Genomic DNA, 56,900 nt, shown 5'->3' on the forward strand with positions numbered 1-56,900 from the left:
GTTTAGGCAAGAGATTCAAATGGATAAAAGAAATGGACTGATTGTGAGCAGCTCATTTGGAAGGAATACACATCATTGAGAATATAGTTAATTTATATCACTGAAGTAAAGGAGTCATTTTAAACATAATAATATTTCTATGCCAAATGGAATGCTGAAAGTTTATAAAGTGAGTTCAGTAGAATTGGCTTTTTTATTAAAGAAAAAGTAAGGGTGATAAAAAATCAACTTTCATATTTTCTTCATTCATCAGAGAAAGCAAGCAATTAATTTGAAGGGTTGCTGAGGAATGTAGACTGGTTTTTAATCTTATTAAAAATGAAAGGCGATGAAAGACTTGTACAGATTATTTGACCAGAGAGTGTATTTTTAAATAGAGCAGCTAGGTGGCATAGTATATAAAAGATAAGGCCTGAATTCAGGAAGGTCTGAGTTAAAATCTGATCTCAGACACTTTCTAGCTATATGAATCTGGGGTATGTTACATTTCTCTCAGTTTCCACTTCTGTAAAATGAGCTTGGAAAAAAGTGACAAATCCACTCCAGGACTTTTTGTTTAACCAAGAAAATCCCAAATGAGATCATGAAGAATTTATCACAACTGAAATAACTCAGCATTAGCAAATATTTTAAAATACTGATTCATTAGCATGGTGTCTGATCAATAGCAAGTACTTCATAAATATTTTTGTCTGACATTAATTGAATCTGTATAAATTGTTCATGTTTCTGGAACATTTATAATTTTGCTTCTTTTTTAGGCATCTTGGATTTCAAGTACACTGGGTTTCTGGTTTACAGAACTTTTAGAAAGAAATTGCCAATTTAATGTTTGGCTTTTTGATGGCAGACCAAACTGCTTTTGGATGACAGGTTTTTTTAATCCTCAAGGATTTCTAACAGCAATGAAACAGGTAAAATTATAATTTGAGCACATAGTAATTCTATAATTTTCTGCTATAAACTTTTATTCTTTCCTTTCTATTTTGAGGCATGGATTGATAAAGTTGAAGAATGATTTTCCCTTAACATTAGTGAAATTTCTTGATATTAAGACATTAAGATAAAGCTAGTATGGCATCCCTAAAACATATATTTAAATTTTTTAATGTAGTTTTTTTATTTCCAAGTTTTATTATATTTCTAAAAACCCTAAACCAAAACCATGAAGTCAGTACATAAGTTATGCCTTGGGAGGAATTTTTTCACATTTTGTCAAATAATTCTCTATTTCTTTGCAATTAGAAGAGTTGCTTGTTCTAATGTTTCCTTTTTAAAATTAGTTTTATCTTTTTATGAAAAATTAGTTCTCTAATTTACTTGTTCTGTCTTGTATTTTTTATTCTTTCCTTGAATAGGAAATAACTCGAGCCAACAAAGGGTGGGCATTGGACAGTATGGTACTTTGCAATGAAGTCACCAAATGGATAAAAGATGATATTTCTGCTCCTCCAACTGAGGGTGTCTATGTTTATGGGCTCTACCTAGAAGGTGCTGGATGGGATAAAAGGAATGTGAAACTCATTGAATCAAAACCTAAAGTGCTCTTTGAATTGATGCCCATCATAAGGATATATGCAGAAAACAATAGTAAGTGATTTGGCTTATTTTATAATTTAACTCAGATGGTAAATTGTTTATTTTTCCAGACTATAAATACTTTAGTGAATCAGAGTGGAACTGTGGGATGGGAAGAAGACTTAAGCCAAAGGACATAGTGTTGAATCTCATCTCATCTTCATTTAACTATTTACTATATGACCTTAGGAAAACAATTTATTTCCTTTCTCTCCACCTATTTTTCCTCATTTGTTCAGTGAAGGAGCATGGAGCATTTTTTAGTTTTAGTAAGAGCTATATAAATTTTGTAGGTTACATTTACAACTATATATATTTTAAAGATTTTGTGTTAGGTGGTAGTAAGTGGAAATGTAATTTCATCACTATAGGGAATCCCTAGGACAAAGATTAAAAAAAAAGTCAAAAAAGGTTAGGACATACTCTACAATTTAGTGTCATATGCATCAGAAAAGGAGCATTTGGATTTATATCTTGAGTCTAAAAGCATAATGCTTAATGATATCCTCTCTTTCTTCATTTTTGGAGGTATTAATCATTCAAGTAATTATCAAGCATTTATTAAACACAAAATATTTTTTCGGAATTGTTTAGGTGCTAGAAATACAAAGGCAGAAAATGCATTTTTCTTTTAAAAAAACCACATAACATCCTTTGGACATAAACTTAGTTGTGATATTGTTACATCAAAGAGTATACACAGTTTGATGGGTTTTTTTTTTTTTTTTTTGACATCATTCCAAATTGATCTCCAGAATGGTTAGATCATTTCATAATTCCACAAGTGTATTAGTGTTTCAATTTTCTCACAATCCCTCCAACATTTATTACTTTCCTTTTATGTCATATTAGTCAATCTGGTAGGCCTACCTATCATTTATCATCTATATTCTTTTTTATCTTGTAGCTACTATTATTTCTACTATATCAACTTTTTGAAGGTTGGTGACACTCAAATATTCTAAATGTACCATTCACTTTACCTTTTCCTTGGTCATTCTTATCTTAGGTTCTAAGACAATCAAAGGATATATTATGATATTTTAGTTACTAAATATAATGGCAAAAATTTAAATGTTATCTTCATAAATATATATATATATATATGTAAGTTCCCATACCAGGTTAAATATTGATTACATTAACAAGAAAATTTATTTCCCAATATTTTTCCTAATCCCTCTTTATATAAATCTCACTGATTTCCTAGACTTCAACAAACATTTTTACTGACTATATAATTTATCAACACTTTAATAGCAATTAGTAGCAGCAACCAAGTAATTTACAATGTATAACTATGGGAAAGAGAATAGTAAGTGCCACTTCAAAACAAAACTATTTGTTTTTGTTCTTCACATTTCAATTCTGGAAACACAGACCCACCATTTAATTCTCTCATGATACAAATTAAAATATTTTCAAGAATATTTTTCATTTTTTTTTTTTTTTTACAAATAAGGGTTTAACTCAGTTCTTTAAGGCAGAAATTCTTTCATTCCTTTTCATCTCTAATTTCATGGTCTCTCCATATAATAGAGTAACATTCTCTAGTCTTTCAATATTTTATTGTATAAATGATAGTTATAATATTTATAACCTATTTAAGACTTTTGAAGTAAGTAGTAAATTATTATCAAAATAGTTGTAGTTAGCAGAATTATTGCTGTGCTTTGCTTCCTTCCTTTAATATCTTTATATATAATCCCATTTTTCTATAATCTAAATTTATAATTTATTATAGTGCACTGGCATCTATTGTGCTTATAGGTTATAGGCTTTTTTAATTGTTCTCCAATTATTGAACACATTGGAGAGCTTATAGTTTTTTTTAACTATGAAAAATTTATTGTCAGGAACATTTTTTGTATAGATAGGACTTTTTTTTTTGCCAATCTACATGTCCTTTTTTAATAATTGTAATTAAGGGCACACTAGGAAAGGAGATAACAGACAATGTCACTAGCATTGTAAGAACATATCTTCTTTCTACAGCTATGTCAGCATTGAATTTATGATTTTTGAACATTTGTTAATATTAATGGATGCTGTAAGACATTATTTCAAATTTGTTTCAATTTGTATATTTTATTTTGTGAGAGTTTAAACAATTTTTTTCAAATAGTTGTTGAAAATCTGTTTTTCTCTTTGGGGAAATGATTATTTCGGTATTTTTCTCAAATTGTCGTGGAATAAATTTTTCTTTTTTGAAATGTGTGCCAAATAGTGATAAACCTTAAATCTCCTCATGCCTGTAATTTTTTAATGTTGATATTTCTAAAATTATGTTGAATAGTAATAATGAGACTAACCTGATGAGAATAGGTTTTTTAACCTCTTTTCTTAACAAGATTTTTGCACAATTATCATTTCAAATCATGTTATTTTTATTTTTAATTCATTGTATTTTTTGGCAAAAATGTTTTATATAAACTAATCCATATATCTTTTCCTCTATTTTTCTATTTCTATAAGACAAATCTATCATTTTTATAATTAAAAATGTAAAATAACCATTAATATTTCAGAATTTGTTGTAATATATTTTATGAAAAATTAATTTAGTTTCATTTTACCATAGTTCTTTTTCTTCCCATCAGTTCTTATTTAATAATCAGTTCTTTCAATTTCCCCATTTCATTGGTGATTTATATCAGGTTCTAATTTAGGAATAACTTTTCCATTCCATTAATTTATTTGTTCATTTAAAAAATCCACTACCAGATAATTTAGGTAATTATCACTTTATAGTGTAATTTTTGTTTGTTCTGGCATTGGAAAGCATGCCACATATATATATATATCTTCATAATTTGTCTTGATAGTCTTCCTCATCTGTTCTTTCATGTAAATTTAATTACCATTCATTTAATTCTATGAAGTAGTTCAATATATTACTTTAAAATTTGTGAATTAATCTCGGTTATTTGTTATCCTTATTATATCTGCTCAAACTTGCCACATAATTTGGATAATATTCTAACCATTTTTCTCTATTAAATTATTTTATAGTTTTTATGTTTTTTTACATATGTCTTGTGTATGTCATGATAGGTTATGTATGTAAATATTCATAAAAACCATTATTACTAATGAAAAGAATTTCATTGAGAGTAAAAAGAAGTGCCAATTCTATAAATAAAATATGTACCAAATATTTTGACAATAACCTATTATTTTCTTATTTTATTTTTCTTATTTATTTTCTTATTTATTTCTTATTATTTTCTTATTTAAAAAACTTTTTATTCTCAAACATATGCTTAGTTTTCAACATTCACGTTTCCAAAATCTTATACTCCAAATTTTTTCTCTCTTCCTTTCCCCCACCCTCTCCCCTAGATGGCAAATAATCCTATATAGGTTAAACATGTGAAATGCTGTTATTTTCAATTGCCCAGCAATGAATCATATTTGCAAAATAACTGTTTATTAATGCCATTAATCTTGACTTTTTAAGGTTTTTTTTTTTGTCAAAAGCTACTTTAAGCTTGATCCCTTGTTTTAAATTTCAATTACTTATCAGAAATTTTAAATGATAATTAAAAAAATCTTTTAAAAAGAATGATCATACTTAGAAGACATTTTAGGAATGAATTGCTAAATCTCATAAACTTGAAAGTCTGAATTATAATGACTCTTAAACCCAAAGTCTAAGATAAGAACTCTCTTTAAGAACTCTCTTGACCCTAACTTCTATCCCTCCTCTTTTCTATTAGTAGTCTTTATTTCAGAAGTCTTGCTTCTAGATGTCAGAAATGAAGAGTATAGCATAGCTTTTTTCTTCTCATTCTAAATTTGAGACAAGAATGGAGATAGTAGTTCCTTCAATCATTGGATAAGTGACTTCTGTCTATAAGACAAATGAGCCAATTTATATTGTAACCTATGGTTTGAAGGGCTTAGTTTGTCAGTTTTTATATGATAAACATGTCACTTTATGTTAATTGCTTCTCTCAATATTATGAAATACTGAAGAAATTGTATTTTTAGAGATAAAAATCAAAGGTTCATTTGATTATAGTTGATTTTTCCCACTTACATTGGTATTTTAATTACCATCATTTTTATGTGAAAAAATATTATAAAATGAAGTAAAAAATCTTTTCATATTGCATATCTAAAATTTTTAGGTTATTTATAAACAGACTGTAAAATCCTTTCAGATTTAACATTGGACATCTCAATGTAAGAATAATAAAATAATAATTTTATAATAAAGCCAATTCTTGATTACTCAAGAAAAGATTATTCAGTTTGTCAATGAACTATTCTCTCCCTACCAGGTGTCAGTCAGGTTTAATGCTTATTAGCAGCAGATAAAGGAGGAAATAAAACCAGCAGCAGTACTAGCGACTGATCTTTGAGTCTTTTTTGTGGTATTTTCTTTTAAAATTTATGGTTCTACCTTTTCTTGCTCTAAATAAATGTTAGTGACATTATTGTTCTACATCTCATTGATAATGTAATTTCTTTTTTAAACACCAGCTATGGGATATGGGAAATATGGGGTATATTAAAGTAAACAAGTTTAACATTGCTAATGATCAAAGAACACTTCAAAATGATTTGTTGAAATGTATACTTTTAACAACCCTAAAAAAAAAAAAAAAAAAAAAAAAAAAAAAAAAGCTTCTCTATTTCAGTGGTTCAATGTTATCAACAATGTGGGTATCAATTGTAATTACATCCATCCAGCTATTCTTATCCTTTATAATTCTTGTCTTTGGTATTAAAGAAAGCCTCTATGAAGAATATACTCAGTATACTTAAGGCCTTTCTTTTGCTGTATTACTATATTAAATTACATGACTATACTGCAGCATTTGAGCTGCCCTTCACAAATTTAAGATCTTAAAACAGATATAACTGTTTACAGTGATTGCTGCTCTGATTATTGGCCTAAAATGCTTGCCACCGATGTTTGCCATTGTCATATTATATGCTTTTCATGAGACTGAAATGAAAGAATGAGTGAGATCAGATATTTGCAGGTGGCATTATGTTGTTTGAATCAAGCCTCCAACTATTACAGCACCTACTCAGTAATTGCCCTAAAAAATACATTCACAAAAAATTAAACAACTCTCCTGTTGTCCATATCATAACATAAAAATGGGTGGTTACTCCAATGAATTAGTATGTCAGTTCACATATTCATGACATCTACTAAAAATGGACTTGAATAAAATAAGCTCAATAATATTAATTATGTGCTTTTAATGATTTAATAAGTTAATCCTTAGAACAAAGGTTCATTATTTGCATACACATTTTCTGAAAATGTATTGTGATGACTGATCTAGATTTATCACCATCTTTCAAGTGCCAAAATTTCCCATAAATAATAGGAAATTGCAAAGACACGTTGTTGGTGCACTTAGGTACATTTCCCAGGTAAGAAAATAACACAATTATTCAGAAACTATAAATAAAACCCAGATATGCACTTGAATAAATCAGTTAGTTCCATTTAAATTAGGTGTTCACAATTGTGCACACCATATAGAGTTAACATAAAAGGAAGATCTATTTCATAGACTGAGGAGGCATTTCAGGAGTTGAATAGCAAAGTATATTATAGTGTTGATTAAAGAACAAGTATCTGAAGGTACATAGGCAAAGAGCAACCCCTATTTTGGAATTTTCCCACTTTCCTCAGTAATTGATAGCCACATTTTCTGTCTTTTGCTCTGAGCTGCAATAGGCCAATGGATTCCTCAATCTTTTCTCTACTATACCTCAGTTCTACTTTGTCTTTTTTCTATCACTGGTTGCCACTATTATTTCTGACAAATCTTTTGATGTTTCTTCTTCTTTTCTGTTGCCTGATCCTGAAATCTCTCCATTGTCTGACACTATCTCTTTGAGCCTGAGTTTTCTCTTCTATAAAATGGGGATAATGATGCTTTTACTTCCTTACCTTACAATGCTTTAAGGAAAATATTTTGTGAATCTTAAAGTTTTCTACATACTCATAAACTATCAGTATAATTTATATATAATCATGATTAATAGTTTTCAGGATTGTATTCATAATGTATTCATAACTCCAAGTCTGTGTGGAAAAAAGTTTATTATAATAATGTATGGATAGATAAGCTAAATTTGGATAAGAAGTTGTAAAGTTTAGGAGAGGAAATTTCCAACAAAGTGACTCATAACTAAAACATTTATAATATAGTATACCAACTTTCTATACCATGTCCACCTACACAGTATATTTATTTTTGTTTCCAAAATTATTTGCTTAACCAGGAGTGATGCTTGTGAGTCATCCATGATGAGGTTTAGCGTCTATCAGCACTTATATTAAGCACTTCTCCTTGCAGTGGTTTCTTCTCTACATGTAAATATTTGTCTCATTCTGTGATTTGGCATGGATACTTTCAGTTCTAGAACATTTTTTAATCCAGTTGAATAAATCTATTGGAAAGTTTTTATGAAACAAGAGTGTGGAAAATAAAGATGTTTTCAAATTCCATCTCAACTTTTTAGTAAATTTCAAAGTTTTTATGCTTTATATTCCATAAACAAATGGTAAAATTTCTTTAATGTAGAGCAAATTACACTTAGACATTCATCTGACTACAATTTTTTATAATTCCATCATTCCTGATGCTGGATGGCCCTAATTCTTATTCTTCATACTGATTTCATATTCATGTATCACTTCATACTCACTCCTTATCCTTGAATATTCTCTTCTTTCTTACATCATATTATGTTTGTCCTTAATTCTTCAAAAGGACCATTGACATTAAAAATGTGATGTCTTGACTTACATGTGAATTGGATTTAAGTGAAACAAAGTCTCATTTGCAAAGTCATCAGCTTCTACAGAAACGTTAATGGCAAGACACAAGTCAAGGTGACTGGTGATGGGCCAGTCCTATATCATCACTTTTGCACTGGCCACACTCTTCTTCTTTCCCTGTCTTGACCTCTTTGTGAAACAATTTAGTTTTATATTGTTCTATTTTTTAATCCTTTGCCCCATTGTCCTACTATCAATAAAGCTTCATCAAACCCAAACTCTGGAAAACTCTAATCATTCACTTCTTTTGCTCTAAATCATATGCTACTAAAAGGTGATGGAAGAAATCATATTGTAAATCCCATTAGAAATTCATGTAATTTTAATCTGAACCAGACACTCAGTTCAGACTCATTTGATATCCTACTCTCCCTAAAAGCTGTTCCAAACTTTAAATTTTTTAGCTTCCCCAAACAGTATTTCTCTATCATTTATCTAAGAAAGAGCCTCAATTAATATTTCACTTAAAAAATGACTGCTCACCAGAACCTCTCCCTTTTACACTCTTCCTCATTTCACATTCTTCAAATACCTGCCCCAACTATTTTCTCCTTCACTCTAAACCAAAATACAGATGTTTGTACTTTAGGATCAATCTTTTTATATCCACTATTAGTAGTAGCTCTTTATTACTCCAACAAATTAAGCCTACTATTCTCACTAGTCCATCTCTTATCTTCAATTTTCCCTACTTACTATTTTTTTTCTATTGTTCTCTACAAATTCCTTGAGAAACTATCTATACTTGGTGTCTATACCTTCTATTCTCTAAACTTTCTGTTATCCTGTTCCTGACCTCATCATTCAATTGAAACTCTCTCACTAAAATTATAAGGAATCTTTTAATTGCTAAATTTAATAGAAGTATCTCAGTCCTAATATTTCTTAACTTTGCTGCAGAATCTGATGCTGTTGATCATTGAATTCTAGATACTCTCTTCTTTCAAATGGCAATGGTCTCTCCTAGTTTTATATGAATGATTACTCTTTTGCATTTCCTTATTCTCCTTTGTTGAATCTTCACTCATGTCATATGCACTAAACCATTGGTGTCCCCCGGTATTCTGTTTTAGGTCATCTTTTGTTGTTTTTATTATTCTCTCTACTATTTCACTTGATAATTTCATTAGTCTCTATGTGTTCACTAATCACCTCTGTGAAAGGTGGAGTATAAAGAAAGCTTCGCACTGCAGAATCAACACTTTTGAATTGTGGGGCTAGAGAGATTTGAGAATCTTTTGGGCAGCAAGGAGTTTAAATCAGTAAATACTTATAAAATTTAATCTATTCACTGCAAAGACAAATACTGAACCTGAAATAATGGCCACATGATGAGAAGAGAGTGTTCAATGGAAAAGATCCTATTGGGAAATATTGAAAGTGAAATAAAAGGGGATGATAGAGGATGAGATGGATAGATAGTCTCACAGAAGTAAGGATCATGAACTTGGACAGATTCAGGTATAGTGTAGTTTAGAAGGACATGTATGCTTTGGTCCTTGGGGTCATAAAGAGTCTGATATGGCTGAATGACTAAATAATAAAAATTCTCCCTTTTCCTTTTCCCTTTCACTCTTCCTGTCCCTCTCTCTATTTTTTCTTTCTTTCTCTTCTCTTTCATTCTCTGTCTCTGTCTCTCTTTCTGTGTCTCTATCTCTCTCTGTTTCTCACGTTTGTGTGTCTTTGTTTTTTTTTTTTGTCTACTACTCAAGCTTTCTCTTTCTCCCATTCTCTACCTCCACCTCCCTCTTTTTCTCTCCCTTTTTTTCCTCCATTACTTTTGCTCTCCTACCTAGTCTCTCTCATTTTCTCTCTACCTTTCTATTTATTGAACTACAGTCACACATTACTAACTGCTTCCAGGAAATATCAAATTATATGTTCCGTAGGTATCTCAAATAAAACAGATTCAAAATAAAATGTATTAACCTTCTCCTTAAATACTTACCCCCAAACTTCTTAAGATTTATCAGTACAGCACCATCTTTGCAATCATTCATGCACACAAACTCAGTATCACATGTGAATCATTAATCTCAATCAATTCATATATCCAATTTAGTACCAAATCTTGTCAGTAGCAATGACTCCTCATTTGACTGTGGAACTCTCACTAAATATTATAGACCATGTATATGTGAAGCCAGACCTAAGCAAAAGTCAGATTTAAGTCCATGGAAGGTTGGAAATGTATTAGTTGGAAAGAAAAAGAGAGAAATTATAGAATACTTTGGCATGAACAACCTTAGTAATAATTTCCATAAAGTAATAAGTAGAGCTGAATACTTTGCACAAATCATGTGAGTTCATGGACAAAACTGTGTTTTGTTATGCATTAATGGGTTTGATATGTAGGAACATTTAAAATGAATATTTTACTATATAAAATTAATTGCCTCCCTTTACCCCACCCCCGTTCCACCCTGGAAGACTTCACTTAATTCTGTTGATTTTTTTTCCTGATGAAACAATTTTATCTCTATTTAAAATATATTTCAGAATGTATAAAATATTTCTTTACTCTAATAAGTTTAGTTTTGAATTTCATGGATTCTTATTATTTGAAATATTTTTATTTATTATTATTATTTTTTTAAGGTTCAAGAGATCCTCGTATGTATTCATGTCCAATTTACAAGAAGCCAATCCGGACAGATTTGAACTATATTGCAGCAGTAGACCTTAGAACTGTCCAGCCTCCAGAGCACTGGATACTTCGTGGTGTGGCCCTTCTTTGTGATGTCAAGTAATTTTTAATCATGGAGTTAACACTTCCCACTAAAGTACCTGGAGGAAACAGCAACATTGTATGACAAATTATAGAACAATGATTTGTCTATACATTTTGTAACATATAAATCAAATGGTTCTCCAAATTAATGAACTACAAGTCTTCTCTCTCCTCAGATACCTAAGTACATTTGACCAAGTTCACTAGTAGTGACAAATTATTATTTCATTCAATGGTTATTCAGTGATGTAAGGAGAAGTAAATGACTAATGATAAATACAACCCACTTTGTAATAACTTGCTGTCTCAAATCCATTATAAAAGAAGCATTAATTGGCTTCATACTGTTTAACTGAAGATTAAATAGGTGAAGTAGTCAATGATTCTCTCTATGTATTTAGAAGTTTTCCCCTATTAATATTGTGTTAATGTGAACTACAGAGTCTGGATTTCATGGGAAATGTATGATACCTTTGCTTTTGCTTTCTTTACTTTTAGATCAAGAGATTTAATTCAAGGATTTGAAATACCAAATTTAAGAAATTTTTTATTTTAAAATATGGGTTAGGGAAGATTTAGGGTCAAGGGAAATAAGTTTAACAATTACACCACTTGTTAGCTGTACAGGCAAGTTATTTAATCTCTCTGAAATTCAGTTTTCCTATATGGAATATAAGAATAATATTTACACCATCTACTTTACAAAATTATTGTGATAAAAGCTTTGTAAAAAAATCACATTACAAATGTATTTCTCCCCACCCTCTGAGGCAATTGGGTTAAGTGTGTTGCCCAAGGTTACATAGCCAGGAAATGTTAAGTGTCTGAGGCCAGATTTGAACTTAGGTCCCCCTGATTCAGGGCTGGTACTCTGTCTACTGCTCCACCTAGTTGCCTCAAATGTAGTTTTTTTTTTTAAATCAAGTAAAATTATAGATATAAGATCATTTGTAATCCAAGCAATTTTGAGTCAAATGCTTTACCAATTTAAACTGCAATGAAAATATCACCATATTCTTTTTTTAATTTTAAAATGTTTATTTTTCTACTACTTTTTAAAAATAATTCCTTTTCTTTCTGATTTTGTCATTCTTTTCCTTCAGGCTACATTAACTAGAAATGTTTTGCCTAAAATATATTGGTACCTGATATTTACATAGTTCTTTTAATTTTGCTATATATTTTATACAAATCAACTCATTTGATCTTCATAACAACTCTATGAGGTAATGCTAGTGTGCACTATTCTTTAAAAAAATAAATGAGGAGACAGAAACTAAAAGAATCAAAAGAACTTCCTCATGATGCAGTATCTGAGAAAGGCTCTGACCTCAACTTCTTTTCTCTTTACACTATATGGTATAATCTTTTTAGTCAATGCTACTTTAGAGCTTTAGTTCATAATTGTTGGCTAAGATTTCATTTATGCATTTTGCTATAGTATAAAAATGTCATATTTTGAATACTGAGCAATGAGTTACCATTTCCATGATAATAGATTGGTATTTGTGTGTGTGTGTGTGTGTGTGTGTGTGTGTGTGTGTGTGTGTGTATGTAAATGTATACAGTTCTTTCTGATGATTGTGGATGAGAATAGCTGCATATCATTTAATATGATAGGAGATAGGGGTATTACTTGCACATAAACACTAGAGTGACATTTTTATTTGAACACATTTCTTTTACATTAAGTTGATTTTTGAAAATATATAACTATCTCTTCATAAATGAATAAAATTATAAAAATACAATAAATGATTATTTTAAAAATGCTGATTGGTTGAACTAGAATTAATATTAAGCATGATATATTTGCAATAATAGGGCCTCAGATGAATTTTAACATCATGAAGGCTAAAAATCATAGCATTTACAATAGTTTCATCACATATAGGGTTACATATAGATAGAGAATATAAGGCATATTCACAGAGTCATCATCTAGCTCTAAGGATGCACAAAATATTTATGTACAATATTTTTATTTTAATAATTTTAATTTATGTATAATAATCATTATAGGTAGTTCAGATTTTTAAAGCATTCATTAAATATTGCCATCCTTAGTTTAATCTATCTTATAAGTGACTAAGACTTATCTGATGGCAAAAGTATAAAAGTTTTGAATTCCTTTCTGAGGATTTGTAGAAATTCTCATGACACAAAACTCCATTCAAAAATTTGGCAAAACCACGTTCTACTTCTAAACATTCTAGTTGAAGGAATCAATCTCTAATCTTACTGAAAATGATGCTCCAGTTCTCTCATTTTTAAGGTTCTAAGGTCATTTAAATGTCCCCATCTCAGATGATCAGGTAGTTATCATTGTCATTATTAGTTCAATATTATTTTTATTCACTTATTAGAAATCACTTACATGTGATTAGTACTTTATGACATGCAAAGAATTTTTCTCACAATAATGCTGTCCAGTAGGTAATGAAGTATTAAGCCAGTCAAATCATATCCTTTCCCCAGAGGGAAGAAGGGGACCATTATGAGAGAAACAGCTGATTAGTCCATAAAAGCAGCCCCTGACACCAAAAGCATTTTATTAACTTCTTTGTTTATCTTTATCAAACACACTCAGGACTGATATATTTAAAAGTGGCTAGGGTCTGCTTACTTTATACTTTTTTACATTCACTCTACTCTTTTCTACATTTGGATTTCATCTACCAGAGTCAAAATTCTATATAAGGCATAGAAATTTCTTCTGGCATCATTTCTTTCTCTCTATTTTGAACCAGTCTTCTCTGCACGGGTGTGAACACTATAGATTTTTAACATCATGACACTTTTACTTTCCACTTATTTTAAAATCATTTTATAAGGGTTTTGTTTTATGAATGGAACAGATATGAAACATGGGGGGGGTTAATGGCCCATTTTATCAGATACCACCATAATCCCCACCACATATTAAGGATTTTAACTTCTGTTATCTACCTTATTATAAAAACCCACAGATATTAGCTTTCCTGGGCCACTCACAATCAGCTTGCATGACTTTGGAGAAGGACCTGTTACTGTTGAATACTGAAATACTGCTTCATCTCTTAGAATCAATTGGATATAAGGCTGCTTCTATACTTTGAAATCTAATTGCAGGTAGGAAAAAGAAATATCTTTTTGACTGCATTACAGATGAAGAAACTGAGGTTCTTAGTAATTATAATATTTGTACCTTGGTTATCTGATTATTTAAGTTCTACTTGAGGCAACTGAGTCAAAGTCCACCTCTATGTAAAACCCCACATTGTTTCTATCATAAACAGAGCATGGGTACTCAATCCTTGAAAGGATTAATGCAACCATCTCCTATTCAACCTTAGCTACTTATAATCTTCAAAAATATTAATTTAATTTATTTCTTAAGTTTCCTGTTATCCTGTGACTTACTGGTACTCACTGAATGACCCTCTATTATGGTAATTGTGATTTCATGCTATTCCTTATACAATTTTCCAAGACTTTTGGAATAAGACTCTAATTTTGTCCCTGCTTTCATTTTTTTCCCTCTAATTCAATCCATTCTTTACATAGCTACTAAAATGATTATTTTAAAGTACAGCCCTGACCACATAACTTCTCCATGTATTTCAGTGGCTGTCCTTTATAAGAAAATGTAAACTCTTCCATTTATTGGTAAAGGTTGCTCATAATTTGGCTCTCACCTATTTTTACCAAACAGTTTACATTATTCTTGCTCACATGCAATGCATTCTGGCCCACCTGGAGTAGTTTGTATTTATGGTATACAATCAACAACTCATCTCTTGACTCAATGATATTGCAAAAGATTGGACCCCATCCCTAAAATACTTTCTTTCATTATTTCACCATTTCTCTTTATTGGTCTTCTGTTTCTTTCAGGCACTGAACAATACACACATATACATACACCAAAAATTTAAAGCAAAACTATTTATGTTGTTTTAGTACACCAATTTCATTTTCCAAAGGTGTTGTGGTATATTCAATGATAGATATTCAATGATTCTAAAGTATCACATTTGTATCAATGTGAGTTAATTATATTATTAAATTTGTACATGTCTAACATGCAATCAATATTACTAGAATAAATACTAAAATCTTTGGGACTGGTCTCTTTCCTTTAAATATTCTTGTTAAGTAATACCAAAATAGAACTGTCACACTGGTAGATTCTTTTTATTTTAGATTTATTTGCAATACCTTAGTTAAACTTATTTCTTAAGTCATAAAATCATAGATTTAGAGCTATAAGGGATCTCAGAAATCATCCACTCTAACTCTCATTTTATAGATGAGGAAACTCAATGAGAATCAGTTGACCAAGGTCAAACATGTGGTAAATGGTAGAGCTCAAATTTGAATATATGTCCTACTTCAAAGTTAGTGTTGGTATTCCAGTATATTGTTTTCCTTTCAAAATTATAAGATACAAATTTTAAAATGAAACAATAGAAGATTGTTAAAACTGAGACTGACAAAACCTAACTTTTAAAAGACCTAGTGATTTGGAGGGAGTAATATAGCTCCTTAAAAATAGAGGGTATATTCATGATATGAGTTCTGTTTTTTCCCTTAGCTATTGAACAATCTATCTTATGTATTTAATATTTTTCTCCTAGTTCCTGAAGATTGATTTTTTTATTTATCTGATTTATTAGTAGTATTGGGCATTGTTAGCACAATATGATGATGCTTCTTAAATTTGAATAAAGTGATGCATTTGAATTTATTCTTTGGTTTTCAAACCAATTATCTGAACTAATTGACAAGCAAATATACAAACATGAGTATTTGTGAAAAGATAGGAAATTGCCATCTCTCAGCATTAAACTAATTTATGAATATTTGCTAGCAGTGACGTCATTGTGTTCCTTGCTTCTCTCTTGCATTTATAACAAGTAAGTATTTACACAGGGATCTTGATAAGTAAGTATCACAAAAAAGCAAAGGAGAGATTTCCAGCATAGTTTTTCATATTCAAAGGTAGGATTTTGATAAGTGTCAGTAGTACTGGGAATGCTGCTTTACTCATTTTAAGAGTAAGTTTTATGCTATATTTTCAGCAAAATGAATCCTAACAGGCTCCAGAGCAGAACAGGCAGTTGTTTAATCTACCACTTGTGAGGCTGTCCAGGAACTTTCCATTTGCCTAGGAAGCTTATTTGGGCAGCCAGGTGGATAGTAATTATACACATAATCTTCTTCTCTTCGTTCACTTGCATGAAGAGGATATGAAAGTGTGAGTAGTTAGTATGGTAGGAAGCTAAGGAGTAAAAGGAAGCTGTGTAAGTGTAGTGAGAATGAGTGATAAGAAAAAGCTGATGCTGACAGACTGAGATTTCTGCTTTCAGGCTCCCATTAGAATTTGCTTATTAGGAAGCATCCTGGTGGATCAAGGCAGATTCAATGAAAAACCTTGCTGTGTAAGAATCTGAAATTGGAAAAAAGAGGAATATTTTGTACTTTAAAAATATCATTATATGTATTTTTGTACTGGAGTTCAAGATTATCATTTCATGACACAGGAATGAAATATTCTTATGATCCAACATAATAACTCCTATGGCTAAACCAAATTAATCTGAGACTTTATAAATGCTTTGCCTTGTCCCTGAAGGGGGCCAAAACCTATAAAAACTGTCTTCTAGCTCTGGTATATGAATCTTCTTCCTTAGAGCACTTTTGCTGCCTTCTGTGATATAGACCCCTGCTTAGTTTCTCCAAGGTTCTGGATTTATATCCAAGCTTAATTGTTTCTGAGGTTGTACTTTATGGTAGTCGGCCTATGCAGCCAAAGCATGGAATATTGCCCCCCTTTTCATCTGCATACCAGATGACATTTTTCACTTTGCCAGGTGTTATTGCGGATTGTGTGTTCATTGATTATTTCTATAACTAAGAAATATTGTGCAAAGGGAGACTTTGCCCTGGCTTCTTTTAATATTTGATGGTTACAGTAATACATTTCCTCATTTATTTCTTCACCTGGACTAATAAAGAGCAATGCACATCAAATGCAACCACAAATAGATGGGCCTGGAAAGCCAATTAAGTACTCCTCAACGTAGGGGGCACGAATCATTTTTAATAAGGCTGCAGTACAGGGTTCATTTGGGGGATCTGAGAAAGTAGGAAGATTAAATGTGAAGAAAAGCAGGAAATAGCCTACCTGGGAAGGCACTGAATGGATAGATTTAGAAGGACTTAGAAATTTAAAAAAATGCTCTGCTTGGGTTAGTTTTGAACATTCCTCTTTACTGCTGAGGCTAGTTTTTAATTCATTCTGTTGAGCTTCATCTCTCTCAGTGCAGTCAGCTGTGATGTACCCATTTATAATTTATTTATGCAAATACTTAAAGCAAATCCCCTGAGATCTGAAGAAAACACTTTAGCATATTTCATCATTTGAAAAATGATCATTTACTTGTGCCAAATGCTACATTTTTAACCATTCTAGCAAAATATGAAAAAAGTTCCCCCCCCTGGGACTCTAATGAATTGCTAACATTTTCTATCTTTGGTTACTTCATACCCTTTGATTCTTCCCTCAAGGATTTCTAAGTAGTTTTAATGAGTATCTTAAAATGATGATGATGGCTACAATTTCGGTTACCTTTGTCCAGGAAAAATGGGCAATTTTTTATTATTTTGGTTATACATTTTTTATTTTATTTTATTACTTTGGTTATAAAAGCCACTTAGAAATTTACTAGAACCAAAGACAATATAGATAAAGGGACTTTGTGGATTGTCATTTATGGTTTGATTCCCATCCCATACCTAGTTTCTCTTATTAATTCAATTCCATAAAGATTTATTAAGTGCCTAGTATGTGCCAGTGCTGTGCTAAACCTTGGGGTTATAAAAAGATGCAAAAGACAGTCCCTGTCTTCAAGCAGCTTCTTGTTTTTATGCTCACAAAATTTAATAATGTACTTCTAAATTATCAAAGTAGAGCATATGGATTTAACACAATAGATTGGATTAAAGTCAGGAGATTTATAATTATGCTTGGGTAGAATACACAGAATGAACAAAACTCCTCTCTCTCTCTCTCTCCTTCTCTTTCTTCTTTCTCTCCTCTGTCCCATTCTCTCTCTCTCCTTTTCTCTTCCCTCTCCTCCCTCTCTCCTCTGTCTCAGTCTCTTGTCTCTCTCCATCTCTCTCCGTCTCTCTCTCTCTCTCTCTCTCTCTCTCTCTCTCTCTCTCTCTCTCTCTCTCTCTCTGTCACTCTCACAGATGTAGTTCAATTTATTCCTTGTTTATAAAAAAATATATATGTGGTTGCCGTGGCAGCTACATGGATCCTGTGAACAAGACACATGAGGATGTCTTTACAAGATGGTCAGTAAATTCCTTATATGTACCTTAGTGAACACAGTCTCCTTCCAAAGGTCTGGGATCAGATAGATATATGTTTTGGAGATAGCATCAAAAGCATCAAAAGCAGCATTAGCAAAGTTGTCCAGAGTAGCAAGACAGCCTTTTGCAGAAGTGTAGAAGTCATTAATTACAGTTATCATCAAGAGTTTCTTAGGCACAGGAGCTGACACAATGCTGGTACCACCAGTTTGGCCAGAATGATGGCACCATGAACAACTCTGGATACTTCCTTGGAGCACTTGACATCTGGGTCAACATGGTCAGTGTAGTCACAACTACAGGCCACAAAATCCTTGAACCTGGTCCGTTGGCCAGCTCTAGTTTGTTTCTTCACAGCATGATCTTCAGAAACTCATCTTTCAATGAAATGGTCAGGAAGAAGTCTATGATCTCATATTCCCTGATAGGAAATTACAAAAGATAGATCTCTTCTTAAGACCTGATTTTCATGTCCTTGACTAGCTGACCTTGATTAGTGACAGGAATCACTTCTTGTCTTTGTTCTTTTCTTCCCAGGCCTTGTGGCCATAGCCCTAATCTCCAACACAACCCTGGCTTGCTATCTCTATCCCCACTGCTGAAACCATCATGGAAGCCACTCTAGCCTCCAACTCTGAGGCCTCCCCTGCACCAGTGTTGTCTGCCATTTGGTGTTCCCTAGAAGTAGAAACCATACCTCTCTTAACCTCAGTTTCTTTATCTTTAAAATGAAGGGGAAGTCAATGAAGTGATCTTTTATATTCCTCTTAGAGCTCAATAGATTATCTTCTGTAATGAATTATTCAAGAATTTGTTAAGTCTTGTCTAGTTTTTAGTGACTTAGTATTTTCTTGGCAAAACTGGAGTGGTTTTCCATTTTTTTTTCCTCTGGCTCATTTGACATATGAGAAACTGAGGCAAACAGTGTCAAATGACGTATCCAGGATCACACAGCTAGTAAGTGTCTAAGGCTGTATTTGAACTGATGATGAATCTTCCTAAAATTAAGTCTAGTGTCTTATGCACTACACCACTTAGCTGTCCTTATTCAAGAATAAAAAACACCATTTTGTTTAAGGGGAATATGAACATTTTTCCCACTAATCATTTTGTAGGGAGAAAATCACAAATTTATTTTTTTAACAAAGCAAATAAATCACAATTATACTCCTTAAAATAATTGTGCTAAGAACTGGAAACTGAATGGATGCCCATCAATTGGAGAATGGCTAAATAAATTATGTTATATGAATGTTATGGAATGTTATTGTTCTGTAAGAAATGACCAACAGGATGATTTCATAGAGGCCTGGAGAGACTTTCAGGAACTGATGCTATGTGACATGAGCAGGACCAGGAGATCATTTTACATGGCAACACAAGACTATATAATGATCAATTCTGATAGACGAAATTCTCTTCAACAATGAGATGATTAAAACCAGTTCCAATTGTTCGGGTGATGAAGAGAGCCATCTGTACTCAGAGAGAGGACCCTGGGAGCTGAGTGTGTTTCACAAAACAGCATTTTCACTCTTTTTGTTGTTTTTTGCTTGCATTTTATTTTGCTTCTCTTTTTTTTTTCTTATGTGGCATGATAATTATAACAATATGTATACATATATTGGAATTAACATATTTCTACCATGTTTAACACATATTGGACTAATTGCCATCTATGAGAGGGCATGGAGAAAGGATGGGGAATAGGTTTTGCAAGGGCTAATGTTGAAGAATTGTCTATGCATATGTTTTGAAATATAGAAAGCTTTAATTAAAAAAAAACAAAAAACAAAACAACAAAAATAATTATGCTAGATAGGCTAAGTAGTACTTGGGGCTAATTCATGTAATAGAACAATTTTGATTTTACTATCTTTAAAACAAATGGAAGCTATCTGCTTTAAGTTTGGCAAGAAAGCCCTAATGATGTCCTCTGTGTGTGTGTGTGTGTTTGTGTGTGTGTGTGTGTGTGTGTGTGTGTCTGTTTGCATGCATATGTTGAGTTTTTTGTTGTTGTTGAAGTTCTGATTTTCCACTCTGCTTCTCTTCATTCATATATTCTAGTATTTCTTTGAATTCCTTATAATGCTTGTTCTTTATGCCTTTCTCTAGAAATTTCAAGTGTATCTTCAGATGAATCATTAAAAGGAGTAGGAGTTAATGATATTAAGTTGTTCTTAGTAGTAATGAAATGGAATTGAAGTTAATATAATTTGCTCTTGGCCTCTTCCCTGTCATTTACTGTTATATCTATTATACAATAGTAATGACTATATATTAGAGTCTCCTTATAACATTGTTTATTCCATGGAACTGCATTATAGATGAAACTACATTATAATCTTATGGTACTTCCACTATCAAAATCCCCTCTATGAAAATACTTAGCATATCCAATCACAAACTGCACAAGACTACTGTATATAAAGGTCTATTGATTTATGAGATAGTTGCCAAAAGTGACACAAGATAAGATTTTGAAAAGCATAAATGGAAATAAGCCACATTCAAAATTTTGTAGTAAATAAACTTTGTCTTAGGCATATTCTCATCTGCCTTCCAAGTTGCCTCCGTTTTCCTAGGGCTAGCACTTTCTGTGTGTGTATGTGAATGCATGCATACACACACATATATAAACTTTATAAGTGTTTGTTTTATGGTTTTTTGTGCTTTTCTAATGCTTGTCACAATTCTGGTGAACTTTGGAGAGAAATGTGTCCTACTTAACTGTGACTTGGACCAATATTTTTTCTTTCAACTGCTTTTCATATGGAGTTCTATTCATCAATTCTGAAAGGCACACAGAGAGGCTGTGAACTAGTGCAGTAGTCTCCAATTTTTTTTGGTAATTGTGTGCCTCTAGTAGTTTAAAAAAATATTTTGAGCACCAGCCCCCAATATATGTGTATTTACTTATTAATCAGTTAAATACATGTAGTGTTTTCTTAAAGATTATACACACTATAAAATGTACACAAAAATAAAAATTATAAAAGATAAATGTGAAATTATATTTGATCTGCAAGTCAATAATGAATTTCTAGTGCCAAGTGGGCACATTATAAAGTCAGGTTTGCTCTTTAAGATAATCACTTTGTCAGTATTATGAGGAATATATTGGAGTGAGAGAAGACTTGAAAGAAGAAGCTCCCTTAGGAGGTCAGTGATACTGTTTAGGTGACAAATGATGAGGACCTGAACTATCTGTGTGAATGGAAAATAGGGAACAGATATGAAACATGTTGCCAGCAAGATCTGGCAACTCATTGAATATATCAGATCAAGTACTATGATGAATTGAAAATAACTCTAGAGAAGAATTGGGGAAAGATAGTGGAGTAGATTTTAAAAAAAAATTGGATTCTCTGTGTTTCCTTCACAGAAGAAGACAGAACCATTGCTTCAGAGAGAATATAGAGAAGCAGGGAAAAAAGGAGTAAAGCAGTTGTTCTTCTAAAAACAAACAAACAAACAAACAAACAAACAAACAAAAACAAACAAAACAAAATAAACAAAAAAAAACCTTGAACCCCCAAGGAAAGACCTGATTTCCAAGTGCAAAGGGTTTGACCTGAGTGAAGTGTAAATACCTATAGGTCAACTCTGCAGAATCAATAAACAAGCAGCTCTGAGGTAGCTAAGATTGGGAGGCAGCATCAGCCTTAGAAACTTTTATCTCATGAACAATATGGCAATCTGTTAACTGAGTTGGAGAAGCCTGAAAGATCTTGCAATGTCTAGGGATGCAAAGCACAACTGTGTTCATCAGAAGCAACTCACACTGGGCTGCTGTTGCAGGGAAGTTGGTCCACAGCTGGTTAGTGCAGTAGTAGAGGGGCCACTACCCTGCTGGCTATGGGCACTTGCATATGAGCAGAGTCCCTGATTTCAGTTCCAAGGAAAAGAGCACAGCCAATTTGCAGCCATCTGAAAGACCACAAGGAGCAATATCATTTGTAGGAGAGGTTGACCAGGGACTCTAGTTATGATTCAGTTGGGGAGAGGATAGTACAAGGTTGAGCCCCAGGACAGAGCTGAAGAAATAACAATAAGAAGAACCTGAGGCTTGGGGTTTCATTCTCCACAACTCAGGACTTGAACTTGATCACACTAATACCTGCTAAAAAACAAAACAAAAATTACTAAAAATGAACAAGCAAAGAGAAATAAACCAATCAATCCAATCAAATGATTATTACAGGGATAGAGAAGATTTGGGTTAATAGTCACAGGAAGATAATGGAACAAAAAAAGGCCACTCCTTTTCCAATGAGAAATATCATATGGTATCAATTACAAAAAAATTTCTTAGAAGTACTTAAAAAGGAATTAAATAAAAACTAAATAAGATAGGAAAAGGAAAAAAAGAAAAAAAGCAATCAAAGAAAATTATGAAAAGAAAGTAAACCAACTTGAGATATAGAACTAAGAACTTAAGGAAGAAAACAATTTCCTGAAAAGTAGAATTGAGAAAAGAGAAATTAATGGTAATCAAAGACACAAAGATATAAGAAAATCAAAAGAAAGAAAGTAGAAGAAAATGTAAAACATCTCTTCAGAAAAGCAACTTATCTGGAGAACATATCTAGGAGAAATAATCTAAAAAGTGTCACACTACCTGCAAATTAGGATAAAAAAGAATCTTGATACAATATTGCAAGGAAATCATCAAGGAAAATTGTCCTAAATTCTTGAACAAGTAGGCAAAATAAAAACAGAAAAAAAACCCCACTGATCACCACCTGAAAGAGATCCCAGGAAGAAAAAAATATCATAGCCAAGTTTCAAAGCTCACAGGTTAAGGAAAAAATATTGCAAGCAACAAGGGATACAAAACAAAACAATTTAAATATCTTGTCACTACAAATAAGGATTGGACAAGACTTTGCATCTACTACATTGAAGGACTGTAAACGAAATAGGAAAAATATAAAAGGTGTGTGTGTGTGTGTGTGTGTGTGTGTGTGTGTGTGTGTGTGTGTGTGTTTGGTTGGTAGAAAGATATAAAAATATTTTAAATCCAAAAGAAGAGGGTCAGGAGATAGTGGAGGGAGGAGAGAGGATAAGGGATTGACAGGTGGATCTTTTAAAGAATAGCCAATAAAATCAAAAGTAGCAAGTGAGGAAGTATAGGAATAAGGTGAGAAAAAGAGTAAGGAAAAATAGAAAGGAGGAAAATATACAAGTAATTATAGTATATAATATTAATGAGATGTTTTTACTTATATTCCTGATTTGTGTGTTATATGTGTATGTGTCTTGATTTTTAAATCAGATACTACATTTTTCTCCCTGGGCAAGTCATTTAACTTTTGTGTGCTTTATTTTCCTTAACTTTAAAATGGGGATTAATTATTATTAATTATATGTGCCTTGCATGCAGGTATCTTCTTTTTATGAAGATTAAATGAGATGTTTATGAAATATTGAATATGGTACTTGGCACTGTTCCTGTCCCTATATTCCCTCTTGTCCCATCATATAAAAAAGCAATGATACAAATTATAGACTAGATAGGGTTAAGTAGTAAAGTCTCTTAAAATGGCAGGTTAAGAAACTAAAACTTTATTCCTTATCAATTCCATTTTCTGGTAAGATATCTTTTTCCCTACAAGTAAAAATTATGAAAATTTAAATTGCTGTATCAGGTAAGAGATAGAATTATGAGATGGAATAGGATAGGAAAGGAAATCCTAATAAATAAAATGAATGGTTAACTGTAATGTGCTGTTGTTTCCAGAAGCTGCCCATCGCTCTCTGGGAGGAGAACTGCTGTGTTAACTCAAATCTCTCAGACAGATTCTTCTTCCTGTAGAGAGCTGACTTCCCTTCCTGCAGAGAACAGCCTCAAGTCTGGTCCAGAAAACAACTCCCTTTTTCCTCCAGTGCTGCCCTCTTTATCTTCCCAGAGAATGGGCGTGGGATAATGCAAAGGCTTCTGGGAAGAATTACTTCAACCAATAAAGTTGCTCCTCCTAAGCATGCAAGCTCTTCCCCAGGAAAGGCCAGAACTAGAGAATTGTCAAGAACCGACTTAGCACTTAGTAAGAACCTAATATCTCATTATCTCATTAGCACTTAGTAAGAACTTAACATCTCCCCCTTTCTTTTGATTTAGAACATAGGGTGGTCATAACCTTGAAACATAAATCCATCAATATGGGAGGCATTACACATAATTACATAGATTACATAAACACATAGTAACATAGTAACATAATACATGCTAGATGCATGTAACAAATAACATGATCAACTAATCATAAATTGAGAATTTATAAATGTCCATAAGTCCATTGTCCATTAGTCTCATCTTGTGTTAGGAAATCCAATGATTCCTGCTGGTCTTTAAAGTTCTTTAACAGTCTTCTTATTAGCCATGCTCTTTCAGTGTCAGATGTTTCTTATATTTTCTCCTTTGTTTTGAGGTCTTTCTCTTTTTCTGTCTCTCTCCCATGGACAAGGCAAATACAACTCGTTGGCACCCATCTGATTCCTTCTCCATCTGAAGAAATACAAGCAAACCCTCTCCCCCAGGCAGTTAACCTATCTAGTCCCTTCCATTCACCACTTTCTGGGTCTCTCCACATCACCTGGCGATTATCTAAGGACAGTGTAGCTGCTTGCACTGGACACTGCCCTTCTGGTGGGTTATAAAACCTGTCTGCCGGAGCTAGTGCATCTTTGTCAAAAATTAGAAAATTAATGGTATAGAGAACTAAATTTAGAAGTTCCCTAGGGATACCTGTGGTTCCCCCTTTCTTTTGTTTTTGGAGGAGTGTCTGTCTCTGTTTCTTCTCTCTACTATTGCCTGACCTTGTGGATTAAAAGGTATTCCAGTAATGTGTAATATCTTATACTGCACACAGAAGAGCACAAAATGTTTAGAACTATATGCAGGTCCATTATCTGTTTTTATTTCTTGTGGCACACCCATAATTGCAAATGCTTGGATTAGGAATTCAAGTGACCACTCAGACTGTCTCTTTTGCTGTTGGCACTGCAAAAGTGAATCCTGAAAAAGGTATCTACTACCACGTGGATGAAAGACAAATGACCAGAAGATTTATAGTGGGTCACATCCATTTGCCAGATTTCATTGGGTCTCAAACCATGAGGATTCTTCCCTGGAGCGAGTGTAGGAGCGTGGAAAGGAAGACAAGCTGTACAGCTTTTTACTATGCTCCTAGCTTCCTCTCTTGTGATTCCAAATTGTAAATGTAAAGCCCGAGCAGCCTGATGATATTTAGAATGAGATTCTTGTGCTTCCTGAAATAAAGGACTACTGGCTAACATGGTTAGAAGGCTATCTGCCTTTGAATTTCCATCAAAAATAGGACCTGGAAGTCCACTATGTGAGTGGACATGCAAGATATAAATCTTGCCTGGATGTTTTCTCACTTGCTCTTGAAGTTTCTTAAAGAGCTGATAAATATTAGAGGCTGCAAATTTTATTTGGGCTGTGGCAATTCTTTTTACTACACCTACTGAATAGGCTGAATCAGTAATTATATTTACGTCTCCTGGGTATTAAGAGTTAGCATGATAGCAAATAATTCATTCTGTTGAGTGGACTGAAAAGGAGTCCTGACTATTCTCTTTATGGTTAAATCATGAGAGTATACAGCACAAATATTTTCTTTGGAGGCAACTGTAAAGATTGTTGGTCCTTTAAGAGAAACCTTGGAAACCTTTTCTTCAAAAATCCATCGCCAATTATGTAGTAGCTGGGTTATCTTTAATGGAGATCCATGTGTAAAATTTGGAGCTGCAGCCAATAAAATTTGCCATTCTGGGATGGTCTCACAGCATACATTAATTTGTGCGTTAGTATAGAATGTGTATATTTTTTCAGGACTTATTCCAGATAACTGTATTACTCTCTTAATAGCCTTTAATAAAATCCTAGCCACAAGCACTGGGTAAGGAGTAAGGCTTTGTTCTGGTTGTGCTGGGAGGTTCACCCACTCCGTGATGAAGGATTGCTGTGGGTGCCTCTTTTGTAGCAAACACTGATATTTCCAAGGGTTTTTGAGTGACTCTTTCAACCACATTGGATAAAGCCAGTTCAACTTCTCTCAAAGCCTCTTGTGCTTCTTTTCTAAGCTGGCGTGGTGAATTTAAAGCACTATCTCCCCTTAAAATGTCATATAGAGTTTGTAGTTGATTGGTAGTTAAGCCTAACACTGGATGCATCCACTGGATATCTCCTATTAATTTTTGGAAATCATTTAAGGTGTTCAACTTCTCTGTTCTTAAAGAAAGCTTTTGTACTGTGAGTGTCTTAGGATATACTTCATATCCTAAATATTGAAAAGGAGCTTGTCTTTGAATTTTTTCTGTAGCTATATGCAGTTTGTAGTACTTTAGTGTTTCCATGGTCTTTTGTAGACATGCATCTAACATTTGTTCCTCAGGTGCACATCCCAAAATATCATCCATATAATGTAACAATATTACTTTTGGAAATGCTTTTCTTATTGGAGCAAGAGCAGCAGCAACATACATTTGACACATAGTAGGGCTGTTTTTCATTCCCTGTGGCAAAACTGTCCATTCATATATTTTATAAGGCTCAGCCAAATTAACACTAGGCACTGAAAAAGCAAATCTTTTCATATCCTCTTTATCTAGAGGGATAGAATAGAAACAATCCTTAATGTCTATAACCCATAGAGGCCACTCTGTTGGCAACTGAGTAGGAGATGGAAGTCCAGACTGAAGAGTTCCCATAGTTTCCATCTGTTCATTTACTCTTCTTAGATCAGTTAACATCCTCCATTTCCCAGATTTCTTTTTCACCACAAATACTGGGGAATTCCAAGGACTTAGAGAAGGCCGCAAGTATCCTTGGTCAAGTTGTTCATTCACTATGTCTAATAAGGCCTGAATTTTATCACTTCTTAAGGGCCACTGTTCTACCCACACTGGTGAATCAGTCTTCCACTGAATAGGAACTGGTGAAAGTGCAGGTAGGCCTTCAACAGCAGCCTAAAAAGCCAAAGTGCTTATTTGTAATCTTATCTACTGTAAAATGTCTTTTCCCCACAGATTGATGGGGATTTTTTCAACTACAAAAGGAGTAAAAACTCCTATTTCACCTTCAAATATCCATCTCAAAGGCCTAGCACTAATTCTGCTGCTATTGATCCTCCTACCCCAGACATATAGGTGTCTGCTTTAATCTTTGGCCAGTGACCAGGCCAATTGGCACCTCTAATAACTGTACGATCTGCACCCGTGTCTACCAATCCTTCAAATGGTATTCCATTTATATAAATAGTAAGCAAAGGTCAGTCAGCTGTCACAGCTGCTGTCCAATATATTCCTGGATTTTGTTCATTGGAGTCAGAATCTAAGCGACTATCACCAGGTTGCTTATTAGGGGTATGTGACAATAAGCCTGATGCTACTACTTCTCCTGGTTGATAAATCACTTGTTGTCTACCTGTGTTAGTGCCTGGGATATTAGCTACACGTTCTCCAGTTTCCCACATCAGTGTATGGATGGACACTGTTTTGTAGGCACTCTCAGAAGGTAAAATTGTCAAGCCTACTGTGCCTGAAGGCAAAGGATCCACAGGCTCAACAGGAACAGATTTCACTTCTCCAGCGAGTATCTCAATAGTCTCTACTGCACATAACTCTATTTTTCCTAATTTCAATCCCTTTCTTCCATCTGTCTGCCTTTTGGCTGATTGATCATGTCTTAAAATTCTTTGGATGTAACCTCGGCTGCCATCATGCCTCACTTGGGGGGCTGAAGCTGGGCCCCGCCTCTCATTTCCCTGGGTCAATCTACATTCGGAGGCCCAGTGGAGACCCTTGTGACATTTTAGACATGGAGTTTTAGGTCTTCTCTCACCCTGTCTTCTCACTGTATCTCCATACCTACACTGAGCTCTTAGATGTCCAATTTTTCCACATTGAAAACATTGCCGAGTTTCTCTAGAAGTTCCTTGCCAGGAGGGACCCTGTCTTTCCACGTTCGTCATTGTCCGGGTGTAAAAAGCATTTGTTCCTACTGTAGCACAGCGTCTTATGATCTCCTCTAAAGGAGCATCTTTGTCTAATCCCCATATAATTCTTTTGCAAATCTCATTGGCCTTTTCCTTAGCCAGATGTCTGGTCATTATTTCTGTAGCTGAATTTTCTCCAATAGTTCTTTTGACAGCAGTTTGCAAACGTTCCACAAAATCTGCAAAAGGTTCATTGGGACCTTGCTCTATTTTAGGGAAAGCCTCTCCCCGATCTTTCTGTCCAGGGAGGACACCCCAAACTTTTATTGCAGCCTTAGCAATTTGCTCATATATTGTCATGGTATAATTAATCTGTTCTGAATTCTCTCCATACTGACCTTCACCAGCTAAGTGCTCAAAAGTGAATTTTCTGTTAACTCCTATTTCTAAATTGCATCTGACCTGGATTTTACATAATTCATGAAACTCCGCAAGCCACAATTAGTTTTGTCCAGGTTCTAGATATGTCCTTGCTATGGATTTCCAATCATTAGGGATTAGGACTTCATAAGACAAACCATCTAGTAACATTTTAACATAAGCTGATGTAGCCCCATAAAAAGGTGCATATCTTCTCCTTTTATGACCTACAGAGTCAATATCTTCAATCAAAGGATATGCATGTATAAAATCACTTATATCCTGTCCTTTTCTCTTAGCTTTAACCAATGCTTTTTCGAATCTTGTCATAGGCTTAGGCTGCTTCACAGGCAATTCTGTTTGTGTTTCTGCCTCTTCCCCTCCTCCTTCTTGCTCCACCCCTGAAGGGTTAATTGAGGGAGGAGATGGGAGTTGCTCCTCTTGCTCAGAATTGTACTTCATTGTTATCTGATTCATCCTTTTCACCTAGTTTAGTTGACACTTCTCCATTTTGCTCCTTCTCTTCCTTTAGAATAGCATTTTTTAAAGCCATTTGGATTAAATTGTAGGTATGAAGTGTATCTTTGGAAATTGAGTTTGGTCTGGAACCAAAGGGCAAAATGTCACAAGGGCAATTGTAGTGTTCACCTAATTGCTTTCCTACTAGTTCCCATTCATCTAGATCCAATTCTTTTTCCAGAGAAAAACAAGGACATATGACCTTTACAGTTTTTAAGAGTTCAGTAATCTCCTCCAAAATTACAATCAATCCTTGGCTTTTCATAACCTTGATTATGCTCTCTAAACATTTTCCTTGGACAGAAGGCGTTTGCCCCATTTCACTATAAGAGATTGCTGGTTTAGCCCTTAACAAGTTAAGTTCCTTATTTATCTATTAGAACTCTCATTTAATCTTTAACAAAGTTTCCTTGTTACTCACGGTTCTGGGTCAGAGAGACTGAGATCTGGATCTGAGGCTTTTCCACTGGAATCAGGATCGTGTCTGTCCCTGTTCAGGTGCCAAATTGCTATGGTCCGGTCTAGATCCTCTGAAGGGCTCAGAATAAGTCCTTAAACATGAAGGTCTGAACTAGCTCCTCTGAAGGGCTCAGAATAAGTTATTGTCAGGATAAGCAAAAGTCCTTGCCCCACATTGTGGATGCCAATTTGTAATGTGCTGTTGTTCTCCAGAAGCTGCCCATCTCTCTCTGGGAGGAGATCTGCTGTGTCACCTCAAATCTCTCAGACAGATTCTTCTTCTCTGTAGAGAGCCGACTTCCCTTCCTGCAGAGAGCAGCCTCAAGTCTCATCCAGACAAAACTCTTTTTTTCCTCCAGTGCTGTCCTCTTTATCCTCCCAGAGAATGGGCGTGGGATAATGCAAGGGCTTCTGGGAAGAATTACTTCAACCAATGAACTTGCTCCTCCTAAGCATGCAAGCTCTTCCCCAGGAAAGGCCAGAACTAGAGAATTGTCAAGTACCAACTTAGCACTTAGTAAGAACCTAATATCTCATTATCTCATTAGCACTTAGTAAGAACCTAACAGTTAAGAACCTCCTCCATTAACAATCTCAAGTTCAAATTGGGTTAATAAAAGTGTTATTTGGAATGGGAGAGATGACTACAATGACTACAATTAACATTGATTTGGTATTTTATGGTTTTTACTTTCTTCATTGGTAGTATAAATTTATTATTCCCATTTTTCAGATAAGGAAACAAAGACTTAGTAAGCCTAAATAACCTGTGATAGTTTATATAACTAATAATTGTTATAGCTAGGATTAGAACTTAGATCTTCTGACTTCCACTCCATTGTCCAACTCACATAGAGAAGAGAAAGATAGGAGCTTAGTTCTTGTGACAACCATGCATCTTCAGAAAATTAAAGCAACCAGTTCTTTATTATTATCAGTCAGCCCAGTATCACCAAAATCAAATGATATGTCTGAAACTATTAGTAAATAAATAACTAGGTGAGGCAGTATGATGTCATGGTAAAAACACTGGTCTGGGAACCAAGTGATCTGTGTTCTAATTTTTATTCTGCCATGACTCATTTTATGACATTGAAGAAATTATTTCTCCTTTATGAACCTCATTTATCTCATTAATAAAATGAAAGGTTTGGACTAAGTCTGTCCTTTCTAGCTATAGTTTGGTGCTTCCTTAAGACATTTTAGATGCCTTTTACTTTTTGTTTTCAGTTTCAAAGAGAAATGTTTACTTGGAGTTTTTTCATCTTAGTTTTTTGGACTGATGCTCTTTGGTAGGCCCGATTCAAAGTAAAAGCATAGATCTTACTGTTTTCCTTCATAGAAACATAATAAACACATGCTGTAATGTGCCATTTAAAGTTAGATTGAAGCTGACATTAACACCTGATATTGTTATGCAATTATTTTTTTTTTAGACTATTTTATTTATTTATTTTTTATTATATATATATATATATATATATATATTTTATAATATTATCCCTTGTATTCATTTTTCCAAATTACCCCCCCTCCCTCTATTCCCTCCCCCCGACGACAGGCAATACCATACATTTTACATGTGTTACAATATAGTCTAGGTACAATACATGTGTGCGAATATTATTTTCTTGTTGCACAATAAACATTAGAATCCGAAGGTATATGCAACCTGGGCAGACAGATATTAGTGCTAACAATTTTCATTCCCCTCCCAGTGTTTCTTCTCTGGGTGCAGCTACCCCTGTCCATCATTGATCAACTGGAAGTGAGTTGGATCTTCTTTATGTTGAAGATTTCCACTTCCATCAGAATACATCCCCATACAGTATTGTTGTTGAAGTGTACAGTGATCTTCTGGTTCTGCTCATTTCACTCAGCATCAGTTGATTTAAGTCTCTCCAGGCCTCTCTATATTCCTCCTGCTGGTCATTTCTTACCGAGCAATAATATTCCATAACCTTCATATACCACAATTTACCCAACCATTCTCCAACCGATGGACATCCATTCATCTTCCAGTTTCTAGCTACAACAAAAAGAGCTGCCACAAACATTTTGGCACATATATATCTCTTTCCGCTCTTTAGTATTTCTTTGGGATATAATCCCAGTAGTAGCGCTGCTGGGTCAAAGGGTATGCACAGTTTGATAACTTTTTGGGCATAATTCCAGATTGCTCTCCAGAATGGCTGGATTCTTTCACAACTCCACCAGCAATGTATTAGTGTCCCAATTTCCCCACATCCCCTCCAACATTTGTCATTATTTGTTCCTGTCATCTTAGCCAATATGACAGGTGTGTAGTGGTATCTCAGAGTGGTCTTAATTTGCATTTCTCTGATCAGTAGTGATTTGGAACACTCTTTCATGTGAGTGGATATAGTTTCAATTTCTTCCTCTGAGAATTGTCTGTTCATATCCTTTGACCATTTATCAATTGGAGAATGGTTCGGTTTCTTATAAATTAGGGTCAGTTCTCTATGTATTTTGGAAATGAGACCTTTGTCAGAATCTTTGTTTTTAAAAATATTTTCCCAATTTGTTACTTCCCTTCTAATCTTGTTTGCATTAGTATTATTTGTACAGAAACTTTTTAGTTTGATGTAATCAAAATCTTCTATTTTGTGATCAATAATGATCTCTAGTTCTCCTCTGGTCATAAATTCCTTCCTCCTCCACAAGTCTGAGAGGTAGATTATCCTCTGTTCCTCTAATCTATTTATTATCTCCCTCTTTATGCCTAAATCATGGACCCATTTTGATCTTATCTTGGTATATGGTGTTAAGTGTGGATCCATATCTAATTTCTGCCATACTAATTTCCAGTTTTCCCAACAGTTTTTTCCGAATAATGAATTTTTATCCCTAATGTTGGAATCTTTGGGTTTGTCAAAGATTAGATTGCTATAGATGTACCCTTTTTTGTCCTTTGTATCTAATCTGTTCCACTGATCTACCGGTCTATTTCGTAGCCAATACCAAATGGTTTTGGTGACTGCTGCTATATAATATAGCTTTAGATCAGGTACACTTAGACCACCTTCCTCTGAGTTTTTTTTCATTAGTTCCCTTGCAATTCTTGACCTTTTATTCTTCCATATGAATTTTGTTGTTATTTTTTCTAGGTCATTAAAATAGTTTCTTGGGAGTCTGATTGGTATAGCACTAAATAAATAGATTAGTTTGGGGAGTATTGTCATCTTTATTATATTCGCTCGGCCTATCCAAGAGCACTGAATGTCTTTCCAATTATTTAAATCTGATTTTATTTTTGTGGCAAGTGTTTTGTAATTTTTCTCATATAATTCCTGACTTTTCTTTGGTAGATGGATTCCCAAATATTTTATACTCTCAACATTTGTTTGGAATGGAATTTCTCTTTGTATCTCTTGCTGTTGCATTTTGTTAGTGATATATAAAAATGCCGAGGATTTATGTGGATTTATTTTGTATCCTGCCACTTTGCTGAAATTTTGAATTATTTCTAGTAGCTTTTTAGCAGAGTCTTTGGGGTTCTCTAAGTATACCATCATGTCATCTGCAAAAAGTGATAGTTTAATTTCCTCATTTCCTACTCTAATTCCTTGAATCTCTTTCTCGGCTCTTATTGCCGAGGCTAGCGTTTCTAGTACTATATTGAATAGTAATGGTGATAGTGGGCAACCTTGTTTCACTCCTGATCTTACTGGGAAAGGTTGCAGTTTATTTCTATTGCATATTATGCTTACTGACGGTCTTAAATATATACTCCTGATTATTCTAAGGAATAATCCATTTATTCCTATACTCTCAAGAGTTTTTAGTAGGAATGGATGTTGGATTTTGTCAAATGCTTTTTCTGCATCTATTGAGATGATCATATGGTTCTTATTAATTTGATTATTAATATGGTCAATTATATTAATAGTTTTCCTAATATTAAACCAGCCCTGCATTCCTGGAATAAATCCTACTTGATCATAGTGTATTATCTTGGAGATGATTTTCTGAAGTCTTTTTGCTAATATCTTATTTAAGATTTTAGCATCAATATTCATTAAGGAGATTGGTCTATAATTTTCTTTCTCAGTTTTCGATCTACCAGGTTTAGGTATCAGTACCATGTCTGTGTCATAAAAGGAGTTTGGTAGGACTCCTTCATCCCCTATTTTTTCAAATAATTTATATAACATTGGGGCTAATTGTTCTTTAAATGTTTGGTAGAATTCACATGTGAATCCATCTGGCCCTGGGGATTTTTTCCTGGGGAGTTGATTAATAGCTTGTTCTATTTCTTTTTCTGAAATGGGACTATTTAAGCAATTTATCTCCTCCTCTGTTAATCTAGGGAGCCTATATTTTTGGAGAAAGTCATCCATTTCACTTAAGTTATCAAATTTATTGGCATAAAGTTGGGCAAAGTAACTCATTATTATTTCTCTAATTTCCTCTTCATTGGTGGAAAGATCCCCCTTTTCATTTGTAAGACTATCAATTTGATTTTCCTCTTTCTTTTTTTTGATCAAATTTACCAAAGGTTTATCTATTTTATTGGCTTTTTCATAAAACCAACTCTTGGTTTTATTTATTAATTCAATAGTTTTTTTACTTTCAATTTTATTGATTTCTCCTTTTAATTTTTGTATTTCGAGTTTAATTTTTGGTTGGGGGTTTATAATTTGGTCTTTTTCTAGCCTTTTAAGTTGTAAGCCCAATTCGTTAATCTTCTCTTTCTCAATTTTCTTCAAATAAGCCTCTAAAGATATAAAATTTCCCCTTATTACCGCTTTAGCTGCATCCCAAAGATTTTGATATGATGTCTCATCATTATCATTATCTTGGGTGAAATTGTTAATTGTTTCTATAATTTGCTCTTTCACCCAGTCATTCTTTAAGATGAGATTATTCAGTTTCCAATTACTTTTTGTTCTATTTACCCCTAACTTTTTACTGAATGTAGCTTTTATTGCATTGTGATCTGAGAAGAAGGCATTTATTATTTCTGCCTTCCTACATTTAATTTTGAGATCTTTATGTCCTAATATATGGTCAATTTTTGTATAGGATCCATGAACTGCTGAGAAGAAAGTATATTCCTTCCTATTGCCATTCAGTTTTCTCCAAAGGTCTATCATACCTAGTTTTTCTAATGTTCTATTTACTTTTTTAATTTCTTTCTTGTTTGTTTTGTGGTTTGATTTGTCTAAATCTGAGAGTGCAAGGTTGAGATCTCCCACTATTATAGTTTTACTGTCTATTTCTTCTTGCAGTTCTCTTAACTTTTCCTTTAGAAAGTTAGATGCTATACCACTTGGTGCATATATGTTTAGTATTGATATGGCTTCATTATTTATGCTACCTTTCAGCAGGATATAGTTTCCTTCCTTATCTTTTTTAAGGAGATCTACTTCTGCTTTTGCTTGATCTGAGATAAGGATAGCTACCCCTGCTTTTTTGGCTTTACCTGAAGCATAATAGGCTCTGTTCCAACCTTTTACCTTTACTCTGTATGTATCTCCCTGCTTTAAGTGTGTTTCCTGTAGACAACATATTGTAGGGTTCTGCTTTTTGATCCAATCTGCTATCCGTCTCCGTTTGATGGGATCGTTCATCCCATTTACATTTACAGTTAAAATTACTAATTCTGTGTTTCCTGCCATCGTATTATCCCCAGATTATACTTTTTTCCCTTGACCCCCCTGATCCCCCTCCCCGATATTTAATTTACAGACCCCCCTTGTGATGCGCAACCCTCCCTCTTTTTTTTTTTTTTTTAGGATCCCTCCCCCCTCCCTCCAAGTCCCTTCACTTATTCTCCTTTTCCTTTCCCCTTTTCCTCTCCCCCCTTTTAATGAGGTGAGAGAAAATTCTCTGAAAAACAAATATGTTAATTATTTACTCTTTGAGCCTCTTCTGATGAGAGTAAGATTCACACAATGATTCTCCCCCTCACTAAGTTCCCTCAGATATGGTGTATTTTCTATGTCTCTTCCTGGGATGTAGTTTCCCTCTTTTTATCACTCCTTCCCCTTTTTCTGAACCGACCTCCTTCCCTTTACCACACCCCCCTTTTTTTCTTTTATATCAGTAAAATCAAATTATCCTTGAGTATTTTTTATATACCCACAACAGAGTTACAGTTCTCAAGGGTTCTGTGTACCTTTTTCTGTTTCTCTTCAGTCTTGTGGATGTAGATCAAATTTTTTGTTTAAGTCTGGTTTTTTTCTTAGAAACATATAGAATTCCTCTGTTTCATTGAATGACCATCTTCTTCCATGGAAAAAGATGCTAAACTTAGCTGGGTAGTTCATTCTTGGTTGCAGTCCTTGATCCTTTCGGAATATCAGGTTCCAGGCCCTTCTATCTTTTAATGTGGAGGCAGCCAGATCTTGGGTGACCCTTATTGTGGCACCTTGGTATTTAAATTGTTTTTTTCTAGCTGCTTGCAGGATTTTCTCCTTTGTGTGGTAATTCTGCAGCTTAGCCACAATATTCCGTGGTGTTCTTTTTTTAGGGTCTATTTCAGAAGGAGTTCGATGAATTCTTTCCACATCTACTTTCCCTTCTGTTTCTATTATCTCTGGACAGTTCTCTTTGATAATTTCCTGTAAAATAGAATCTAGGCTCTTTTTTTGGTCATAGTTTTCTGGAAGTCCAATAATCCGCAGATTATCTCTGCTAGATCTATTTTCCAGGTCTATAGATTTTCCCAGTAAGTATTTGACGTTGTTCTCCAGCTTCTCATTTTTTTTATTTTGTTTGACTGATTCTTGGGTTCTCTGTGAATCATTCATTTCTATTTGTTCCATCCTGACTTTTAAGGAGTTATTTTCTTCTTTCACAGTTTTTAGTTCTTTTTGTAAATGCCCAATTTTGTTTTTAAATGAATTATTTTGCTCTATTGAGTTTTTTTCCATTTCCCTAATTTTTTTTTTTGAGAATTATTTTCTTTTTCCAATTCAGAAATTCTATTTTCTTGAGACTTTTTTATCTTTTCCAATTCAGAAATCCTACTTTCCTGTGTTTTTTTAACCTTTTCTAATTCACTAATTTTGTTTCCCTGCATGTCCTGTGAATTCTTTATTTTTTCCAACTCCAATTTCAGGATGTTGTTATTCTCTATCATAACTTCCCTTTCTTTTCCCCATTTTTCTTCGATCTCCCTCAATTTTTTAAGAGCTTCTTCTAGGAGAGAGTTATGTGATGGGGGGCAGGAATCGTTCCCCTTTAGGTTGTTGTCTGCTGACTCTCTGTTGTCAACTTCCTCGGGGTTGGACACCCGCTCTTTCTCTGTATAGAAGGAATCTATAGTTTTTCTAGCTTTTTTGCTCATACTTAAAAAAATCTTTTGGGGTCTGTCCCTGGGGTAGGAAATTATTTACTTCTTTACCAGCTTCCTCCCAGACCGGATGGATGCAGCGGCTCCTGAGCCCGAGCTAAGAGAGAGCTCTGGGAGAGAGTTCCCCACCCCCTCCCTGGAAGTGCCTCAGAGGTGATTAGCACTGCTGTGCTTCGAGGGCGTAGAATAGTGAAGACAGCACGAAGCCCAGTCTATGTGTCCGGGTGGGGAGTGGGTGTCTGCAGCAGGTGACGTGAGAAGCCCCTGCGCTCAAACTGGAAGTGTCTGCCAGAAACCGCGGTCCCTAGTTCAAAGGTTCCGCTTCTCTGGGACTTCCTGGAGCTGAGTTCCACTCCCTCCAGCTAAGCTAGGCAGTGTGTGTTGCCTTGGGCCGTATCCACCCACTTGTCAATCTCTTAACTATTCTCAGGTGGTAGCTGAGGCCACACCCCCTGGTGCCGAGTCTACTGAGTCACCCCCAGGGTCTGGGGAAAATCTAATCTGAGTTTTAAAATATTTTGGCTTTCTCTTCTGAACTGCTAAATAATTAGCAGAGAAGAGCTAACAGCCTGTGCCAGATTCCTTTACCTCAGTGGCTTCTCTGATCCCAGAGCCCTTCCCAGCGCAATGGGCGCAGTGTGCCCCTACCCCACCGTCTGTGCTGGTCTTTCTTATTCCTCCCCTGAGAACTGACCTTTCCTGTTGAAACTCCAGATTCTCTTCAGCTGGTAAGTCGTGCTTCCAGTCCTTGTGGTATCTATCAGTCCTGAGCTAATTTTGAGACTTAATTTATCTAATTGGTTGTGAGGGAGTGAGGACGTTCACTGAGTCGTGTGTTTCTTCTCCGCCATCATCTTGTTATGCAATTATTGAATCAACCTCTTAATGAGCAAAATAGATTTATTTCTCTCAAATATCAATGGATCCTATTTAACTTATGAAAAAGTGACCATTTAAAGTAAGCAAATGATGTTGAATTTTGGTGAGTTTTCTAAAATACTTATTTAAAATATTTATTTATTTTTCTAAAGTATTTCTAAAATACTTATTTAAAATACTAATTTAGAAAAATTAATCACTTGTTTTAGAGTTATTATAATAACAACATACATGTACACCCTCATCAAATCAAAGAAAATGGAGATTTGTAGATTAGAAAAATTTGTAGAGGATAGGCAAATGAAAAGTTAGTTTCATCTGTTTCATTTGTTAAAATACCATATTCTTTTATATTTATTTGTTCAGTCATGATTTTTCATGACCCTGTATAGGATTTTCATGTGGTTTGCCATTTCTGTTTTTAGTGAAGTAAGGCAAACAGAGCTTAAGTGATTTGTCCAAAGTCACACAACTAATAAATGTCTGAATCTGGATTTGAACTCAGGTTTAGATTGTGACTTCAGGCCTGATTCCAGGTCTAATGCTTTATTCACTAAGCCACCTATGTATCTCCCTTCCATATTTCTAGTCTTTAATAAAGATCATCCAACTAGAAAAGCTGAAATTTCCAATATTTGTTTTTTAATTACTTTTGAACCATATGGCATTATTGACAATCCATTTAAAATTCTTATAAATCATTTAATACTAAAAATGTTTTCTATAATATTGCATAGTCTACCACATAAGGTTTGTATTTTGTTGAAATAAGAAACCATTACTCTCTTATTTAGGAAAAAAAAATCTTTGTCTAGACAAAAAGTTGTTTATGCTAGAAATAATTCTCCTTACACTGTCAGAAATTTTGATCGTCCATTTCACACTTTTGCTGAAACCAATGTGATACTACTATATTTAGTTTTTGCTTATAAAATATGATTATAACTAAAGGTCAAGATATATTAGGAAGGCAATAAATGACTGAAAAAAGACTGCTTTTTGATATTCTTTATCTTGAGCTTTATTCTTACGAAATAAGCTTTGGTTTATCTTTTAAGGTACAGCTAAAGTTGATGTTGCTTGATTCCTTAGTACTCCAAGAAAACAAGTCTGTCCTACTCACTAAAAATTTATGGTAACATAAATACCAATATATTCAGCAGTCCTCTTAAGTCTCCATAAAAGCAACATTTATAGAACACCTTCTCAAATTTACTTTAGTTAACACTTTAGTCAAATTTTGTAAACTTGGAGAAATTATCCACAAGCACTCAAGTTCAAAATGTTACTATTTATCCCTTTGGAGAAAATATAAAAGGCAAATGAAAATAAATTGCCTTTTTTTGGGATTATTTAATTCTTACAAAGCTTATCTGGTTGTATTGCTACCAAAGGACAGCATTGACAGTTACAAATCAATATTTAGAACTCTCTAGTCAATTCTCTATACTTCCTAAGTATTAGAAACATTTAAGCAAAATCCTACTCTTTAATAAATATACATGCATATACATATATGTGTATCTACATATACAATTATACCTATATATCTATCTACATAATATATTCACACATATAAATATGTGTATATATTAAATATGCATATATATGTATATATGTGTATATATGTATATGTATATATTATTTATATGTATATCTATATGTATATATATTATTTATATGTATATATATATACACCTATATAAACATAAATCCACATACATACACATACACCTAGGGTGACATTTTAAAGATATATATATATATATATATATATATATACACATACATACATATACATATACATATATATATATATACACATACATACATATACATATACATATATATATATATATATACAATTTAATATGTAATAATTTATATGCAGTTATATGTAATTTTTATATTCAATTGAGTATTTGATCTACTTTTACTTACCTTCATGAATTTTTTTTTCAATGCCTCATTGTGATATTGAAGGAACCAAGGGGAGTAAATTCTATGACCATAGTAGCTTATGAAAGAAATGAAACTACAAAATCATCAGCAATCCAATGCTATTCTTTTGCAGTGACAGTGGCAGAATGTCAGAAAAAGCAGGTAGACCATGGCGAGAATTATAGTTATTAGCCTATATATAATTCAACCATTGGTACCTTAAAAATGTGTAATCCTCATCTAAATACTAAGAATTAACATACCACTGGAATAACTAAATCATATCAAAGTTAATGTTCTTGTTCTGATGAAAAAAAAGATAAAAAGAAGATTAAGAAACAGTTAAATGGAAGAAAAAATCAGAAATGAGCAAAGATGTTTGTTGCATATGAAGGCAATAAGAAAAAAAATATTTCTTTGTTCGCCTCATCTTTCATGAAAACAGAAACAAAAAGGCCAAAATGCAGATAACAAGTTACTGTGCCAGTGTCAATTGCAGAAATTCAGACATGTACTAAGAATCTGATTAAACCTTTCACATCAAGTTACCATGACAAAATTGAGAATAAGAAAAGGGTATTAAAAATATTGAACTCTGTAGCACAGGATCAAGAAGCGAAGGACCCAAAATTAAGGACTATGGCCATAGAAGCCTTATAATTCTCTCTCTCTCTCTCTCTCTCTCTCTCTCTCTCTCTCTCTCTCTCTCTCTCTCTCTCTCTCTCTCTCTCTTTCTCTCTCTCTCTCTCTCTCTCTCTCTCTCTCTCTCTCTCTCTCTCTCTCTCTCTTCTCTCTTTCTCTCTCTCTCTCTCTCTCTATATATATATATATATATATATGTATATGTGTGTCTGTTTCTGTCTATTTGTCTTTGTATATCTATTTGTCTCTGTCTGTATGTCTCTGTCTCTGTCTCTCCCTCTCCCTCCATCTCCTCACTTGTCTATCTGCCTGCCTTCCTGCTTGTCTATTTATTGATACATCTATACATCTATCCATCCATCTATTCTTTTTTTTCTTCAAAAGGTACAAAAAGACATGTGACAGGACATACATAACAACATAATATCAAAAAAAACAAAGAAAACAACAAATTAACAACATTGACCATCTTAGCTGAAAATTACTGTTTACTGCTGAGGGAATCATTTCTAAATCAACTTTTTGTATATACTCAGATCATAGATATTTTAGAATAAACATTTAGAATAACACCAAATTAGAAGATATATACCACACAATGTAGCATGCAATTGAAATAGCTTCAGCCTAATCCAGACAAAACAAGCTTTTGAATCTTAATAAATGGAAGGTTTATAACTTTCAAAACTATCATGATTTATTATGAAAGTTAAACCTATATAAAACAATTGCCACAAATAAGATGATCAAATCCTAGAAAATGTCTCGGACCTGAAATGACTGATCACCTTAACAAGTGGATGAGTCCAGGTTATTTTCATGAGCAGGACTAATTTATAATATAAAACCATTTGAAAAATCTTATGGAAGAGGATGGTGAATGATGATATCTGTAGAACTTTATTAAACAATATGAAGTAGTGAAGTAAATTCAAATTTTCAGATATATTGACATAAAACCCAAATCAAGGACACTTAGAGATGAAAATTGGAAAGAAGAAAACAAATTGAGGAATAATATAAAATATTACTTTTTTCATCAATTGCAATTGAGCCAGCATTTTACATTTTTATGGTCCTTGTTATCCAATATGAGAAAATAGAAATAGTACCAAACATATGGGAAGAATAGCTGGACTAGACCAATTATTCATAGAAGATATTTGTGTAGGAGGCCACACAACTTTGAGGATACTAAGGCATCATTTCTCAAGATAACTGAGAGAAGAATGATAGCAAATATTTGGGGAAAATCATCAAAAAAGGCTTTACTTATCAATAAGAATAACTATTATTGAAAGAATTGAAAGAACATCAATAATTTCTCACATTCATACCTAAGTGTTGAGTTCCACAAAAATGTATTTGAATATTTATCCATGTAACAAGAATAGTTAAAAATAAATGAGGAAAATTGGAAAGTTTTCATACATGAGAGTATATTAAAACCTACATTTTTACAGTCCCACTTTTGAAAGCCCACAGAATACATGATACTATTTATTGTTGACTCTAAATGCATTTGATTTGAAAGAATGAAATGATTCCATGAATGTTCAAGTGAGGAATACCAGATTTTATAGGATCATTTATTTCATATTGATATTTTTCAAGTCATGTTTTATGACTATTAGTTATGGAATACTACTGTCTATGTAGAATTGAAAATGAATATCATCAAAGAGTAGTGGAGAATTGCATGGTAATGTAAGTGGACAGAAAGATATAACTATGGAATTATGCAGAGATAAATAATGTGATCACAGAAATTTATTATAAAAATATATGGGAGCAATATAATGCAGAACTCTAAATCCTACTTTTGATGGAAGCTGAGACTCATGGATTATGTGATTTTAGGAGTTTTGATGTTCAAAAGAGATAGCGCTAAGTCTGGCACTAATGTCAAAGGCTACTTGGAGTGAAGGGTCACTGGACTGCAAAAGAAAGGGTGAACCAGTTCATTTCAGAAAATAATTCAACTTAAAGATCATTTTGGACTGAAATCCACGTGTGGCCACTGTATTTCCCAGGTTAGATACAGAGATTCCATTTCTATCAGCTAAGTGTTAATAAAAACTTATCTTAAACTGTTTCAGAGATAGAATTTATGTTCTAAAAGAGGTTATATTCCTTAGAGCACAGAGTAACACTTTGAGCAAAAATTATAGATCATTTGTTTTATAAAGAGAAATTCAAATTTGTCTTATTAATGACCTCTCAGAGACAAATATGGTTGTTCCAAATTTTTATCTATGTCTGATACTTGAAAAAATTTAATATTTTCATATGTTTAGTAAAGCTAATCAGTTATTACATAACAATTCTTTTGCTACAAATAACTTGAAGAGCTGGAAATAATCTTCTAGCAGATGAAAGGACAACTAGCTATTGTGATCTAGCTAAGTTAAACCTGATACATTTGAAAAGTTGTAAAATGAGTACATATTACACATAGAAGATAAAGCCATTTAAGGTTTCTCTTTCTAGACAATCAAAAAGCAACATTTGAATTTTTCTTCATCAAATAATAATCAATTTCAGTTATTTATACTATGACTGATGACATTATGAAAATAGTTTACATGCTTGCAAAAGACTTTGCAAAGCAAATTGCATGTATTTTCTCATTAATTATTAAGAAAAATCCTGTAAAGTTAGTTGTGGAAGCATGACTATCTCCCATTTATGGAGAAGAAAAACAAAGCTCGGAACTTACTCAAGTTTAGGCAACCATTAAGTTACAGAATCAGGGCTCCAGTCAAGGTCTTCTGATTCCAAGGTTTTCTACTCTAAAATATTGATCAAAGGTCATGATTAAAAAAAAAAAACAAAACAATAAAATATTGAATTCAAATTCTAGTACCATTCTAGTTCTACTGTGATGTCTTTCCCAATCTATATTTGCATTTTTGTAACTCTTATACTTATTCCTCCATCCTAACTTATATATTATATCAATTATCATTTGTGTATATTACATCAATTATCATATCATATTTATTATACTATTATTTTTCCACATATATTAGTGTGGCCTACTTCAATATAATATAAACTGTTTAATCAGCCAATCAATACTTAGGACTTTATTAAGCACTTGTATTATGCCTCATACTATACTGAATCATTGGAGGCACAAATGCCAAAGTGAAACTATATAAGTACTTAGGAGCTATCATTCTTCTGGGACAGGAATACAATACAGTATATTGGGCATTTTTCATTGTTGTTGTGGTTATTAGTTTGTTTTTCTTTTGGATTTTTTTTTCTTCAGTGGGGAGAACTCCTGTGTAGAAACTCTTTCCAACAGTGTATATTGGCAACTTGCTTAGATATCAAAATCTACAAGAGTTGCATGGGGCAGATAAGTTATAGTTACTTGCTCTTAATCACATTGTCTGTTATGTGTTGGGTCTTCTTGACTTAAAGACTAGCTTTTTATCCACTACTTTATTTCACATCTCATATTTTTCCTTGTTTCCTTGATTGTTGACTCTCATTTTTGAGAAGCTGAAATTTGAGAGAGTTCTTTGTTCTTTCCTAGTATAATTTAACACAGAGACATTGTTTAATCATGATATTGTTATCCAACTCCCCTTCTTCCTTCTCTTCTCCCTCCCAAAGGCATCCCCAGATTCTTGCTCTGGTTATATTATGTTTTGAGTTCAGTTTATGAATAAATTATTCCAAGTATGGATTAAATATAAATTACCTGACATAACTGCACATCTATTTTTAGTAAACATGGAATGTTGGTAATAGTAAGTGTTGTCTCAGTTACTTAAGCCCCAGGTTTCTATCATTAAAATTTTTAGTATAATAACACATTTCATACTCCTCATTACCCTTAAAGCTTTTTTTTAAACCCCATGCATTCCAGTTATGAATAATAAAGGAAAATTGAAGTGTTTCTTAGCTGGAGTCCTCTATAGTACAACTGAGAAAGCACATACAGACTGCTTTCTATTTTAATGAAAATATTTCTCACTCAAAATCAGTGGGTCATTTTATTGCTCTGATTTTAAAGGATCTCCAACAGTGGCAAGATTGTATATCATAAAACAAGAAGAAACAAAGACAATAGGCCTTGAAAGTGTTCAATTTTGATGTTAACCTTTAATATCCCCTTTCCTTTTTCTCCACATTTTCTAAATTTTCTTACTTCTTAAGTTCAATCCTCAACTTTCATGGAGGTAATGTTTTGTGGAGGTAATGTTCCTAAAAATTGTGTGAAGATAAAAAAAAATGAATATTTATACATTGTATTTAAGGTAAATAATGGCTTACTATCTCATGCCCACCAAAATCTATAATCTTTCACTAAATATTGCTGAAAATATACTTTTTGACATACAATTTTTATAACAAAACCTTAATTCTGATAACATATATTTTCCTAACCCATAATCATGAAATAATCCATAAAATACAATAACAAAATAAAGTTGGTGAGATTCAAAGCCTTTTTTGTTTGTTAGCAATCTCCCAGAATTCTGTAACCTGTTGTGTTAACAACTCAATTAAAACCCAGAAACAAAATAATAACAACAAAAAACATTGATTTCAGATATACTCACTTTTCATAATACATGAAATTTACAGTACCATAAATGCTAAAATTAACATTTTAAAACTTGAATCTTGCCTTCAGATATCAGTGTGAGGATGTTTTACTGTATACTATACAACTGCAAATCTCCTCTACCTTGGCACTCTCTGAAAACCATTAGAGAGGTTTCTGGGATTTTTATTTGCTCTCAGAAGACATTGATACTAGTGAGGGCTTGATATCACCTTGAAAACTCTGTCCTTTATAAATGGTGGATGGCATTGGAAATCATGAAGGATGTATCACTTGAAATGAAGAATCATCACCATTTACTTCATGTTTCATTTCAGATCAGAGGCAACTGATGATGGAGTTGGCAGTCTCTATAATTTAGGTAACTGGACATTAAGGCAAAGGTAGCTGTAGACATTTTGGCATGAAATTTAACACATTTTCTTATTAATCCATATCACTGACTTTGCAGGCTTGGGTTTATAACCCAAAGGACTATGCTTTGCTGCAAAATTTAAACACAAAACTTAAGTTTTAAAGATAAACAATGAAAATATGCAAATAATGTACTGGTATTTCTTTACAATGATAGGGTGAACAAAGCCAGTGAAGTGTCTACTAAGATACCAACTGTTCTACAAACTTTTGGGCATCACATTTCTCATCTTTTTCTTTACTCACATAATAACAAATACTCATGGTTTCCAACAAAAAAGTGAAAATAATGTCACTAATATAATTATGTAAATGCTTGAAGTTTTGAAAGTTAAAATTGGGAATGTTGACAATTATCTGTACTTAAAAATATATTTCAAATGGAAAATCTTTAAGAGCCTATAACCTTTACACAGAATATAAAATTTGACCAAAACTTATAGGTTCATTCATTCATTCATCTCTTTGTATCATGAATATAAATTCAAACTTGCTTCATTAATAATCTTTTAAAGTTCTCATTACTGGGCCATCATGAACTAACATTAAAATTATGAAGATTTTTAATTGTTTTAAATCACTTTATGTCATATAATGTGAAAATTGTACATCTCTGAAGAGAATTGAGGCCTATATTGATTTTTAGTTTTTTACTATATTACTATATATTTACTATATTAATTCGAATTCAGGCAAGGAACAATGAACACCATTAAAATGATAGAATAAATTTTTAAAATCCTCAGTTATCTATTTGTACAAGGACAATTTCTTTCCCTTTCTTGCTGGAGTATTCTAGGAAATGAAGTTTTCTAAAAGACTCATGCACTAAATGGACAGCCTTGGTGTCACAGCCTAAGAACTGTTCTTTCCTATTTTTGTCAGCTACTCCTTTTCACCTTATCTTCCATGAAGTTCCTAACTTCATTTAGTTAAGGTTCTAGCTATCATGTCAGTTCTGCTCACTGCCAAGTCTTGTTCTCTTTTTCTCTATGTCTGTTTCTTCTTTTTCTCTCTCTCCCTTCTTCCCTGATTTCCTCCCTTCCTTCCTTTTCTCTTCTCTCTTTCTCTCATTCCCTCTCCCCCTCTCTCTGTCTCTTTCTCTTTCCTCTTGAATTCTGCCAGAGAGCTCCATTAAAATCCATCTTTTTAATATTTTGGAAAAGGTGGCAGTAGTAGTAGAGGGGAAAGCATTCTTCTCCCCCACCCCAGAGAAGAGAAACCTTCTGCAGTTACTTAGTAGGAAAACATTTACCAAAGTCCCTTGAATATGTGTAGTGATCCTCTTTTCATCTCTAGCTATGAGGATGGGAACAAGTTGCCTCATATAAGTTCTCTAACTAGAGACATTTTAAAACAAGGGATTTTATAAAAATTAAATCATCTTTAGAAAATCTCCTAAAGATCATTATCCTTATTAGAAAAGAAATATAAGTCCCTTTCAGGAAGAGATTATGGTCACATGTAGGAAAATATTTTGTGATTTTATTTTTATTTTTTATTAATTTGTAACATATACTAGGGAAATGGGATATTCTTTTCATTGGTATGCCATATGAAACTTCCTAGAGAGAGGAATCATACAACATACGATATTAATCTTATTTAAGAAGTTATATTTTGTCATTTCTATGTAGCCATAGCTGTTTCATTAGACTCTCTTTTTTTTTTGAATATCCATGTAGATAAATGTAAATATATGCATAAATATACATAAACCTATATAATGCATTTATTTATATTTATATATTGGACTGATATATTTACATGCATTGTATATGCATTTTCATGTAATCAAAATGTCTTATGCTACAGTTACTGCTATGTGCAGATTTAAAATATAATGAATCAAAATAGATTAATATTATATTTGTGTGATTCTTTTGGAAATTTTAAGTATTGCTAACAGTGTATGCTATGTATATACATATATGCATATATATATAAATATAAGCATTCATTATATCCACATATGTATATGCAAACACATGTGATATCTGCATATATGTCTGTATGTTTGTATGTGAATATGTATACACATAAAATCACCCAAGGTTTTTCTTGCTTAGCTCCTCTTTACAAATTTCTTATAAACAAAAGTCAGGGATCATCTTGTGTCCAGTCCTAGTGAGACATATTTGTTGTTCAGCTAGCCTACTTTGGCTTATGATAATATTGGAGAAACCTATAATGATATTCCTTCTGGAATCTTTGAAAGTATGATAAACTGAGTTAAAATGGGAATGATGCTAGAAATAATCAAGCCTATTAAAATGAAAATGGGTTCAGAAAACCAAGATACTACAAATGAGAAATCATCTGGAAGTTCTACCTAGGGAAAATTAATTTTAAAACTCACAGACCTGATCTGCCTGCAAAGCTTTGATATATGCACTCATTTCATAGAGTCTGCCTGCTTTGTAGCTAAGTCAAAACAAGTTCTCTCATTTGAAGACTATCATCTATTCTTGATATGCATGCATAACATTCTATTTATGGTAATGGGAGATATGACCATGCTTGGAGGGCAGGGAGGATAGAATCCTGATAGTAACACAAATGACTGAAAACTGGTTACATCAGATTTGCATCAGATTTATGTATTTTATTTTATTTTAATTTTTTTATTAATTTTTATAATTATAACATTTTCTTTGGCAGTACATATGCATAGGTAATTTTTTTTTTACAACATTATCCCTTGTACTCCCTTCTGTTCCGAGTTTTTCCCCTCCTTCCTTCCACCCTCTTCCCTGGATGGCGGGCATTCCCATACATATTAAATATCTTATAGTATATCTTAAGTACAATATATATGTGCAGAACCGAATTTTGTTGTTGTTGTTGTTGCAAAGGAAGGATTGTATTCACAAGGTAAAAATAATCTGGGAAGAGAAACAAAACAAAACAAAACAAAAAAAAACAATGCTCACAGTTTACACTCATTTCCCAGTGTTCCTTTTCTGGATGTAGCTGATTCTGTCCATCATTGATCAATTGGAATTCGATTAGCTCTTCTCTATGTAGAAGATATCCACTTCCATCAGAATACACCCTCATACAGTATCATTGTTGAAGTGTATAATGATCCCCTAGTTCTGCTCGTTTCACTCAGCATCAGTTGATGTAAGTCTCTCCAAGCCTCTCTGTATTCCTCCTGTTGGTCATTTCTTACAAAACAATAATATTCCATAATATTCATATACCATAATTTACCCAACCATTCTCCAGTTGATGGACATCCATTCATTTTCCAGCTTCTAGCCACTATGAAAAGGGCTGCCAAAAACATTTTGGCACATACAGGTCCCTTTCCCTTCTTTAGTATTTCCTTGGGATATAAGCCCAGGAGTAGCACTGCTGGGTCAAAGGGTATGCACATTTTGATAACTTTTTGGGCATAATTCCGGATTGCTCTCCAGAATTTCACAACTCCACCAACAATGCATCAGTGTCCCAGTTTTCCCACAGCCCCTCCAACATTCATCGCTATTTGTTCCTGTCATCTTAGCCAATTTGACAGGTGTGTAATGATATCTCAGAGTTGTCTTAATTTGCATTTCTCTGATCAATAGTGATTTGGAAAGATTTATGTAATTTTAACTTAGACACTTTTTTCTTTGGTGCAGAAATGTCAATCAAACAAACTTTTACCTTAAATCAAATATATAAAAAAGTAGGACCTAAAATACTAATAACTGCAGGAGAGCACAGAATCCCAGAATTTGAGAGCCAGAAAAGATATCAATGGCTATCTACTTATCACAATTCATCTCCCAAATCTAAGCAACAAAATGCCCAACAAGCCATAATCCAACTAGTGAAAGTCATCTCCTCTCTAGGAAAGTCATTCTATTTCTCAAAAACTAATTGTTAGGAAGTTTTTTTTTTTTTTTTTTTTTTTTTCCTTTTCTGACAAAATAATTAAATTAACCTCTCTGCAATTTCCACACATAGTTCCTATTTTTGCCCTCTTGGGCTAAACATAAAAAAGTCTAACCTCTCTTCTGATAGCCCTTCAAATAGTTGAAGAGAGCTGCCAGTTTCTACCCTTGTCCCCAGGTTATAGTTCTCTAAGATAAAAATCTTAGTTCTTTCAGTCAGTCATCTTATAATATGTATTTAAAATCTCTCATTTGAACATTCTATTGGCACTGCTGTTCCAAAATTTGATTTGAGGAATTATTTTTAACTTGTTTGGAGGGGAATATTGAGAAAAGTCAACTAGTTCTTACCCTATACTCTATTGTTCTGACTCCCTCTCCAGCTATTTGGGGCCAGATCCTAGTTCCAGGAAAAAATCTACCACTACCAGCATAGCAGAAAATCTTTCTTAGTAAATATCAGAGAACAGACCAGGAAAGCAGTGACAACACCTGTCCCTAAAGCAACAATCAAAAACTTGCTGAGCCCCAGAACCAGCTCTGAAGACAATAGCATAAAAAAGTATAAAGCCTGACACAGTGCCTCTCTACCATCAACTTTATCACAAAAATCAAAGTGAAGAAATAGACTGGCAAAATGAGCAAACAAGAGAATTTGACTATAAAAAGTTATAGCAGTGGCAAGGAAGATGAAGGCATTAAACTCAAAAGAAGACAACAATGTGAAAACAACTAAAAGTAAACGCTCAAAGAAAAATGTGAATTGGATCCAAAGCCAATAGGCAATCCTGGAAGAGCTAAAGAAAATGATGAATGTTGGATTAAAAAATTGGGAAAAGAAATTAGGGTTCTGCAAGAAAAATGTGAAGAGACAATTGACAGCTTTGGTGGAAAAGGCACAAAAACACTGAAGAAAAGAATAAGCAACAGAACTAGCATAATTGTTTAAAAGGCACAAAAATTAACTGAAAAAAGACCTTTTTTTAAAAGTAGAATAGACTAAATGGGAAAAGAGGTTAAAACAAAACCTCACTGAAGTCAATAGTTATTTAAAATTTAGAATTAAAAAAGCCAAAAACTAATGACTCCATAAAATTTCAAGAGCAATAAAAAAGTCAAAAAATGAAAAATTATAAGAAAATGTAAACTACATCAATAGAAAACAAATTACTTGAAAAATACATTGAGAAAAGGTAATTTAAGAATTATTAGACTATCTGGAAGCCATAATAAAAAAGAATATAGACATTATATTTCAAGAAATTATCAAAGAAAACTTCCCGATATTTTAGATCTAAAGGATAAAATAAAATTGAAAGACTCGTCATTATCTCCTAAAATAAATCCCCACATGAAAACTTCTAGGAATATTATAGGCAAACTCCAAAGCATGCAGATCAAGAAAAAAAATATCGAAGCAGTCTGAAAAGAAACAATTCAGATATTATAGAACCAGGACCACACAAGATTCATCAGCGTCCACATTAAAAGAGCAGAGGGCTTGCAATATGATATTCTGCAAGGCAAGGGAGCTTGGATTACAAGCAAGAATAAGATCAGGAAAAACAGTTTTATTCCTTTAAGGGAAAATGGAAATTTAAAGTAACAAAAGACTTTTAAGCATTCCTGATAAGAAAACCAGAGCTGAATAGAAAATTTGATATTCAAACAGAAGACTCAATAGAAGCATAAAAAGCTAAACATGAAAGAATGATCACAAGGGACTCAATAACATTAAACTATTTATATTCCTATATGGGAGCATTATACATGTAATATCTAAGAACTTTATAATTATTAGAACAGTTAGAAGGAGTCTACATAGATAGAAGGAACAAATGTGAGTTGATGCTAGAATGATCTCTAAAAAGAAAGAAACAAAAAGAAAAACTCACAAAGGGTGAGAAAGAGGGATGTATTGGGAGAAAGGGGAAGAGAACAGAAAAATGGGGAAATTTTTCTCACATAAAAGATATGTGCAAGGAAGAGCTTATGTAGTGGAATGTAAAACAAGGCAGGCGATGTTTGAAACTCTCATTAGAATTGCTTCAAAGAAAGAAGAATACATACACTTTAACATAATGCCTCACAAATCAATTTTTACAGCATTAATGCCAACAAAAAATGGGTATATGCACACTCACACATATACTCATTTGGGCATAAAAATCTATCTTACCTCATAATAGAAATAGAAGGGATAGTGATAAACGATATGGTGAAGATAATAAAAGGGAGAGCGAATTAAGAGAGGCAGTAGTCAGAAGCAAAATAGAGTTTTGAGAAAGGACTTGTTAAAAAAAAAAAAGAGAGAGAGAAGGATAAACAGAAGAAAAGAGGATGGGAAATACACAGTTAGTAGATACAACTTTAAATATGAAAACTAACCCATAAAATGGGATGTAGATAGCAGAATGTGTTAGAAATCAAAATCTAACAATATGTTGTTTATACACAATACTAGAAACAGAAAAAAACATACATGGAGTTAAAGGCTTTAGCAGAATCTATTATGCTTCAGCGGTAGTGAAAAGGCAATGCTAGAAGTCATGATCTTAGATAAGCAAAAGCAAAATTAAAAGAGGTAATCAGGGAAACATTTTGCAAAAAGGTACCATAGGCAATGAAATTGTATAGAGATAGATATTATAGCAACTTTCTTAAATTACAGCTCATTTCCCAAATATATAGGAGACTGAGTCAAATTTATATAAAAAATAGTCATTCCCCAACTGATAACTTGTAAAAGAATATGAATAAGCTGTTTATAGCTATATTTACCTATAGAAATAGGAAAAATGCTCTAAATCACTATGGATTAGAGAAATCAAATTAAAATAACTCTGACGTACCCCATCATACCTATAAGAAATGAAGAATGCTGAAGGGGATGAGGGTTCATTCATGAACCCTTGGTTGAGTTGTGAATTCACCCAACCATTCTGGAGAACAACTTGGAACTATGCCCAAAAGACTATAAAACTCTATTATACTCTGACTCAGAAATTATGTCTATATCCAAAGAGATCAAAGAAAAGGAAAAATACCTAAATGTACAAAACTATTTATAGTAGTTCTCTTTGTCGTGGCAGAAATTAAGAAAGTAAAGGGTTGTTCAGAATCAGGCAATGACTGAACAAGTTGTGACATATTTTGATAGTATACTATAAAAATGATTATGGGGCTGGTTGCAGTAAAACGTGGCAAGATGTATATGAACTGATGCAAAGTAAATTAAGAGGAAATGAGGGGGGGATCACTGTGCACAGTAACAGCAATATTGTAATGATTATTAACTATAAAAAACTTTGCTAGTCTGATCAATACAGTCATCCAAGATAATTCCAAAGGACCCATGATACAAACAAAACAAAACAAAACATGCTTTCCCATCTCCAGAGAAAGAACTTATGAATTCTGAGTGCAAATTAAAATACAATTTTATTTTTATTTTTGCTTTTCATGATTTCATGTGTATGATTGATATCATATTATTTACTTTCTCATTGGGTGGGAGAGGTGTAAGAGGAAAAAAGGGAGAGAGAAAATCTGGAATGCAAAATAAAAAAAAAAAGGATTGCGAAAAAATAAACATAAATAAATAATAAAAATGACAGAAAAAAATTCATTAAAATTTTCCCAGTTATCAGAATCAGCCACATTACATATAGTCTTCAGATTCCATTTTCTCTTTATTTTTTTTTATTCACAAAAAAAAAAAATTTGCTTTTTCCCAATTTTGTGGCATGTTAATTATTTGCCATGATCTTTCAAATGTTATTAAAAAACAACAATCTTTTACTTCTTTTAATAGCCTACAATTACTTCTTCTGAACCAAGTAAATAAATTTGACAGGGGTTGTCGGTTGCTTTCACCTTAATTATGTTGATATCAGCTCAAAATTAGTCAGATATAGAAAGAAATTTCCCCTTATCGGTTTGTCTGCCTTTTGAAGAAAAATTATTTTCAAGGAAAGTTGATAAGTTTTTAGTTCCATTGCTTTTAGTGAAAAGCACTCTCCAGTAGATGTCTGGATAGTTGAGTTCTTTTATCAGTATTTTATCATAATTCTGTGCCAGCACTCTGATCTATTTTCAAAATTGCTCATCTATTTTCACTTTCTGTCCAGAATGTCTGTCTTATACTTCATTAACCAAATCACTTTTGTTTTTCTCCCCATTGACCTTCATTGAAATAGTCTCTGCTATTCTTCCTCACTCCCTACATTATTTCTGGAATTTCTTTAAATGAGTGTACCTCCTAAGTGCTCTCAACATCCCTTCCCCCAGTTACCTATCCTTTTCTTTAAAATAAGGTTTACCCATATGCAGTCATTGTCCAACCATGGATTTATTCATCCCATGATGCCTTAGGTTCGGTGATACCTATAAGGTCACATTTATCTCCCTGACTTAATACCTCTAGTTCCTCTTTTGTTGCCTAAATTTTGGGCATTTGTATATAATCATTTGATAACACTGAGTTTTACTACTGACTCCTGTGAACTTCTGACTTTTTTTTAAACTGCTATTCCTCTTCCTTTACTGTAGCTACTCCCTATGATAACTAGCTTACAGAAACAGTTTATTCCTCTCCCATTTAAAAAAAAATCTTTTTCACTATATTTCTCAGATAACTAGGAAATACATTCTTCCCCATCTTTTTCATATATATATACTATCTTTTGACAGAGATCGGTCATCCCCTATATTTTAACTCATGGTCCAGCTGTCCAAAATGCATTCTAAATTCTTAGTAGTCATCTATTCTATAGGCAAACATTTTGAATAGTATTGTCCTCATGTTACTGCTATCACTGATTTCATAGCTATCAGGGCTCTTATACCCCTCAATGGCCTCATAATAATAAAATCATGAATATGAAAATTGGAGGAAGCTTCAGTGGCCATCCAGTCCATCCCTCATATGAAATAATCTCTAGTAAATCATATCTAGTGTTCATATGACCTCATTTTATATCTGACCTCTAAGCAGTTGGAGCCCAGTACTTTTCAAGGTAGCCCTGCTTATCCTAAATCTTCTTATATTTTTTCTATCTCTCACTGCCCTCATGGTCATCATTACTTATAAATCATAGAATCACAGAACTAGTTTAATACATCGAATATACCATAACATTTCCTGTTATTGATCACCCAGCCTTTCCTTAAAGATCAATAAAGAAAGGGACTTAGAAACTCTTGTTCAGATTGAATTCTAAATTCCTTCATAGCTACACATTGTTTAATCAACATAAGGTATTTTATTTATTTTTTATTTTCAAAATATCTGTATAGTTTTCAACATTCAACCTTACAAAACATTGGGTTTTTTCCCTCTCCTTTTTCCCCACCCCTTCCCTTAGTCAACAAGTAATCCAACATATGTTAAACATGTACAATTCTTCTATACATATTTCCACAATTATCATGCTGCACCAGAAAATCAGATCAAAAAGGAAAACATGAAAAAGAAAACATAAAGCAAGCAAACAACAACAAAAAAGCTGAAAATACCGTGTTGGGATCCACATTCTATCCTGACAGTTCTTTTTCAGGAGGCAGATGGCTTTTTCCATCATATCTATTAAAATTGCCTGAATCATCCCATTGTTGAAAAAAGCCACGTCCTTTAGAATTGATCTTCACATAGTTCAACTCACTTCACTTAGCATCAGTTCCTGTAAGTCTCTCCAGGGCTTTCTGAAACCATAGTGCTATTTCTTATAAAACAAGAATATTATTCAGCTATTCTTTAATTTATGAGCATCCAGTCAGTTTTCAGTTTCTAGCCACTACAAACATTTTTGCACATGTGGGTCCTTTTCTCTTTTTAATGATCTCCCTGGGATATGGGCTCAGTAGAGACACTGCTGGATCAAAGGGTATGCATAGCTTGATAGCCTTTTGGGCATAGTTCCATCTTGTTTTCCAGAATGTTTGGATCAGTTCACAACTCCACCAATAATGAATTAGTGTTCCAGTTTTCCCACATCTCTTTCAACATTAATCACTATCTTTTCCTGTCATCTTAGCCAATCTGAGAGGCAAAGCAACACTCTCAGCCTTTAAATTGGAGGTAACTTCAGTGACCAGTTATTGTAACCCTTAAGTGAATGCAATTACAGTAAAATATGCTCTCCTTCCAATAAGTGGTCATCCAGACTCAGCCTGAATGCATGAAAAAGGGGAGATATCATCACTCCATTCGATTACTTTTGACAGTTTTGCCTTCCCTGCCCTCATTTGTCTTAAAGGAATAAAGGATGAAACACTAAATTTAACAATTTGGGATTTGAGAAAGGATGCACTAGGCATATATAGTTTAAGGAATTCCCTATATAAGTAATCTTTGATTATTTTTATTATGGTCATGCTCTCATAACTCTCATTGCTTTCATTTTCTTTATGTTTTTAAAAGTAGCGGAATCATAGATTGAAAACTTGGTAGATTTTTCTAGTGGGTATCTAGTCCAAACTGAACATGAGAAGATTCCCAATATAGCATATATGATAAATGCTCATCTAGCCTAAACTTGCAGCACTCTTAGAAGGAACTCTGTACTTGTAAAAGCAGCAATTTTGATTAGCTCTTCAATCACTACTCTTACAGACTTCATTGTTCTCAGAGGTTTGCTTGCTCTTCCCTTTTATTTACTTCTCTTACTGTCCTCAGAGTCTTTATTGTCATCTCTTCCCTTATTGCCTTCATATTATATATGTCCATTGTGACCCTTGGTTTTCTAATAAGTTTTATTTTCCTGACTGTTCATATTGTCACTAAAATCACAGAAGTTTAGAGTTGCAGGGGACCTCATACTATCAACTTCAACCTTTACCTGAAAAGAATTCCCAACATAATTTTTTTTATCTTTTATTTTCACAACACTGACATTTTCTAGTATAGTCCATTCCAATAAACTCAGAGAACTATCCCTTTATAAAATAAGAATAAAACACATGGGGTAAAAATTCGGCAAAAATCAACGCTTCCCCAAATCTGGCATCTTCAGTGATCTATACTTATAGATCCTAATCTCTGAAAAAAGATGGGGAGGGTGGTAGAACAGGCAATTTGGGCTTCTTGATCCTCATTCTCCCTATGGACCTTACACTCACAGAGATATAGAATCATACAATTTGGGAACTGGAGAAGATCATAGAGATCATTAAGTCCATTCTATATAAGAATCAGATCTTCATTTATGGATTTGATGAGATGAGATATTGAGTTTCTTTCTAAGAACCTTTGATGATGAAGACCTGGATACATGCATTTTTGATGGATTGTCCTTTATTGACTCTATAGACTTCTTTTCTCTCTAGGCTCTTCTAAATTTCACTGTCCTGCTGTCCAGAAAATTCCAGACTGATAGATATGTCAGA

The 56,900-nt window shown here is 33.2% G+C and overlaps 1 protein-coding gene and 1 pseudogene across 4 annotated transcripts in view; one reads left to right on the top strand and one right to left on the bottom strand.

Annotated features, from left to right (window-relative positions):
- DNAH5 (dynein axonemal heavy chain 5) overlaps positions 1 to 11,692 on the top strand; it is a 392,301-nt gene extending 380,609 nt beyond the window's left edge. For all 4 annotated transcript variants that reach the window (XM_074279122.1, XM_074279119.1, XM_074279121.1 and 1 more), the window contains exons 77-79: positions 762 to 914; positions 1,359 to 1,590; positions 10,994 to 11,692. In XM_074279122.1, coding sequence (XP_074135223.1) covers positions 762 to 914; positions 1,359 to 1,590; positions 10,994 to 11,145 — 537 coding nt within the window. In that variant the 3' untranslated portion in view covers positions 11,146 to 11,692. The remainder of the gene's footprint in view (positions 1 to 761; positions 915 to 1,358; positions 1,591 to 10,993) is intronic.
- Positions 11,693 to 18,422: 6,730 nt separating this feature from the next.
- LOC141549893 (small ribosomal subunit protein uS5 pseudogene) lies at positions 18,423 to 56,134 on the bottom strand (annotated as a pseudogene).
- Between the last annotated feature and the right edge of the window lie 766 nt (positions 56,135 to 56,900).

Source organism: Sminthopsis crassicaudata, chromosome 1 (assembly GCF_048593235.1).
Source record: "Sminthopsis crassicaudata isolate SCR6 chromosome 1, ASM4859323v1, whole genome shotgun sequence".
NCBI lineage: Eukaryota > Metazoa > Chordata > Mammalia > Dasyuromorphia > Dasyuridae > Sminthopsis > Sminthopsis crassicaudata.